This window comes from Chrysemys picta, chromosome 7, assembly GCF_011386835.1.
Source record: "Chrysemys picta bellii isolate R12L10 chromosome 7, ASM1138683v2, whole genome shotgun sequence".
NCBI lineage: Eukaryota > Metazoa > Chordata > Testudines > Emydidae > Chrysemys > Chrysemys picta.
In genome coordinates, this window is record NC_088797.1 from 29,312,901 (window position 1) to 29,380,365 (window position 67,465).

The 67,465-nt window shown below is 58.2% G+C and overlaps 5 protein-coding genes and 1 long non-coding RNA gene across 10 annotated transcripts in view; 4 read left to right on the top strand and 2 right to left on the bottom strand.

Moving 5' to 3' along the window:
* The first annotated feature begins 1,166 nt into the window (after window positions 1–1,166).
* Window positions 1,167–15,586, top strand: LOC112058790 (sarcoplasmic reticulum histidine-rich calcium-binding protein-like). Its single transcript, XM_065552765.1, has 12 exons — window positions 1,167–1,411; window positions 2,287–2,449; window positions 2,835–2,918; window positions 3,189–3,381; window positions 3,540–3,701; window positions 6,149–6,332; window positions 6,621–7,928; window positions 8,013–8,068; window positions 9,137–9,245; window positions 10,225–10,353; window positions 12,638–12,675; window positions 12,849–15,586. Exons 1-12 carry the CDS (start codon window positions 1,359–1,361, stop codon window positions 12,932–12,934), a joined length of 2,565 nt encoding a protein of 854 aa, XP_065408837.1. The 5' UTR covers window positions 1,167–1,358; the 3' UTR covers window positions 12,935–15,586.
* Window positions 15,587–15,765: 179 nt separating this feature from the next.
* On the top strand, window positions 15,766–37,855 carry MRPL11 (mitochondrial ribosomal protein L11). The gene is made up of 6 exons (XM_005305455.5): window positions 15,766–15,919; window positions 25,318–25,452; window positions 35,843–35,938; window positions 36,298–36,391; window positions 36,994–37,153; window positions 37,428–37,855. Exons 2-6 carry the CDS (start codon window positions 25,330–25,332, stop codon window positions 37,537–37,539), a joined length of 585 nt encoding a protein of 194 aa, XP_005305512.1. The 5' UTR covers window positions 15,766–15,919; window positions 25,318–25,329; the 3' UTR covers window positions 37,540–37,855.
* On the bottom strand, window positions 28,320–33,254 carry LOC101947716 (transmembrane protein 121-like). The gene is given in 3 exon segments (XM_005305454.4): window positions 28,320–29,855; window positions 32,937–33,064; window positions 33,066–33,254. Coding segments are annotated over 3 exon segments (1,224 nt in total). The 5' UTR covers window positions 33,209–33,254; the 3' UTR covers window positions 28,320–28,902.
* Window positions 37,856–37,979: 124 nt separating the features above from the next.
* LOC122173655 (uncharacterized) lies at window positions 37,980–47,346 on the bottom strand. The gene is made up of 4 exons (XR_010589067.1): window positions 47,140–47,346; window positions 46,900–46,959; window positions 44,956–45,005; window positions 37,980–38,281 (listed from the first exon to the last, which is right to left on the bottom strand). It is a non-coding gene; the product is annotated as an uncharacterized LOC122173655 (long non-coding RNA).
* Window positions 47,347–50,621: 3,275 nt separating this feature from the next.
* On the top strand, window positions 50,622–58,779 carry NPAS4 (neuronal PAS domain protein 4). The gene is made up of 8 exons (XM_005305456.5): window positions 50,622–50,913; window positions 51,310–51,458; window positions 52,397–52,499; window positions 52,925–53,174; window positions 53,702–53,811; window positions 53,910–54,048; window positions 54,453–55,714; window positions 57,057–58,779. The coding sequence occupies exons 1-8, from the start codon at window positions 50,739–50,741 to the stop codon at window positions 57,083–57,085; spliced, it is 2,217 nt and encodes a 738-aa protein (XP_005305513.1). The 5' UTR covers window positions 50,622–50,738; the 3' UTR covers window positions 57,086–58,779.
* A 4,427-nt stretch (window positions 58,780–63,206) lies between these two features.
* SLC29A2 (solute carrier family 29 member 2) overlaps window positions 63,207–67,465 on the top strand; it is a 14,364-nt gene continuing 10,105 nt past the window's right edge. Inside the window, exon 1 of one of the 5 annotated variants that reach the window (XM_024100360.3) lies at window positions 63,207–63,327. In XM_024100360.3, coding sequence (XP_023956128.3) covers window positions 63,255–63,327 — 73 coding nt within the window. In that variant the 5' untranslated portion in view covers window positions 63,207–63,254. Of the gene's footprint in view, window positions 63,328–63,572; window positions 63,708–63,979; window positions 64,445–65,159; window positions 65,296–67,465 lie in introns of those variants that run through there. The other 4 variants (XM_042849764.2, XM_005305458.5, XM_005305457.5 and 1 more) reach the window with 4 other exon arrangements.

The following is a 67,465-nucleotide window of genomic DNA, read 5'->3' on the forward strand; positions in this document are numbered from 1 at the left end:
GGGCCCACAGCTCTAATGTGGGGTGGCACGGTGGAGGGGATACCAGGGTGGATTGGCGGCAGGGAAGAGGGGATACCAGGGCGGATGGGTGGCAGGGTGGAGGATAGTATTGGACTGATAACATTGGCAGCACACCAGCCCCTCTGTGTCCAGAGTCTAACTGAACCAGTTCTGGCTGAGATACATAATGCTAAAATCTGCGCACTGATGCAGATTAAAAAGTAATCTTCTATCCCCCAGCACTGGGGGACTTAGGCAAGTGCCTAGTCACGGGCCTGTGCCATGGAGATACGGGGCTGACGCTTATGATCATCACAGATTTCTTACCCTCCCAAGCTTCAGGCTCATCCCTCCAGTGCAGAGAAGCATGCACAGCCACAGAACCACACAGCCACCCCCAGAGAATATGGGACGCAGTTAAGCTCCGTAGCCCAGCCCTCAGGCAGCTGATTTCTGCAAAAAGATTAGATCTGCCCAGATTCCCCACGATTTCAGGACAATAAATGCCTCCCGGTGGCAATAGGATTTCAGAAATATAAATGCTACTACTGTGCATAGCTCACATCCTGAGATGCAGCCGCCTCTGGGGTGGGGCACAGGGGCTCTCTATGCAAGGATCCCTCACCCAGCCCTGAAATGCAGCCACCTCTGGAGTAGAGCGCAGGGGGCTGGCTGTTTAACAGCTGAACGTGTGTTTGTGACAGGGAGTGGGGAAGGACAGTGAATTTAATTTAAGCCCTAAGGGGGAGAAAATTTCAGAGCTGCATTGGGACATTAGGACCAGCACTGACTGGGAGGGGAGACTGGCCCGCTATTGCACCCCACCCCACTCCCTACAGCACAGCACCCCCTAGCACCACGCTATGGCATTGGGGTCAGCCCTGACTGTGTCCCATGCCTGTGGTGTCCCAGCCCAGCCCTGCTGAGCGTGGGAGTCCCGGCTGGTCACATCCCAGAGCTGGGCATAGGCTGCAGCTATTCTAGGCCTTGGGGTCCCCTGGGTCCTATACTGGCAGGCGGGCCCAGCTAATTACAGCTGTAGAGATTAACCTTGCCATGCAGAGGTGTGGGGGGTGGGAGTAAGGGACTCCTGAAGGGTGCAGGGGGGAAGGGGAGCAAGGGAAGGGTCCATGCACTGGGCCCAGCACCTCTCAGCCCCCTGCCCTCCCCCCACAGCTGGGGCTGAGACTCTGCAGGGGCGGGGGCAACCGACTTCGCAATGGGATTTTCTCACTAATCCCCTGGGGCCTCCTTTGATTGGCTCAGACAGACACTGGGCTGTGGGTCAGACGGACACAGCAGCTCCTCCCAGTGGAGCCTTGTGTTCCCCAGAGCTGATTACAGGGAGCACGTCCGGGATGACCTCCCCTCTGCCTGGCCCGGGACAGAGCCACAGGCGGCATCGGAGGAGGTACGGGCACTGCCCCCATCTCTCCACACAGGGACTGGCACAGCTCCCCCACACCCTCATAGGAACCAGCACAGCCCCCCCACCCCCATAGAGACCAGCACAGCTCCCCTGCATAGGAACCAGCATAGCCCCAACTGCCACAGCATGCCCCCCACCCCCATAGGAACCAACACAGCCCCCACATAGGAACCAGCACAGCTCCATCTGCCACAGTATGGCCCCCACCCTCATAGGAACCAGCACAGCCCCCCTTCACCATCCCTCCACAGGGGTGGGAACTATCCCCCTCCTCCACAGCCCAGCCCCCCATAGAGGCCAGCACGGCTCTTCCCCTCTGCTGCAGCTGCCACCCTTCCCACTCAGCAGAGACCAGCACTGCTGCCCGCTGCCACCCCCATCCCCCAAGGACCAGCACAGTCTTGAGTGACACGAGTGCCTGGGCATCAGGGTGACACTCCCTGGCCTGGGCCATCCAGGAGGTCGGCCTAGAGGCTCTAAAAGACCCTTCTGGCCTTAACATTTGTGAATGAACCTACAACTCCCTCCATTCTCCACGCACACCCACCAACCACCCAGCCTGCATGCTCACCCCCGTCACCGTCTATCCGTCCAGCCCCCCTCCCATCCCACACACTCAGCAGCAGGAACTGGGGGTGTTGCTGCCTCTCCCTGTGCGGGTGAGGGGTGGAGCTGATTAGGGGGTACTGCTGGCAGGATGGGGTGGAGCTGACAAGGTGAGTGCGGGGGTGACCCCTGCTGGGGCAGAGGCTCCTGCTCCCAGGGTGGGGCAAGCAGGCCCTGTGGGGTCCCTGTGGGTGCTGTGTATCAGGGAACAGCCCAGGTGGGAGCTGACCCATCCCTGCCTCACCCCACAGCCCTGGAGCACAGGCAGCTGAGCTGTGCCGGGTATGGCAGGAGCTGTGTGTGCGGGAACGCCAGGCGCGGGACCGGAACCGCCAACTGCTGCAGGACTTTGGTCACCTGGAGACCCAGCTGGGGCTGCTCTGGGCCAGGACAGATGCCGTCAGGAGGAGGAAGGTGAGACGGGCTCAGCACCAGGACATCTTGCTGAGCGGGCTGATCACAGAGAGCCGCATCCGGGGAGAGTCAGACTCGGACAGGGGACAGCACCCCAAGAGAAATAGACTGAATCAGGACTCCTGGCTTCAAGCCCGTGTTCTCAGAGGGGAGTGGTGCCTAGTGGTTAGTGTGTGTGTGTGGGGGGGGGAACTCCTGGGTTCTATCCTCCCGGAAAGAGGATGGTTTAGCACCATCAGTGCAGAGAGTGAGTGGAAATCAGTAATTCCATGGGGCAAGAGAGGATGCTGAGACACGGGGGAAGGAATTCAGCCCTGGGGGATCCAGATGGGGCCTGTGGTGGGACCAAGGGCAGAGGGTCGCATCCCTGTCTTGCTCATCTCAGGTGGACTATGACAAATTTCTGCAGCGGCTGCTTCTTCACCCAAGGATGGAGGCAGGGAGCCCTGGCCAGGTCCCTCAGCACCAGGTAGGCACAGCCCAGTCACACTAAACCTCTTGGGCGAGAGGGAGTTGGCACCAGAGTGTTGGAGCATTGGGGCCGGCACTGACTGTGAGGGGAGAGTGCCCCCACCCCTCCCTGCAGCCCTTCCCTCTCCCCACAGTTCTTGGGTTCTCCCCCTCACCCTCCAAAGCACTGGCCTGGCCTAACCCTGCTTAGCGTGAGCTCTGCCTTGAAGCATGATGGGCTCTGGAATCATCCAGATACTCGGTTGATTTCTCTTCCCCCTCTCCCCAGGACTGGGTCTCCGCCTGGACATTGGACCTGCCTCTGCGCTCACACTCTGGGAGACACCTCCTTGACCCCACACAGTGGATGAACCATCTGCAGTATCGGACCTGGGGGCCTCATCCCATCTCCCCCACACAGTCCCCAGAGCCTGCTGCCTTCCTTGCATCCACAGGGGCAGGTGGGGCTGGGTCCATGGAGGGTAAGGAGGTAGCCCTGTCCCTGTTCTGTGCCGCTCAGCCTGGAAGCCCACCCGGACTCCTGGGTCCTCCTGTCCCTGCTCTATACTGCTTGTCCTGGGAGCCCGAACTCCTGGGTCCTCCTGTCCCTGCTGATGCCTCTTTCTTCTCTGCCCCCTAGCAGCCAGACCCACAGGGGGCTCCCTTGGCACATCCTGGCTCCACAGAGGGCACATCGCCAAGGACCATGGCTACAGGATGCTGGCTGCTATGCCCCCTCAGGAGTCATCCCTACTTCTCCCCCCACATCGTCTCCGCTTTCCCAACACAGCTGAATCAAAGGGTGCGCCTGGGGAGTCCATGTGGGTGAGGGACGGGGCTCTCCTGGGTGGCAGTGCTCCAGGCACCCCCCTGGCACCCGCACAAGAGGAGAGCTGCTCCTGGTGGGGAGGCCCAGGGGCCTGTCCTGAGAAGTGGGGAGTCCAGAGGGTGGATGGGCACATGGAGGGTGCAGCACATCCCGGCCACTGGGTGCCATCACCCAGCCATGTCCATGCAGCACTGGAGGGGAGTGGGGGTGTGGGAAGAAGGGTGCTCTAGGGGCTGAGAATGGGGAGTGGGGTAGCTGGGGGGCTAATGTGTCTCTGGAGGGTGGGGTCCAATCTACAGGGGTTCAATCCCCCAGCCTTCATCCAGTCTCCTGGGAGGAGCCCTACCTCTTTGCCAAGCCCTAGGCGTGGCATTTCACAAGGGCGAGCTCTGCAGCTCTCTGTCTCTGAGGGGGCAGCTAGACCCAAAGGCCCCTTCTCCCCACACTCTGCAGCGAGTCCACCTGAATGGAGACTCCAGCGGGGGCTTCCCCTCTCCGGGCAGCATTAGTCGCCTGCACGCCAGGATCAGCTCAGCCTGGGAAAGGCAGGGGGCCGAAGCAGCCAGATTTGCTGGAATCCTGTGCGGGGCGGAAACTCAACCCTCTGACCTGCCCCCAGGCCCCTGGCCTTTCAGAAGTGGCTCAGCCTTCCAGCTCCCGCTGCCTGCAAATCCTTCTGCCATATTCCATCCAGGGGCCAGCCTTCTGCCGGCTTGTGAAGGGGAAGGGGAGCCCTCTTCGGCTTGGCAGGTCTCCCGCAGCAGCCTCACCCCAGCTCCTGCTGCCCCTCCAGTTTGACACTGGGAAGCCCTGAGCCTCGCTGGCAACCCCCCCTCCCACTAGCCTGGGCAGCAGCCTCTTGTCCCAAGCCTCGCTGGTCAGTCAGTTAGCCACAGCTGCGGGGAGCTAGTCTGCCCTTAACGACTGTGGCAGAGCAGGGTTTATACACCCCACTCAGGGCCCCTCCTTGGTACCCCATTTCAATGTGTCTTCACTGCAGGCACCTTAACCAGGGGCCAGCCCCCCTTGGGGTTAGATACTCGTTGGGTCCAAACTGATCCAGGCTGCTCCATTGGAGCAGGGGAGTGTTACCTCGGCACCATGTCTCCCACCCCCTGGGCCCTCCTCCCATCCATCTCTCTGGGGCTGAGGCACCAGCTGTCCCAAGGGCAAGTCCACTGGACCTGAGGGCTGAGCCCCACCCCGGGCACATCACCCTCCATATGGGTTAGCCCAGAGGCCTTCTGCTGATGAGCCTCAGGTCTATCCAGGCCCCCAAAGGCTGGGGAAACGGATCTTCCCTCTGGAGGTGCAGGCCCCAGCCAGTTACACCCCATAGTCCTGACCCGCAAGCAGCTTGCCTGCCCACCCATGTCCTATTCAGCTACAGCCTTGCACCTCAGGACTTTAGGATCCCGCGACAGGAGTCAACCATTCCCCCTAGTTCAGGTTTGCCCTAAGCCCCCAAGTGACCCCTTTGTGCGGCCCCAACTTGTGCCAGTCCCCACCTTTGGTTTTTACTCCGAGCCAGACCTACTGGCTATGATCTCATCTGCCGAACGACCCGTGCTACACAGCTCCCGATCTACTAACCACAGTCTGAGCTCACGCTAGCAGATTCCACAGAACTGGTCTGGCCCCCCCCAGGTCTGACAAAGAATCCAGCGCAGTGACACCTGCCCCTTTACCCCCTTTGTGGCAATATCTCCCATCAGAATGGCAACCCCATATACATCCCCCTGGGTCTGCTGCACACCCGAGCCCCTTCTCCTGCGACGAGCCTAAGGGGGCAGTTCACACATTAGCAATAAGACCTTTTGGAACCATCCCTAGACCCCAGTATAGGCCCCCACCATTTGACTAAACAACCCAAGGCTCTGGGACCTGGTGAGGGAGTGAGACGGCAGAGTCTGTCCGCAGGGGCACCCGCTTCAGATGGCAAGGCAGGAGGGAGGTGGAAGCATTTATGGGGTCTGAGCTCAGCGTGCACAGTGACAAACCGGGGCCTGGAGTCCGAAGGAGTCGGAGAGCTGTGGCACTCGCCCTGGGAAAGGCTAAGCTTGGGGCTGTCAGAGAAATAGGGATCCTCCCAGGAGACTGGGTAAAGGCCAGGGCAATGAAGCCTTGCAGATGGGTGACAGGGTGGCTTAGGGGGCTCTGTGGGGTGGCAAGGCTTGGGGAGGGGATTCGGGGGGTGGCGCTGGAGGGGGTCTGCAGGTGGGAGGGAGGAGGCTCTGTGCTACAAATGAGCTGCTTGTGGCCTTTGCCTCCCTCTAGGGCCTGGCACAGTTGCTGGCTCTGCTGCAATCCTGTGGCATGGATTTGGGAAGGGATTGGGCATTTCGCTGGGCAGCCCTGGCCCTGGCCATGCCCAGCCTGGCAGCTGTAGCCTGTACCAGCTGCACTCCCCTCCCTTCCAGGGACTCGCCCCCAGCCCACGCAGACCAGGGCACGTGCAGGAGCTGGGACACACACTGAGGACGCCGCCAGCTCTGGGGTGAGGCACCGACACCGGGCAGCTAACAGGGCCTCCAGGAGGCTGTTGTGGAGAGGAGCCTGGGAGCAGGACAGCACGGAGACAGATTGTGAGGAGTCCTGGGACAGGTACCTCCCTGGAATCCCCCCAAGGTTCCCAGCCATTGAAGAGAACCCCAAGGAATGGTGCATCACCCATCCCAATATGCAGCCACCTTTGGGGTGAGGTGCGGGGGCTGTTTATACAGGGATCCCTCGCCCTGCACTGAGATGCAGCTGGCTCTGGGGTGGGCCACCGGGGCTGTCTGTACAGGGATCCCTCACTCTATGCTAAGATGCAGGTGCCTCTGGGGTGGACCACAAGGACTTGTGCCTAGCGGTCTTATCCTGTGCTCAGACTCTGTCTCTCATCCCTAGGGTCCCAAGACTGTGGTGCAAGAAGAAGCCAGGAGGAGACACCACAGCCCTGGATCAGTGGGGGAGCAGGAGCTGGCGCCAGGAGCCATGGGGGGAGCAGGCAGGGGATGACAGGCCAGAAGAGTCTCCGGGGAAGCCAAGGCGGAGGCTGAGTGTCAGAGTGAGACAGCCTGGGGGGAACAGGGATTGTGGAGAAGGGGCGCAGCTGAAGAGAGAGGGAGGGCAGGTTCCCATCCCGGGGGTAGGGAAGCTGGAGGGAGGGGAGGGACGCTCAGCCATGGGGCAGACACAGAAGGAGGAGGAGGAAGAGGAAGGTCTGGCAGGGGAATTGGGGGGCCAAGAGAGGGAGGAGGATGAGGAGGGGAATGAAGGCCTGGTGGGGAGGCAGGGGGGCCAGGAGGCAGGGGAGAAGGATGAGGAGGGCAATGGGGAGGAAGGCTCTGGAGGGGCAGGGGAGGAGGGGGAGGCAGAGGGAAGGGGGAGCAAGGAAGGCTCCGCTTTGGAACGTGTCCATGCATCAGCAAATGGGGGGGAGGATGAGGAAGGCCTGGTGGAGAGGAGGGGCCAGGAAGAGGAAGGTCTGGCAGGGAGTCAGGGGAACAAGGAGGAGGACAGCAAGGAGGAGGAAGACCTGGTGTGGGGGCAGAAGGGCCAAGAGGGTGGTGAGGATGAGGAGATGGAGGGTGAGGAAAGCCTAGCAGGTGGGCAGGGGAGTGAGGAGGAGGAGGGCAGCAAGGAGGAGGAAGGCCCGTCGAAGGGGCTGGGGGGCCAGGATGGGGCCAAGGAGGAGGAGGAGGAAGGTCTGGTAGGGTGGAGGGGCCAGGAGCAGGGTGAGGAGGAGGAGGAGGGCAGCGAGGAGGAGGAAGTCCTGCTGAAACAGCTGGGAGGCCAGGATGGGGCCGAGGAGGAGAGTGAGGAGGAGGAGGAGGAAAGTCTGGTAGGGTGGGGGGGTCAGGAGCAGGGTGAGGAGGAAGAGGGCAGTGAGGAGGAGGAAGGCCCGCCGAAAGGGCTGGGGGACCAGGATGGGGCCAAAGAGGAGGAGAGTGAGGAGGGCAGCGAGGAGGAGGAGAGCCTGGTGGGGTGGAGGGGCCGGGAGCAGGGTGAGGAGGAGGAAGGCAGCGAGGAGGAGGAAGGCCTGGAGGGGCGGCAAGGGGGTCAGGAGGGAGGAGAGGAGGAGAAGGGCAGCGAGGGCCCGGCGGTGGGGGGCACAGAAGGCCGTGTGCAGGAGGAGGATGCAGACAGCGACTTGGTGCTGGGCGCCCTGGGAGCCGGTGCCCAGGGGGGCCCAGGCACTGTTGGGCAGGGCAGGTGAGTCCTCTTCTTACCCACCCCCCACGGGCCATGAGTCCCAGTGAATCCTCCCCTTTAACCTATCTCCCCATCTCATTTTAGGGGCCGTGGCAGAGAGACCCCTACTTGGAACAGCCACACCCCAGAGTCCCCACAGGGTGAGTGAGGAGGCTGGTATCCCCCAACTCGGCATCCCTGAGTTAGACCCACGGCCCATCCAGACCAGAATTCCAGCCCAGCCACCACCAGTCAGACCCAATGGCTTATCCAACCTGGTATCCCCCCTAGGTCCGACCCCTGGGCCCAGCCAGCCTGGTATCCCCCCTCCTGCTAGGGTTCGACCCCTGGGCTAGGGTTGCCCACATTCCGATTGCAGAAAACCAAACACCCTTTCCCCGTCCCTGCCCCGCCCCTTCTCCGAGGCCCCGCCCCTGCTCACTCCATTCCCCCCATCGCTCACTTGCCCCCATCCTCGCTCACTTGCTCATTTTCACCGAGATGAGCAAGGGGCTGGGGTACAGGAGAGGGCTCAGGGCTGGGGCAGGGGTTTGGGGTGCAGGAGAGGGTTCGAGGTGCGGGCTTCAGGAGGGAGATTAGGTGCGGGAGGGGGCTCAGGGCTGGGGCACGGGATTGGGGTGTGCAGGGTATGCGAGATGCAGGCTCTGGGCAGCACTTACCTCAGGTGGCTCCTGGAAGTGGCCAGCATTTTTCTCCAGCTCCTAGGCAGAGGCGTGGCCAGGGGCTCTGCATGCTGCCCCTGTCTGCAGGCACACACCCTCCCCGCCCCCAACTCCCATTGGCCGCTGTTCCTGGTCAATGGGAGCTGCAGAGCTGGCACTCAGGGCAGGGGCAGCGCGCGGAGCCCCCGTAGTTTGCGCCTCCACCTAGGAACCAGAGGGAAATGCTGGCTGCTTCCAGGAGCTGCACAGAGCCAGGGCAGACAGGGAGCCTGCCTTAGCCCCGCTGCGCCACTGACTGGATTTTTAATGGCCCGGTCAGTGCTGACCAGAGCTGCCAGGATCTCTTTTCAACTGGGAGTTGCGATTGAAAACTGGACGCCTGGCAAACCTACCCTGGGCCCAGCCAGCCTGGTATTTCCCCTGGATCAGATCTAAGGTCCCTCAGCCTTATATTCTCCCCCGCCCCATCCTTTGTCCTAACGCTGCCCCCTGCCCAGCCCCTGCCACCCCACCTGAGAATTTCAGCTTCTGCATCTCCTTCTACAGATCTAGGACAGCTTTCAACCTGGGAGGAGGAGGAGGAGGAAGCAGAGAGTGAAGGGGATGAAGACATAGAAGCTGTTTTGGCTCCCCAAGGAAACGCAACAGAACCAAGGTGGGGATCGGCCATGAATCCTGTGTTCCCCATGTCTGAGTGTGGCACTAGAGGGCACAGTGCTACAGGGAGCAGGACAGGTGCTCCAGAGGGTGCTCTCCCCTTGCAGTCAGTGCTGAACCCTAGGGGGCGCTATGCTGCGGGGAGTGGGGTGGGGACTCAGTAGGGAGCACTCTCCCCTTGCAGTCAATGTGACAGGTTACACTCAGGTATAAAGAGGCTGGAGCAGAGGCAGAGAATTTCCTTCCCTTTCCCAGCCCAGGCTAATGAAAACACCCTGATCCCAGAGTGCCCTCTACTCGACCAAGGCTGAACGGCAGTGATACAGATTTCTCTGCCAGGGGAGATGCCTGTGGCTGCAGACTGGGTGTGCAATCTGGCTCATGCTCCCCCATGTGTCAGAGGCCCTGTATGGCCTATAGTCCCTGGGGAGGCCCCTCAGTGTGAATTTGCAGCAGGCATCCACCACAGGGGAGGTCTCTGCAGGGTGAGCAACGCCAGGCCAACCCTGCCCCCAGCTTAGCTAAACATGATTCCTAGTACAGTACAAGAAGAGGGGTCTAGTGGTTAGAGCAGGGGGCTAGGAGCCAGGGCTCCTGGGTTCTGTCCCCAGCTCTAGTAGGGGAGTGGGGTCTGGTGGGTTAGAGCAGGTGGACTCCAGGGTTCTGCCCTTGGCACTGAGTGGATAAATAATGGGGGACTAAGCATCGTCAGCCTGCTCTGATATAAACGCAGAGCAGGATGGCATTTACACCACACTCCACCAGACCAATCCAGGAGGCAACTGCACACACATTCCGGGGAGGGGAGGGGAGGAGAGGGAATGCATTGCATGGGTACCAACCTCGGTGCACAGCTGGGGGCAGCCCTGATACCGCGGTGACGGGTGTGGGATCAGCACCTGAATAGGGCAGAGTAGCTGGCTAGGCTCGTGGCAGGAGCTGGCTGCTGAGCCCCCGCCATGGTCTGCCCTTTGCAGGGTGAAGAGGAGATCGTCGGAGAGCCATGAGTGGAGGAGAGGCAGCCAGAGGAGCCCTCACTTGGAGGAAGGGTCAAGGAAAGTCAAGGTGGTTGAGGCGCCGCCCGCCAGCACCACCCAGTGGCCAAGGTACAATGGGCAAAAGACAGGGCAGGCTCTGTAGACAAAGTCCGGTCCAGCTCTTCCCTCCTCTCAGAAGGAGGAGCTGGAGTCTTTCCAGGGAATCCAGTTCCATGGTTGGTGATGGGACATGGGGCCTTTCCCTTCTAGAGGGCACCTGCTCTGGTCTGGCCCCAGGGTGGGTGCGACATACTGGGGAGCAGTCCAGACCAGTGAGGGGTTGCCAGGCAACCTTGGGTCTCTTACAATACGTTGCTGCAGCGGCTCCCATCTGGGCTGCTCACAAACAGCTTTCCAGCATGCAGCTCATGCCCGGACTGTCTGTGTGTAACTGCAGCCTGCCAGCCATGCTTGGGTTGCACTCTGGCTTTTACCCGCCTCAGTTACCTCTGCCGGGTGACCCCAACATACTCCCAGTCCCAGATTTCCTCCCCCGCCACAAAATGTATGTCCTGTACCGCCCAGCCCTTTCCTGGACAGTCCAAATACATTAAGTCCATTATTTCTTTATGGGAGTAATATACACACAACTTGCCATCCTGTATGGCGTTACCCAGACACTTCAACTTAACCACACTGGATTAGATAAAACAATAAAACACGTTTATTAACTACAAACAGGGCCGGCTCTAACTTTTTTGCTGCCCCAAGCAGCAAAAAAAAGCGCCGCCCCCCGCCAAGCCACCCCCCGCCGAGCACCGCACCGCCGGAACCCCCCCCCAAGCACCGCGCCCCGCGCCGCCTCCCCGCCGCGTGTCGCGCCACCGGAACGCCCCCCCCCGCGCAGAATGCCGCACCGCGCTGCCCCCCACCACCCCAAGATTGGCCGCCCCTTACCAGGTGCCGCCCCAAGCATGTGCTTGGTTGCCTGGTGCCTGGAGCCGGCCCTGACTACAAAGAGATTTCAAGTGAGTATGAGCAATGAGGCATAGGAGTCAGAAATGGTTACAAGAAAAATAAAGATAAAACGCTTTCTAGTGCCGACTTAACCAGCTATAGAAAGCAAAGTTTCTCACCACATGCTTCCCACAGCATTACTGACCGAACTCTTCCGGTCAGGACCCCTTGGAGGGTTGCCAACATCTCCCCCAGTATCCAATAGCTGTTTCCTTTGTCTTCTCAGAGGTGGAGAATGAGATAGGCAGGGAGGGTGGTGTTGGGGAGGTGGGTTGCCCCTCCTTTTATAGTTTCAGTCCTGCTTTGAAAAGCATTTCCAGCTGCGAACCAAGAGACAGGGAGGCTGGTGGAGGAAGGAGACCTGAGGCTGTTTCTTAAGATGCAGATCTCTTTGTCCCTGTCTCCCTTTCCTGTGATAACCCATCAGCCTTGTTGACGCCTGGCTGGGGCATTGGCTTGCACTTTGGCCATGGCTACACTAGAGAGTTCACAGCAGTGCAGCTCCAACGATGGCTGTAAGCTCTCCAATGTAGCCCGAGCGGCAGTAGCTGTGTCTGCAGGAGAAGCTGAGCGACCCTCTGAGTGACATAAGTTATGCCGACACAAGCTGTAGCGTACCCATAGCCTTTGTCTTTGAGAAATTGTTTTAGCCGCTCCCCAGACTTATCTGGGAACACACTTCAGTCATGATTTCAGCTTATGTTCATAACTGAACACAAAGTTACTGCATGCATTTTACCCTGATATTACTGATCAGCAAGCTATGAGTATTCAAATGATACCTCACATGGCAATCCATGTACAAATATTAGTGCAAGTGTGTAGGGTCTGAATACAGGGGTGCACTCCTCTATCACAGTGGGGGAGACTGGCTGCCTCAGGGGCAGGGAATGGGATCTGGGGCCTTTCCCCTCTAGGGGGCAGTGGCTTCTGTCTGAATCCTCCTATGCATGAGATAAGTTTGCCAGGTCTCCACCCAGTCCCTAGGGGGGCAGACTCACACCCCCACCCCCACCCAGGGGCACTAATTAACCCCATGTGAATTTGCTGTCTGCTTGGGAAGGGGAAGCAATTGATTCGTGAACTGGGTGAAAGGGGGAACCATGTGGTTAGGGTATTTGTCTCATTTAAAGGGCCAGGGCACGAGGACCTGTCATGGGGTGGCCTTCGCTGTGGAGGGGGTGGGGAGCAGGCAGCCCCCAAAGGGGGAGGCAGGTTGGCCTCATTTCCGTGGTCCTTGGTATAGCACAGGCCCCTCCCTGGGCCAGAGGGAAGCGGCTGGATGGGCCATGGAGGCTGGGATCCATCTGCTTTCAGAATGGTCCCCTTGGGGCAGGTCGAGGTGCCCCCAGCTGGGAATTCCCTGACCCGTCTGTGTTTGTGCTTCCTCCCCCAGGACACCGCCGCGGGGGCCTGCAGCAAGCAGTGCCACAGGTGAGGAGGTGTCCACGGAGAGAGACAGGTTAATACAGAGCTGGGAATAGAACCCAGGAGTCCTGGCTCCCAGCCCCCCCTGCCTAAGACCACTAGATCTGTGTGTCCTCCAGAGGTGGGAATAGAACCCAGGATTCCTGGCCACACCTGCTTACCCCACTTTACCTGCACAGGGTTCTGGGGTGACTCGGAGGAGCTGGGAGCAGGCCTGGAAACGTCACTGAGGAAGGACCAGAGCCCGGACGACTTCTACGACTGAGGGAGGGATCCAGCCCCTGCAGGTCCCAGTGAGACGGGGGCAATCTGGGACGCGAGATTCACCGTGCCTGGCCTGCGGGGGGCGCAGAGAGACCCAGAGACAGTGCTGTGAAGCCAGCCACCAGGGTGGGAGTGACACATGGACTGAGGGATCCCCGTGCCCCAGTGTGCAGTGTGTGACCCTGTCCTGGGGCCGCCGCCCCTCCCCCCAGAGTGCAGGGCTCTGATTGTCCAGAGCCCTTGGAGCGTGTGAGTGGCACTTCAGGCAATAAACTCTCCCAGAAGGGAACTGAGTGGAGAGGCCATGGGGGGCAAAGGGGCCCAAGGTGGGCAGGGAGTTTATAATACCGCATTGTGGGAGGGTGGGGAATCTTTCGCAGTCAGGGGCTGGGTCAGAGGAGCAGGGGAGACAGAATGCACTGGGGGACTGTGGGCACTGAGTGAGACAAGCTGATTAATCAGGAGTGATCGAATGGGGAGGGAGAGAGACAGGGCCCTGACTGGTAGGGATCAGGCCAGTGCCCATCTGTACTGGGGGGGTTGGGAATCTGGCACCTCGGGCTGGGCAGCGTCAGTGCCAGGGCAACTGAGCAACCTGGCTGCTGAGAGAGAGACACTGTCAGGGGAGACCCAGCCCAGCCCCATGTTGCTGGTGGATCCCATGATCCTCAGGTGAGGCCCACTCCCTACTTAGCACCAGAGACATCAGGACTAGCAGAAGGTGCCCACAAGGGGAGGGGAGGAAGGGCCATGTGCTGGGTACAGAAAATGGCTCAGCCCTGGTCTTGGAATCCCCTGGCCCCTATATGGGTGGCCCTGCCCCGTGTCTGGGAATGAAGCAGTGGCTGGGGCCGTGTGGGACTCTTGGGGGCGGGTCCCAGCTGTGAGTGTCTGTGGGGATCCTTCCAGGCCACAAGATCACTATTATGGGGGGTGTCACAGCTAGTGACCAGTCAGTCAGTGACCAGTCAGTGCCAGGCAGGCCTGGCATTAGGGTCTGTGGCAGCCATCAGGGGGCACTGTGCTTGCAGGGAGGGAGAGGGGGCAGTATTACCAACCTCAAGAGATCAAAAAACATATGGGTCAGATCCTGAAAAATCCTGTTTTTTTAAACAAGATGGTGTGGTTTTGATGGCTTATCTCCCCCTGCCCACCTCAGTGTGTGTGTCACACAGCATGTGTATGACAATTGCTGATGCCAACGCTCCCACAGGTATCAGGAGTCAGGCCTGGCAGGCCTCTTCTGGGAGCCCCGTAGGCCTCAGAGCTTGGGGTGGGAAGGTGTGGGGGAGGGCTCAGACTTGGCACCACCGCCTGCGGAAGCGGGCCAGAATGGAGAAGCAGGAGCTTTGGGGGGTATCCGCCTAAGCACCTCACAGTCACATCCTCCCCCACCTCCCAGGATGCATTGTGCTACTCCTGCCAAGCACCCTCTCTCGTCTTGCCCCTGGCCAAAACTGGATGGGACGATCTAAACAACAGCTGGGTTTGCAAAATGTTTGGGACCAGATCCTCGGCTGGTATAAAAAGAGCTAGAGGATTTATGCCTGCTAAGGATCGGGCCCTTTAACCCACCCAATGGCATTGAGCCTGGTTCTCCTGTCCCTTGGCAGCCAGGTAAATCAGGAGTGACCGCATCAATGTCTGTGTGGTTACACCAGGGTGAAACCAGTGCTGGTGGGAGAAGTCTCAGTGCCACTGGATGGAAACAGAGTAAATTTCCCTCTAAGGTGCAAGTAAAGCCTACCAGGAGCTAAGCAATGGGGTTGCAGGCAGCACCTTAGAACTTGCAATGCTAAAACAATTTGTGTTTCGCCATTTGCTCTCCTGCTGCTCTGGACCACTCAGACTTTCCTATGAAAGTTCCTGAAGCTGGTGGAAGGTTTTTCAGAACAGTGTTTTTCCAGCAAAAAAAATGGCTTTGTGACTAAATGAAAATCCCATTCTCTCCTCCCCCCCCCCCCCCCTTCAAAAAACATCTATTTTTGTCAAAACATTTCAGGGAGAAAATCTGAAATCTGCAAATTTCAACAACACAAAGGGTGTGTGGGTTTTTGGGGGGGAGAGGAGGGAAAAGCTGAGTAAGGTTTGTTTGCCAAGCAGCCTTCCTGGTTACTTTAAGGCAGGCCAACAAATATTCCAGAGTTTCTATATGTGGAAGAGAGAGACCCCACATTGCTGATTTTATTGTGAGTTTCATGATATTTGCTTTTTCCCTTAAAACCCCAGCGCCCAGACTTTTGGCATTACAGAAGAATCTTAACTTTCATTAAAATAAGCAATTGAAAGTCAGCTCTCCTGATTGTGGAAAAAAACTTGTCCCCAAGTGCCCCATAAAGGTTCAGACATCAGAAGGCAAATAAAAATACCACCCCCCACATATGTATATACATTAAAAACAGATCTCGAGATTTTTAAGATCTTCTCCTGGGTTTTAAGGCCAGACTCGTGAGTGTTTAGGGTTTGCGTTGCTGGAGACTGCCTCAGTATGGCGTGTACAGGGAATCTGCCCTTTGGGAATCGAGCTCCGTATTTGCTACAAAGCCTGAAGAAGGTGAGAGAAGTAGCTTGGAACACCCTGGCTTACTGAAAAGGACTAGCAAGCTTGGATGGATCGAGCTGCTCTCTAGAATAAAACAAAGCACTGTGTGTGTGTGTCTGTCTGTCTGTCTGTCTGTCTCTTTTGGGATGGGAACTACCAATCCCAGCATGCACCTATATCAGCACATGTAGGGGTGGGGAAGACTTCAGTTCCCAGTATGCACATGGAGGGGGGAACCATAACCCCCGGCATGCACGTGGAATTGCACAGGAAGGGCTAGTGAGAACTACAACTCCCAGCATACATTTGGGCATGCACGGGGACGGAACAAGGGGAACTACAGCTCCCGGCATGCCGTTCGCCGAGTCTCTTGCCCCAATATGTCTGCGCCCAGGCTGCGCTGAGAGCGGCGAGTGGAGTTGATATTAGGGGCTGAGCCGCAGGGTGAGTTCTGGGGCGTGTGGGGCAATGGGGAAGGGAGGCTGAGTTTGGGGAATGGCCATGGGTGGGGAGCACAGGGCAAGAGCCAGGCAGGGGCCATGCGGTGGTGGGACGCGAAGGAGGTTGAGCTGTATGGTGAGGGCGGATGGGGGGGCTGAGCTGTATCGAGAGCCAGGGGATCGGGGGGACTGAGGTGTATGGTTAGGGCGCGTACAGGGGGTCGGGGGGGACTGAGGTGTAAGGTTAGGGCGCGTACAGGGGGTCGGGGGGGACTGAGGTGTATGGTTAGGGCGCGTACAGGGGATCGGGGGGACTGAGGTGTATGGTTAGGGCGCGTACAGGGGGTCGGGGGGGACTGAGGTGTATGGTTAGGGCGCGTACAGGGGATCGGGGGGGACTGAGGTGTATGGTTAGGGCGCGTACAGGGGATCGGGGGGACTGGGGTGTATGGCTAGGGCGCGTACAGGGAATCGGGGGGACTGGGGTGTATGGCTAGGGCGCGTACAGGGGATCGGGGGGACTGGGGTGTATGGTTAGGGCGCGTACAGGGGATCGGGGGGGACTGAGGTGTATGGTTAGGGCGCGTACAGGGGATCGGGGGGGACTGAGGTGTAAGGTTAGGGCGCGTACAGGGGATCGGGGGGGACTGAGGTGTAAGGTTAGGGCGCGTACAGGGGGTCGGGGGGGACTGAGGTGTATGGTTAGGGCGCGTACAGGGGGTCGGGGGGGACTGAGGTGTATGGTTAGGGCGCGTACAGGGGATCGGGGGGACTGAGGTGTATGGTTAGGGCGCGTACAGGGGGTCGGGGGGGACTGAGGTGTATGGTTAGGGCGCGTACAGGGGATCGGGGGGGACTGAGGTGTAAGGTTAGGGCGCGTACAGGGGATCGGGGGGGACTGAGGTGTATGGTTAGGGCGCGTACAGGGGGTCGGGGGGGACTGAGGTGTAAGGTTAGGGCGCGTACAGGGGGTCGGGGGGGACTGAGGTGTAAGGTTAGGGCGCGTACAGGGGATCGGGGGGGACTGAGGTGTATGGTTAGGGCGCGTACAGGGGGTCGGGGGGGACTGAGGTGTAAGGTTAGGGCGCGTACAGGGGATCGGGGGGGACTGAGGTGTATGGTTAGGGCGCGTACAGGGGATCGGGGGGGACTGAGGTGTAAGGTTAGGGCGCGTACAGGGGGTCGGGGGGGACTGAGGTGTATGGTTAGGGCGCGTACAGGGGGTCGGGGGGGGACTGAGGTGTATGGTTAGGGCGCGTACAGGGGATCGGGGGGACTGAGGTGTATGGTTAGGGCGCGTACAGGGGGTCAGGGGGGGACTGAGGTGTAAGGTTAGGGCGCGTACAGGGGGTCGGGGGGGACTGAGGTGTATGGTTAGGGCGCGTACAGGGGGTCGGGGGGGACTGAGGTGTAAGGTTAGGGCGCGTACAGGGGATCGGGGGGACTGAGGTGTATGGTTAGGGCGCGTACAGGGGATCGGGGGGACTGAGGTGTATGGTTAGGGCGCGTACAGGGGATCGGGGGGGACTGAGGTGTAAGGTTAGGGCGCGTACAGGGGATCGGGGGGGACTGAGGTGTATGGTTAGGGCGCGTACAGGGGATCGGGGGGGACTGAGGTGTAAGGTTAGGGCGCGTACAGGGGGTCGGGGGGGACTGAGGTGTATGGTTAGGGCGCGTACAGGGGGTCGGGGGGGACTGAGGTGTAAGGTTAGGGCGCGTACAGGGGATCGGGGGGACTGAGGTGTAAGGTTAGGGCGCGTACAGGGGGTCGGGGGGGACTGAGGTGTATGGTTAGGGCGCGTACAGGGGGTCGGGGGGGACTGAGGTGTAAGGTTAGGGCGCGTACAGGGGGTCGGGGGGGACTGAGGTGTAAGGTTAGGGCGCGTACAGGGGATCGGGGGGGACTGAGGTGTATGGTTAGGGCGCGTACAGGGGGTCGGGGGGGACTGAGGTGTAAGGTTAGGGCGCGTACAGGGGGTCGGGGGGGACTGAGGTGTAAGGTTAGGGCGCGTACAGGGGATCGGGGGGGACTGAGGTGTATGGTTAGGGCGCGTACAGGGGGTCGGGGGGGACTGAGGTGTAAGGTTAGGGCGCGTACAGGGGGTCGGGGGGGACTGAGGTGTAAGGTTAGGGCGCGTACAGGGGATCGGGGGGGACTGAGGTGTATGGTTAGGGCGCGTACAGGGGATCGGGGGGGACTGAGGTGTAAGGTTAGGGCGCGTACAGGGGGTCGGGGGGGACTGAGGTGTATGGTTAGGGCGCGTACAGGGGGTCGGGGGGGACTGAGGTGTAAGGTTAGGGCGCGTACAGGGGATCGGGGGGACTGAGGTGTAAGGTTAGGGCGCGTACAGGGGGTCGGGGGGGACTGAGGTGTATGGTTAGGGCGCGTACAGGGGGTCGGGGGGGACTGAGGTGTAAGGTTAGGGCGCGTACAGGGGATCGGGGGGACTGAGGTGTATGGTTAGGGCGCGTACAGGGGGTCGGGGGGGGACTGAGGTGTATGGTTAGGGCGCGTACAGGGGATCGGGGGGACTGAGGTGTATGGTTAGGGCGCGTACAGGGGGTCAGGGGGGGACTGAGGTGTAAGGTTAGGGCGCGTACAGGGGGTCGGGGGGGACTGAGGTGTATGGTTAGGGCGCGTACAGGGGGTCGGGGGGGACTGAGGTGTAAGGTTAGGGCGCGTACAGGGGATCGGGGGGACTGAGGTGTATGGTTAGGGCGCGTACAGGGGATCGGGGGGACTGAGGTGTATGGTTAGGGCGCGTACAGGGGATCGGGGGGGACTGAGGTGTAAGGTTAGGGCGCGTACAGGGGATCGGGGGGGACTGAGGTGTATGGTTAGGGCGCGTACAGGGGATCGGGGGGGACTGAGGTGTAAGGTTAGGGCGCGTACAGGGGGTCGGGGGGGACTGAGGTGTATGGTTAGGGCGCGTACAGGGGGTCGGGGGGGACTGAGGTGTAAGGTTAGGGCGCGTACAGGGGATCGGGGGGACTGAGGTGTAAGGTTAGGGCGCGTACAGGGGGTCGGGGGGGACTGAGGTGTATGGTTAGGGCGCGTACAGGGGGTCGGGGGGGACTGAGGTGTAAGGTTAGGGCGCGTACAGGGGATCGGGGGGACTGAGGTGTAAGGTTAGGGCGCGTACAGGGGATCGGGGGGACTGAGGTGTATGGTTAGGGCGCGTACAGGGGGTCGGGGGGGGGACTGAGGTGTATGGTTAGGGCGCGTACAGGGGATCGGGGGGACTGAGGTGTATGGTTAGGGCGCGTACAGGGGGTCAGGGGGGGACTGAGGTGTATGGTTAGGGCGCGTACAGGGGATCGGGGGGGACTGAGGTGTAAGGTTAGGGCGCGTACAGGGGATCGGGGGGGACTGAGGTGTATGGTTAGGGCGCGTACAGGGGACCGGGGGGGACTGAGGTGTAAGGTTAGGGCGCGTACAGGGGATCGGGGGGACTGAGGTGTATGGTTAGGGCGCGTACAGGGGGTCGGGGGGGGACTGAGGTGTATGGTTAGGGCGCGTACAGGGGATCGGGGGGACTGAGGTGTATGGTTAGGGCGCGTACAGGGGGTCAGGGGGGGACTGAGGTGTAAGGTTAGGGCGCGTACAGGGGATCGGGGGGACTGAGGTGTATGGTTAGGGCGCGTACAGGGGGTCGGGGGGGGACTGAGGTGTATGGTTAGGGCGCGTACAGGGGATCGGGGGGACTGAGGTGTATGGTTAGGGCGCGTACAGGGGGTCAGGGGGGGACTGAGGTGTAAGGTTAGGGCGCGTACAGGGGGTCGGGGGGGACTGAGGTGTATGGTTAGGGCGCGTACAGGGGGTCGGGGGGGACTGAGGTGTAAGGTTAGGGCGCGTACAGGGGATCGGGGGGACTGAGGTGTATGGTTAGGGCGCGTACAGGGGATCGGGGGGACTGAGGTGTATGGTTAGGGCGCGTACAGGGGATCGGGGGGGACTGAGGTGTAAGGTTAGGGCGCGTACAGGGGATCGGGGGGGACTGAGGTGTATGGTTAGGGCGCGTACAGGGGATCGGGGGGGACTGAGGTGTAAGGTTAGGGCGCGTACAGGGGGTCGGGGGGGACTGAGGTGTATGGTTAGGGCGCGTACAGGGGGTCGGGGGGGACTGAGGTGTAAGGTTAGGGCGCGTACAGGGGATCGGGGGGACTGAGGTGTAAGGTTAGGGCGCGTACAGGGGGTCGGGGGGGACTGAGGTGTATGGTTAGGGCGCGTACAGGGGGTCGGGGGGGACTGAGGTGTAAGGTTAGGGCGCGTACAGGGGATCGGGGGGGACTGAGGTGTAAGGTTAGGGCGCGTACAGGGGGTCGGGGGGGACTGAGGTGTATGGTTAGGGCGCGTACAGGGGGTCGGGGGGGACTGAGGTGTAAGGTTAGGGCGCGTACAGGGGATCGGGGGGACTGAGGTGTATGGTTAGGGCGCGTACAGGGGATCGGGGGGACTGAGGTGTATGGTTAGGGCGCGTACAGGGGATCGGGGGGGACTGAGGTGTAAGGTTAGGGCGCGTACAGGGGATCGGGGGGGACTGAGGTGTATGGTTAGGGCGCGTACAGGGGATCGGGGGGGACTGAGGTGTAAGGTTAGGGCGCGTACAGGGGGTCGGGGGGGACTGAGGTGTATGGTTAGGGCGCGTACAGGGGGTCGGGGGGGACTGAGGTGTAAGGTTAGGGCGCGTACAGGGGATCGGGGGGACTGAGGTGTAAGGTTAGGGCGCGTACAGGGGGTCGGGGGGGACTGAGGTGTATGGTTAGGGCGCGTACAGGGGGTCGGGGGGGACTGAGGTGTAAGGTTAGGGCGCGTACAGGGGATCGGGGGGGACTGAGGTGTAAGGTTAGGGCGCGTACAGGGGATCGGGGGGACTGAGGTGTATGGTTAGGGCGCGTACAGGGGGTCGGGGGGGGGACTGAGGTGTATGGTTAGGGCGCGTACAGGGGATCGGGGGGACTGAGGTGTATGGTTAGGGCGCGTACAGGGGGTCAGGGGGGGACTGAGGTGTATGGTTAGGGCGCGTACAGGGGATCGGGGGGGACTGAGGTGTAAGGTTAGGGCGCGTACAGGGGATCGGGGGGGACTGAGGTGTATGGTTAGGGCGCGTACAGGGGACCGGGGGGGACTGAGGTGTAAGGTTAGGGCGCGTACAGGGGATCGGGGGGACTGAGGTGTATGGTTAGGGCGCGTACAGGGGGTCGGGGGGGGACTGAGGTGTATGGTTAGGGCGCGTACAGGGGATCGGGGGGACTGAGGTGTATGGTTAGGGCGCGTACAGGGGGTCGGGGGGGGACTGAGGTGTAAGGTTAGGGCGCGTACAGGGGGTCGGGGGGGACTGAGGTGTATGGTTAGGGCGCGTACAGGGGGTCGGGGGGGACTGAGGTGTAAGGTTAGGGCGCGTACAGGGGATCGGGGGGACTGAGGTGTATGGTTAGGGCGCGTACAGGGGATCGGGGGGACTGAGGTGTATGGTTAGGGCGCGTACAGGGGATCGGGGGGGACTGAGGTGTAAGGTTAGGGCGCGTACAGGGGATCGGGGGGGACTGAGGTGTATGGTTAGGGCGCGTACAGGGGATCGGGGGGGACTGAGGTGTAAGGTTAGGGCGCGTACAGGGGGTCGGGGGGGACTGAGGTGTATGGTTAGGGCGCGTACAGGGGGTCGGGGGGGACTGAGGTGTAAGGTTAGGGCGCGTACAGGGGATCGGGGGGACTGAGGTGTAAGGTTAGGGCGCGTACAGGGGGTCGGGGGGGACTGAGGTGTATGGTTAGGGCGCGTACAGGGGGTCGGGGGGGACTGAGGTGTAAGGTTAGGGCGCGTACAGGGGATCGGGGGGGACTGAGGTGTAAGGTTAGGGCGCGTACAGGGGATCGGGGGGACTGAGGTGTATGGTTAGGGCGCGTACAGGGGGTCGGGGGGGGGACTGAGGTGTATGGTTAGGGCGCGTACAGGGGATCGGGGGGACTGAGGTGTATGGTTAGGGCGCGTACAGGGGGTCAGGGGGGGACTGAGGTGTATGGTTAGGGCGCGTACAGGGGATCGGGGGGGACTGAGGTGTAAGGTTAGGGCGCGTACAGGGGATCGGGGGGGACTGAGGTGTATGGTTAGGGCGCGTACAGGGGACCGGGGGGGACTGAGGTGTAAGGTTAGGGCGCGTACAGGGGGTCGGGGGGGACTGAGGTGTATGGTTAGGGCGCGTACAGGGGGTCGGGGGGGACTGAGGTGTAAGGTTAGGGCGCGTACAGGGGATCGGGGGGACTGAGGTGTAAGGTTAGGGCGCGTACAGGGGGTCGGGGGGGACTGAGGTGTATGGTTAGGGCGCGTACAGGGGGTCGGGGGGGACTGAGGTGTATGGTTAGGGCGCGTACAGGGGGTCGGGGGGGACTGAGGTGTAAGGTTAGGGCGCGTACAGGGGATCGGGGGGACTGAGGTGTATGGTTAGGGCGCGTACAGGGGGTCGGGGGGGGGACTGAGGTGTATGGTTAGGGCGCGTACAGGGGATCGGGGGGACTGAGGTGTATGGTTAGGGCGCGTACAGGGGGTCAGGGGGGGACTGAGGTGTATGGTTAGGGCGCGTACAGGGGGTCGGGGGGGACTGAGGTGTATGGTTAGGGCGCGTACAGGGGGTCGGGGGGGACTGAGGTGTAAGGTTAGGGCGCGTACAGGGGATCGGGGGGACTGAGGTGTATGGTTAGGGCGCGTACAGGGGATCGGGGGGACTGAGGTGTATGGTTAGGGCGCGTACAGGGGATCGGGGGGGACTGAGGTGTAAGGTTAGGGCGCGTACAGGGGATCGGGGGGGACTGAGGTGTATGGTTAGGGCGCGTACAGGGGATCGGGGGGGACTGAGGTGTAAGGTTAGGGCGCGTACAGGGGGTCGGGGGGGACTGAGGTGTATGGTTAGGGCGCGTACAGGGGGTCGGGGGGGACTGAGGTGTAAGGTTAGGGCGCGTACAGGGGATCGGGGGGACTGAGGTGTAAGGTTAGGGCGCGTACAGGGGGTCGGGGGGGACTGAGGTGTATGGTTAGGGCGCGTACAGGGGGTCGGGGGGGACTGAGGTGTAAGGTTAGGGCGCGTACAGGGGATCGGGGGGGACTGAGGTGTAAGGTTAGGGCGCGTACAGGGGATCGGGGGGACTGAGGTGTATGGTTAGGGCGCGTACAGGGGGTCGGGGGGGGGACTGAGGTGTATGGTTAGGGCGCGTACAGGGGATCGGGGGGACTGAGGTGTATGGTTAGGGCGCGTACAGGGGGTCAGGGGGGGACTGAGGTGTATGGTTAGGGCGCGTACAGGGGATCGGGGGGGACTGAGGTGTAAGGTTAGGGCGCGTACAGGGGATCGGGGGGGACTGAGGTGTATGGTTAGGGCGCGTACAGGGGACCGGGGGGGACTGAGGTGTAAGGTTAGGGCGCGTACAGGGGGTCGGGGGGGACTGAGGTGTATGGTTAGGGCGCGTACAGGGGGTCGGGGGGGACTGAGGTGTAAGGTTAGGGCGCGTACAGGGGATCGGGGGGGACTGAGGTGTAAGGTTAGGGCGCGTACAGGGGGTCGGGGGGGACTGAGGTGTATGGTTAGGGCGCGTACAGGGGGTCGGGGGGGACTGAGGTGTATGGTTAGGGCGCGTACAGGGGGTCGGGGGGGACTGAGGTGTAAGGTTAGGGCGCGTACAGGGGATCGGGGGGACTGAGGTGTATGGTTAGGGCGCGTACAGGGGGTCGGGGGGGGGACTGAGGTGTATGGTTAGGGCGCGTACAGGGGATCGGGGGGACTGAGGTGTATGGTTAGGGCGCGTACAGGGGGTCAGGGGGGGACTGAGGTGTATGGTTAGGGCGCGTACAGGGGGTCGGGGGGGGACTGAGGTGTATGGTTAGGGCGCGTACAGGGGGTCGGGGGGGGACTGAGGTGTATGGTTAGGGCGCGTACAGGGGATCGGGGGGACTGAGGTGTATGGTTAGGGCGCGTACAGGGGATCGGGGGGGACTGAGGTGTATGGTTAGGGCGCGTACAGGGGATCGGGGGGGACTGAGGTGTATGGTTAGGGCGCGTACAGGGGATCGGGGGGGACTGAGGTGTATGGTTAGGGCGCGTACAGGGGATCGGGGGGGACTGAGGTGTATGGTTAGGGCGCGTACAGGGGGTCGGGGGGGGGACTGAGGTGTATGGTTAGGGCGCGTACAGGGGATCGGGGGGGACTGAGGTGTATGGTTAGGGCGCGTACAGGGGATCGGGGGGGACTGAGGTGTATGGTTAGGGCGCGTACAGGGGATCGGGGGGGGACTGAGGTGTATGGTTAGGGCGCGTACAGGGGATCGGGGGGGACTGAGGTGTAAGGTTAGGGCGCGTACAGGGGATCGGGGTGACTGAGGTGTATGGCTAGGACGCGTACAGGGGATCGGGGGGGACTGAGGTGTATGGTTAGGGCGCGTACAGGGGGTCGGGGGGGACTGAGGTGTAAGGTTAGGGCGCGTACAGGGGGTCGGGGGGGACTGAGGTGTAAGGTTAGGGCGCGTACAGGGGATCGGGGGGGACTGAAGTGTATGGTTAGGGCGCGTACAGGGGGTCGGGGGGGACTGAGGTGTATGGTTAGGGCGCGTACAGGGGATCGGGGGGACTGAGGTGTAAGGTTAGGGCGCGTACAGGGGGTCGGGGGGGACTGAGGTGTATGGTTAGGGCGCGTACAGGGGGTCGGGGGGGACTGAGGTGTATGGTTAGGGCGCGTACAGGGGGTCGGGGGGACTGAGGTGTAAGGCTAGGGCGCGTACAGGGGGTCGGGGGGGACTGAGGTGTATGGTTAGGGCGCGTACAGGGGGTCGGGGGGGACTGAGGTGTATGGTTAGGGCGCGTACAGGGGGTCGGGGGGGACTGAGGTGTAAGGTTAGGGCGCGTACAGGGGGTCGGGGGGGACTGAGGTGTATGGTTAGGGCGCGTACAGGGGATCGGGGGGGACTGAAGTGTATGGTTAGGGCGCGTACAGGGGGTCAGGGGGGGACTGAGGTGTAAGGTTAGGGCGCGTACAGGGGGTCGGGGGGGACTGAGGTGTATGGTTAGGGCGTGTACAGGGGGTCGGGGGGGACTGAGGTGTATGGTTAGGGCGTGTACAGGGGACTGAGGTGTATGGTTAGGGTGTGTACAGGAGCCATGGGGATTGGGGGGTTGAGCTGTATGGCTGTACAATAGGGGTGGGGAGCACTAGGACCCTCAGGGAATAGTGGTTTCTAACCGTGATATGGCACAAACAACAGTTTCCCCAGGCCTGTGGCACCTCTTGGGTGGCAAAGGAGCCCTTTCTAGTGCCAGTGTGGTGGGTGCTGGAGAGAGCCTGCCAGCTCCCCAGCGCTCTCCCCTGGGGCTGGATTCTGCCCCCTGTGACCTTCCCTCTCCCCTGTACTCATCTCGCAGCTGAGACTCACCATGTCAAAAATCTCCCGTGCCGCCAAAGCTGCGAAGAAGGTCGATCCCGGGAGTGTCATCCGAATGATCATCCGGGCAGGGCAGGCCATGCCGGGGCCTCCCCTGGGCCCTGTCCTCGGGCAGGTAGGCCAGGCCTCTCACTGGCTGTGTGATCGGGGCGGGGAGGCCTGTTATACTGGGGATGGTTGGTGTGTTTAACAAGTGGTGTGGGCGAATGAGGTTCACTGCAAGGGCAGCAGGTGCTTCTGGGACAGTGATGCTCCAAAATAATCCCCTCCCCAGGGTTCCTGCTCCCCCCTGTGGCTACTCACAAGGTGGGAACGGGGTTAGCTGCTCTCACTCTGGGCTGCTCAAGGCTATTGGATCTGTGGTTCAAATCCTGCGGTATGGGGTCTTTAGCCCCCTCCCATTTGCTGGCTGGATGCAGATGTCAGGGCAGCATCCCAGCTTATGGAGGGAGGATTTCCTCTTACACCTGTTCCCAGGGGCACAGTGTTTGTGGGCAGGAAGAGATCCAGCCTCCCCAGGCGTGTTTGGGAGACACATGGGGGCACGGAGCCCTTTAGGGATTGAGTCTCTTATGGGGCCCAGTCCCTCTACTGGCTCTTGAGCTCTCTGCAATTGAAGCATCTTCCCCCTTGGGGTGGGGGACAGAGAGATATTGCTCTATTGAACTTCATGTTGGGGTTCCAGTCCCAATCGGGGCAGCCAGGCTGGGCATGAGGCACTCAGGAATCACAAGGGGTTGTCTTTCGTTCAAATGCCTGTGGAAAGGATCGGTTCAGGCTGGAAGTAGCTGGCACTGGTGGCTTTAGCTATGAGAGAGAAGGGCATCTCTGAGGCCTTCGTTGCTCTCCCCAAATGGGGCAGCGCCTCAGACCTGTGCTGCGAGGAACGAGTGTTGTAACTGTTGCCGGTGATGACTTCCTGGGGAGTCCGTCTGTCAGACGAGTCTGGCATCATGATTGGCTGAGATCACAGCTTAGTCGCTGACGGTAACTGCGTTGATACAATTGATTGGGACTCCACAAAGCATCTGACTTGGTACCTCGCGGCATTCTGACGAAACGCCTAGGGCAGGGCAAAATCAATGCACCCCTATGAAAGGGGCTAGAAACTGGCTAGTGATCCCCTTGACTGTGTAAACAGGATTAGTGAGTATGAGCAGGGAGGGGATTTTGCCCCATCCTAGTCCATGGAGTGCATCCACATGCATTGCCATGTGTTGAAAAATCAGAGAGGGTGCAGAAAAGAGCCCCAGAGTGACCCACCGGCTGGAGAATGTCTTGCGGGGAGAGGCTGTGGGAACTGCATGGAGTTAGCTTTTCCCAGACGAGGTTCCAAGGGGGCTTGATCCCCAGTCTCTCAGCCCTTCCATGCGGGGTGGGGGCGGTTCTGGAGCAGGGAGCTCATTAATGTCACCAACAGAGGCTGAGTGAGAGTCAAGGGCCTGGAGGTGATGCCTGGATGCATTCATGGGCCATTGTTTAAGAGGGAGGCAGATCTGCCCTTCTGACAAGTGCCCCAGGAATGGGGTGGGGGTGGGAAGGGAGTCTGTTGCTTGGAGTCTCAGTTCAGCTCTGGAGTCAACGAGCAGCTCTGAGCAGGCTGCAGGATCCCTGGGAGGATTATCCAGCCGGGGGGGTCAGACTGGAGGATTTGAATGGGCCTTTCTGGCCTTGACATGTGACTGCACAAGCTCCCGCCGCACCCCCGATCCCACCGCTTAGAGTGAGCGCAGCCCAGCAATGCGCCTGTGTGTTGTCTTGTCTGCTGCTGCAACCCGCTCTGGGCTGTGTTCAGACAATGGCTAGAGAGGGGCTGGGCTGGAATGGCTGAGAATGCCCCTGCCTGCCCCGGGCTCAGAGCCCGTCTGTAGCTGCTGCTTGTGCAAAGGTGGAGCCCAGAGGCACCGTTCTACTGACACACACACACGACTGAGATCAGCCCTCGTCATGCTGGAGGCTGCACAGACGTTTCCCCGGCTGACATCAGGGCTCCTAGCGCGCCTGGCCCTGCACAGACCCATACCAAGAGACCTGTCCCAAAGAGCTCCTGGACAGAGGGAGGGTGGCTGTTAGCTGGGACCCATAAAGCAGCCACGACTCATCCATGGTCATGGAGGGAATCAGTGGCGAGGATTGCACCCCTGAGTCCCAGCCCAGAGCATCCTCCCACCCTTCCCCAAGACCATGCTGCCTCCTGGCATGGCGGGGCCCAGCCGGTGGGTAGTGGGCATCTGTCCCAGCAGCAGGGCACTTGGCCTCTCCTCTGCTGGGAGTGTGGAGAGTCCTGCTGGGCTGCTGCCCCATGCGGTGCCCTCCTGTAACAGGGCAATGGGGTGACCCCACTGAATCCTGGCCCCCAAGCTGGGATTGTCCCAGCTCTGGAGAAGGGGCTGGGGGTTGCTGCTGTATAAACAGCCCCTGTGCCCACCCCAGAGGTGGCATTGTTCCAGTGCTGGGGCAGGTGAGTGGCTGCAGGATGGGTGCAGGGAAGGCTGTGTTAAAGCCCCTTCTCTCAAGCTGGAGGGGACAGGGAAACCCAAGCAGAGAGCCGGGAGCTGCTGGGCTGGGCCTGGCTCTAAAGGAGCCAATGCGTGAGCCTCTCCCCAGTGATGAGAGGGGGCCACAGCCCCTTGTAGGGGATGTCACAGTACGTGGTCAGTGGTCACTCGCTAACCACCCGCCACGGGGATGGGAATGCCCTGAACTCTATGATGGGGAAACAGAGGGCCCAAAGAGGGACAAAACATTTCTCTGAGGTCACACAGTGAGTCAGTGACTGAGCTGGGACAGAACCCAGGAGTCCTGGCTCCCCTCCCCTTCCCTCCTGCTGGCTGATAAAGGGGGTACTCAGGGCTCCATCCCTCCCCTGCCCCGCCTTCGCCAAGGTCAGGGGCTGGCGCTTCCTTGGGGGCACCGGGTTGAGAATGCAGGCCGTGGTGCACCAGCCCCAGAACTCCGTGCACACTGGGATCCAAGGTCTGGTCTGTGTTAGCTCTTCTTTATTTTGCCTCTGTCCTGCATGGAGCATCCAGGCCCCAGGCATGTGCCCCCTACCTCTCCGAGTGCCAGGGCCATAGCTGGCACCACCCATTGGGCCCATCCAGTGGTCCAGCCTGGGCTCGCTACACTCTAGTCCCTCACCACGGGGCCAGCTGGGTGTGGGCCCATGTGTCTCAGTCTAGCTCAGCACAGGGGTGATGAGTGTACACAGTGGTCATCAATGTGCTGCAGTGGGGAGTGGAGCCCAAAGGGCAGGGGTTGAGCATGCCTCCCACCCCAGCACTGCTGGTGTCCCTCAGTCCCCACCTGCAGCTCCCCAGCTATCTCAGGGCCCCTCAATCCCAACCCATAGTCCCCTGCTGTGCCTGGTGTTCCTCAACCCCTTTCTATGCTAGTCCTGTCCGTTAGTGAATAGTGGTTTGTGATCTCAGCCCCTCTCTGCGTGTGAAGGAGTCTGGGGGCCAGTTTACATCAGGGCAGCTTTGCCGGAAAATACCAACAGGGGATCTGGCCCCATGCTCACAGCTCCAACTCAGGGTGTGGGTGTTGCAGTGTCCCTGCGCACTCAGAACTCCCGGGGGGTGAACCTGGGCCCAGAGGTGCTGTCCATGCCCCCACGCCGGGGCGTGTGACATGGCATGTCCCCAGGGGGGAGCTCCCCCAGCCCAGCAGCCCCAGCTCTGTGGTACTGCAAGGCCGTGCACCCCTTGAGCGCGATGGCCAGTAGGTTCTTGGCCATGAAGATGGCAGAGACCCGCTGGTCGCGGTAGAGCAGCAGGTCAGCAGCCCGGATGGCCAATGTGGCCAGGTTGACAGCCAGCAGGCTGAGCAGCGGGTAAAGTGGGAGGCGGGGTGGGGCGGGCAGGTCCATCTCGCCCAGTGCCACGCAGGGCAGCACCAGCAGCAGGCTGTAGCAGTAGAAGAAAGTCAGGCCCTCAGCCCACAGCGGCAGCCTCTGCCACTGAGGCTCCCACAGGCTGGCCTGCATCTCCAGTAGGTCCAGCAGGTCCACCACCACCCAGAGAAGCCGGCCGCGCAGGTCCTCCTTGCGCCGGAAGGTGGCCACATGCTCCAGGTGCTCGGTGGCCACCAGGACCACGTAAAGGGAGGGGATGCAGATGGAGAGCAGCAGGGTCAGGGTACGGCGGGCCAGCGGGTCAGGGGTGCGCCGGTCGGCCCGGTACCCCTGGTAGATGAAGTATAGCTTGATCTCCAGGGTGAAGACAAAGAGGAACCAGAGTGCCATGGTGTAGCCATGCCGCGGGGTCCGCACCTCGGCACCCGCCCATGCCCCCACGTAGCGCAGCACCAAGAGGAAGCACAGATCACCTGCTAGTGCCAGGGCCAGCACGCTGGCCCGCTGCGCTCCAGCGCTCAGCTCCATCAGGTACACATCGACTGCTGCCATGGTGGAGACGATCACCACCGCTGACATGCAGGCGTGTGGCTTGCTGGCAGGGGGCGGTGGTGCCATGGAGCGGGGGAGCCTGGTCACAGGGGGTGGCCAGCTGGCAGCTCCTGCGGGGAAAAGACAGCAGTGGTGAGTCACACTTGCCTGGGGCAGGATGGGCCATGAGAGACCAGGCTGCAGACTTGGGACGCACCATCCCGGGGCTAATGCTGGGCCCACAGGGACCGAGGACAGGCCAGAGGGGACCCGGCTATGGACAATTGGGCCATGGGGGACCAAGGACAGGCCGTGGCTTCTGGACATGCACATACCATCCTGGGGCTAATGCCGGGCCTCCAGAATGGGTCACTCCAAATGCCCCCGTGGTTAAGTGCTGTGGGCAGGGGGTGGGGACTGTGCTCCCCTCTGCCCCCTACAGGCTGCATTGCAGGGAACGCACTTCCCCTTTTGCTGTCCTGAGGAATGCAGCCTCTCTGAAGGGCTCCCAGGGAAGGGCTGGCCCAGCACCCCTGCATTCCCCCTGTACTTCACCCCGGCCCTTGCACCAGTCCCACAGGGCCCCCTCTAGCACAGAATGCCCTCAGTGGGGGCGGTGCCTGTAGGGAGTTATCTGAGGAGCACGGCTGGGCAGGCAGGGTGATGGGAGTGGTCTGACTCTGCTGGCTCCCAAACCTGATGGGGACCCTGAAACTGGGTCAGCCCAGTGCTGTCCCACACAGGGAAACTGAGGCACTGAGCGAGAGGGGCTCACCCAGGGGCACATGGAGTCAGTGGCAGTGCTGGGGCTAGACCTCCTGGCTCCCAGCCTGCTGCTCTAGCCACTAGACTCACTCGCCTCCCAGAGTGGAGAGTAGAACCAAGGAGTCCTGGCTCTCAGCTCTAACCGCTGGCTCCAATAGCAGCACCTGTGTGCGGGGAGGAGTTGAGCAGTGAGGTATTTGGTTGCTGATCCCAGCAACTATCGGTGTTGCTGGCAGCCCTGTCCCCTCATTCTTAATGGGCCAGCAAGGCAGCCAGCCCCTGCCACTCTGGTCCTTCCCCATGGCACCTTCTCAGGGAGAGCAGCCAGCGGAGGGAGAGCCCTCCACTTGCCCCGCCCCATAGCGAACACTACAAACACACACTGGCCATGCTCACGCTCCCCCAAGACACTGCAGCCACAAATAGCGACTTCAGCCACCTTGACATGGCATTTCATTGATGTTGATTAGATATAAACAGCCCCATGCCCCAGAGCCAGCTGCATCTCAGTGCCGGGTGAGGGATCCCTGTATAAAGCCCCCCTCCTCCCCCCAGCCCAGAGCCAGTCGCATCTTAACCCCCGGCGAGGGATCCCTGTATAAACAGTCCCCCCTCCCCTGTGCCCCAGCCCAGAGCCAGCTGCATCTCCACACCAGGCGAGGGATCCCTGTATAAATAGCCCCTACACCCCAACCCTGAGGCAGGCGCTAGGTGCCTTGCTGGTGCACACACAGCACTGATTTCTCAGAGGTTAAAGGGCCCATGTGGTTATTGACTAGGATGCTGCAGGAAGGATGCTGGGTAGGATTCTCACAGCTTTGGCTAGCGGGGCTGGGGCTGCCCCCCCCCCCCCCATGATGGTAGAGACCAAGGGTCCAATTTCCCAACTGGCCTGATGCCAATGCAGCTGATAGTGCCAGCATGATTTATGGATTTCTTTTTTGGGGGGGAGGGAGGGAGTGAAGCTTCAATGAGCTCTTCCCATCACTGTCTTTCTTGCCTCTTTCCCCCCCAAATGATGGAGTTTGGAAGGGTGACACAGCTGGGGGCAGGGCCGGCTCTAGGATTTTTGCCGCCCCAAGCAAAAACAATTTTGGCCGCCCCCCCCACCGCTGTTTTTTTCTTACCCCACCCCTGGCTCCGCCTCAACTCCGCCCCTTCCCCAAATCCCCAGCCCTGCCTCCTCCCCCCAGGCTCTCAAGCATGAAACAGCTGATTCGAGTGCCGCTGCTCCCCCTCCCTCCCAGGCTCTCAAACCCGGGAGGGAGGGGGAGATCCGCGCGAATCAGCTGTTTTGCGCACCGCGGCCGCTTGGGATCTCCCCCTCCCTCCCGGGTTTGAGAGCCTGGCGCGCGAGCGGCAGCAGTGGAGGTAAGTTAGGGCGGCCAGGGCACATTTTTAGGGGCGGCATTCTGGCGCCGGCCATGCCGCCCCTAAAAATGTGCCGCCCCAAGCACCAGCTTGTTTTGCTGGTGCCTAGAGCTGGCCCTGGCTGGGGGTGGCACTGGCTGGTTCTGGGGGCTGGGACCTTTGCTGTCTAGGGGCTGCCCAGCTGGCTGTGATCCAGCCCTGACGCAGGGGGACTGATTGGCTCAGGTGGGGATGTCCATCTTCTGTGCTGGGAGCTGGTTGTGACATGCCAGCCTGTATTAGTGGGGCACGCTTTGCCTGCCCGCTGTCTTCGTGCTCCCCTCCCACCCGTGGATCCCAGAACCAGCCATTTGGCTTGCTGACAGCAGTGTGCTCTGGCAGGGGATGGGAACGGCTCCTCCTGGTAGGTGATCCCTGCAGGTGGGGGTGGGTAATGTGGCCTGTCCCTCCCTCCTTGGTGCCAGCTTAGGGTGACCAGATAGCAAGTGTGAAAAAAACGGGACAGGGGGTGGGGGTTAATAGGAGCCCATATTAAAAAAAAAAAAAGTCCCAAATATCAGGACTGTCCCTATAAAATCAGGACATCTGGTCACCCTATGCCAGCTTCCAGCCCAGCAAGTAGCTCCTGGGCTCTCCACCCTCCCTACTCACATGACAGTCAGTCAGATTCATTTGCCCTGCCAGAGATGCGTCAGTTCCCAGCGTCTCCCCACAGCACGACTCTCGGGCACTTCACAGACTAGTAGACAGCCAGGGACTGTGCAGCGTCGCACTGGGGCTGTTTATGCAGGGATCTCTTGCCTGGTGCAGAGAAGCAGCTGGCTCTGGGGTGGGGTATGAGAGCTGTTTATGCAGGGATCCCTTGCTCAGTGTTGAGATGCAGCCACCTCTGGGCTGGGGTTGTGTAAAAGCAGCACTGCACAGTAGTACAGTGGGTGACAGGAAGAACTGTTTGTTGCCGCTGACCTCAGTTCCCTGCTGTGATGCTAAAGGGGTGGATGTTCTGTCCCCAGCTCTGGGAGGGGAGAGGGGTCTAGTTTGTTAGAGCAGGGGTGATTTCAGAGCGACATACTGACCTGGGCATCCTGGTCCTCCCTGGGAGCAGGCTGGACCTCGCTCCTCCCCCTGCATCAGTCCAGGGCTCGGGCTCTGTCCGGCTGTCTGTGCCCCACTCCCTGCCATGGCTTCAAGCTGTGGGTAGTCCCGTGTCTGTTGGCTGCTCCCTAATCCACAGCCCTGGGTGCTGCTCCTGCACAGCCTTGCCTGTGGGGAGGGGGTCGGGGCTTACCATGTGTCCCCAGATCCTGTGAGCCTGACCCCATCGCACCCCAGTCCCCGAATCCCCCATTGCCTCCCCCACCCCAGTGCTTCCTCCTCCCCCATTGCCTCCCCCACCCCAGTGCTTCCTCCTCCCCCGGCCCCCAATCCCCCATTGCCTCCCCCACCCCAGTGCTTCCTCCTCCCCCATCGCCTTCCCCCCCATCCCATTGCTTCCTCCTCCCCCGGCCCCCAATCCCCCATTGCCTCCCCCACCCCTGTGCTTCCTCCTCCCCCATCGCCTTCCCCCCCATCCCATTGCTTCCTCCTCCCCCGGCCCCCAATCCCCCATTGCCTCCCCAATCCCATTGCTTCCTCCCCCCCGGCCCCAATCCCCCCATCGCCTTCCCCCCCCATCCCATTGCTTCCTCCTCCCCCATCGCCTTCCCCCCATCCCATTGCTTCCTCCCCCCCCCGGCCCCCAATCCCCCCATTGCTTCCTCCCCCCCCCGGCCCCCAATCCCCCCATTGCTTCCCGCTGCCCGTCTCGCGCGGAGGCGTTCCCGGCCAGACCCCCGGGGGCAGGGCAGCCAGTTCCCCGCCCCCATTACCTGCAGGTCCCGTATGCTGGAGCGGCAGCGGCGCGCGTGCGTGAGCGCAGGGGGCGGGGCCTGAATCCCGCCGCAGGGTCTGGGCTCTGCGCGGTCCTTGTGCCGCCGGCGGCGTGGGGGCGGGGAGCCTGGGCTGCTCTCGGTGCTCCGGGGGGCGAGGAGATGGCGGGCTCTGGAGTGGGCTCCGACTGAGGGGTGGGGTCCGGGGTCTAGTGGTTAGAGCAGGGACTGGGAGCCAGGACTCCTGGGTTCTCTTCCCAGCGCTTGAGGGCAGTGGGGTCTAGTGGTTAGAGTGGGAATCAGGACGTGGGGTCTGCCCCTGGTTCTGGGAGAGGGGTGGGGGTGGCATTCTTGCTGCCCCTGTACAGTGCCACTGATTCTCCTGGGACCAGGAGTTCAGTCCCTTCTGGGGCAGGACTGTCCATTCCTGGGCAGGGTTACAGGTCCATCTACAGCATTTTGGGCCCCAAAGCGCCAGCGTCAGCCCATCCTGGTGCAGATCCCTGTAGTAGCCAGCCTGCCCTGATAGCTCTGCAACCCCGAGGCGGGAAATTCTCCGGAGGCAGGCAGAGATGGACGGGGAGGGAGGCGCCACCCTGGTATCCTCCCGTCAATCATAGCGCAGTGACCAGAGCAATGAACAAAGGGGCTCAATAGCATGGGCATGGGGTCTGGGCTAGTGTGTGTGCTGCCTCCCGCTGGAGGGAGCAGGTCCTGCAGTGTGTGGTTCATAGGCTCTGAGGCCAGAAGGGCTCATTGGAGTCTCTGCGTGTGTCTCTGCCCATGTGGGGTTCGCTGGTGTGTGTGTGCTGGGTGGGGGTTGTGCTGTGCGTGTCTCGGGGTGTGGGGTTGCTGGGGTGTGTGCGTTGGGCAGGGGTTGTGCTGTGTGTATGTCGAGGTGTGGGGTTCCTGGGGTATGTGTGCTGGGCGGGGGTGGTGCTGTGTGTGTGTCGGGTTGCTGGGGTGTGTGCGCTGGGTAGGGGTTGTGCTGTGCATGTGTCGGGGTGTGGGATTGCTGGGGTGTGTGCGCTGGGTGGGGGTTGTGCTGCGCGTGTGTCAGGGTGTGGGGTTGCTGGGGTGTGCACTCTGGGTGGGGGTTGTGCTGTGCGGGTGCGGGGTTGCTGGGGTGTGCGCGCTGGGGGGGTTGTGCTGTGCATGTCTTGAGATGTGCTGGGGTGTGTGTGCTGGGCAGGGATTATGCTGCGCATGTCTGGGGTTCCATCTAGGTGGGACGTGTGTGTGGTCGGTGTGGTGTCTGGGTTCCCTGGGGAGCTCAAAACTGCTTCGGGAGGCAGCGAGTGCTGCTCTAATTCAGCTTCATTTGGCCTGATCATTAGTGACAACTTCATATTGCACAAGTCGTCCCACCAGATCCAGAGCCCTGCGTTACACCCTGGATCTGGACTCTACGCCCAGCCAGGGCTGGCTCTAGGCACCAGCAAAACAAGCTGGTGCTTGGGGCGGCACATTTTTAGGGGCGGCATTCTGGCGCGGGCCATGCCGCCCCTAAAAATGTGCCCCTGCCGCCCTAACTCACCTCCCCTGCTACCGGTCGCGCGCCACTGCTCGCCCTCCCTCCCAGGCTCTCAAACCCGGGAGGGAGGGGGAGATCCCAAGCGGCCGCGGCACGCAAAACAGCTGATTCGCGCGCCGCGGCCGCTTGGGATCTCTCCCTCCCTCCTAGGCTTGAGAGCCTGGGGGGAGGAGGCAGGGCTGGGGATTTGGGGAAGGGGCGGAGTTGAGGCGGGGCCGGGGGTGGGGTAAGAAAAAAACGGGGGTGGGGGGGGTGGCCAAAATTGTTTTTGCTTGGGGCGGCAAAAATCCTAGAGCCGGCCCTGCGCCCAGCCCCTCTGGGAAGGAGTGCAGTAGCCTCACCCCATGCCATCAAACAGGGAATGAGGGGTGGGGGGCATATACCATTGAAATGTGACCCCAGGGCAGGGGACTGGCTGGCTCAGGTGCGGGGAATGGGATACAGGGCCTTTCCCCTCTGGGGAGCACCAGCTGTGGTTTGGGGTTGGGTCACACGTGGATCTGCAAGAGATTCTGGGGCATATGGGGCAGGTGGGTGGGGGATCCGAACCCCCTGACAGTGTCCCTGCTTCTCTCCCCAGAGGGGCATCCCCATCGGGCAGTTCTGCAAGGACTTCAACGAGCGAACCAAGGACATCAAGGAGGGGGTGCCGCTGCCCGTGCGCATTGATGTCAAGGTGAGACACCCCCCACCCCCTGCAACCCACACCCCAGCACACCCAGAGACACACACAGCACAACCCCCGCCCAGCGTGCACGCCCCAGGAACCCCACACCCTGCTGCACCCTGCTGCCCCCTGCTGCCCCCCAGCCCTGCTGCCCATGTGTATTGATATCAGGGGGAGGCACCACTACACACAGCCCTATCCTGCTCCACCCCATCACTGCCACTGGGCCAGAGCACACCCCTCTGCAGTGGGGCAGGATCTGTGTGTGGCAGGTTACTGGGGGGTCTCCCTTTGGGGTGCAGAAGGGTCTGGGCTACGTCTCCTCAGGCAGAACCCCAGTTTAAGCTCACCCCCTCAATGTGTTGCAGCCAGATAGAACCTATGAGATCCAGATCAACCAGCCCACGGCCTCCTATTTCCTCAAGGCAGCCGCCGGCATCGACAAGGGGGCAGCACAGACCGGTGAGGAGATGAATGGGGGTGGCGCAAACTGGAGGGACACAGAGCAGGGAGGGGAGAGGCCCAGACTGGTGGGGAGGGACTCGCACAATACGGGAGCAGGGCCACACAGGGTGGTTAGGGCAGGGGTCCCACCGATGGCGGGGGGCAGTCACCCTGTGTTCTGGGGGTGCCCACTCTGCCCTCTGTGCTGAACCCCAGCTAGCACATGGTGAGTGGCACCCAGGGCCTCCCTCCACTTCCCTGCTGGCCCTGATGCCCTGTGAACAGGTGTTGGGGGGAGAGTTGGGCCCCCAGGACTCACCCCCCCCCACGCACCCCCTCTTGGAGATGACCTGCAGCAAGTGCACCCCATAGAAAGAGCCTGTGGGTCCCCTGGACTGCGTCTGACCATGGCACACGGGGAGCTGCAGGTCAGGATGGAGGGGCCTTGCAGGAGGGCTGCAGGTTGGCTGGAGGGGCCCTGTGGTCTGTTGGGGGGCGCTGCAGGTTGGGACACGGGGGCCCACATGGGGTAGGGGAGTTGTGGGTCAGGATGCAAGGGGCCCACAGGGGGGCTGTAATGAGGCCCCATGGGTGGAGCTAACAGGTCTCTGGCTGAACAGGGCACGAGGTAGCGGGCATGGTGACCCTGAAGCATCTGTACGAGATCGCTCTGGTGAAGTCCAAGAACTCCAACTTTGTGGTGCGGGACACGAGTCTGGAGAAGGTGGTGAAATCCCTCATTGGCAGTGCCAAAACCCTGGGCATCAAGGTGGTGAGAGAGTGAGTACCCACACAGAGTCCATGGGGGGCAGGAGCCCTGGGTTCCCAGCTCTGGGTGAGTGCAGGGGCGGGGGGAGTTGGCAGTCAGGATTGCTGGGTTCTATGCCTGACTCTGGGAGCCAGGACTCCTGGGTTCTATCCCCAGGTCTGGGCAGGGAGTGGAATCTAGTGGTTAGAGCAGGTGGGGCTGGGTGTGGTCTAGTGTGCTAGATGGGGCTGGGAGCCAGGTCTTCCATGTCAGGCAGGTCTGACCCCTTTCTTCTCCCCCCACCAGCCTCAGTGCAGAGGAATATGCCGTGTTCCGGCAGCAGCGCGAGGAGGCCTTGGCGGTGGCGGCAGCAGAAGCCCAGGCAGCGGCATTGGCGGCAGCCACCAAGAAGAAATGATCTCCAGGACACCCGCTTCCCTAGGGGACTGCAGGACCAGCAAGTCCAGATCCCACGTTCCTGGCCCCACTCTGGGCGTGGGGAGCTGGGGGCATCCCCTCTGGAGCAGCATGTCAGTCTGTCCATCCATTCCCCCACCCCTGTTCCCCTATCCTGGCCATCTTTGTCCTATGGACTTGCCTCTATGGAGAACGGGAATTAGCCCCACCCCCTGCCACAGGCCCACCCCTCATATCCAATCCTTCTTTAAAATGTGCTGAATTGCTTTGATGCAATTAAAATCCCAACCCAATAAAACCCCACTGTGACCCCCAAACTAGGAGCAGCCTGTGTCTGTGTGTGTGCAGGGGTAGGGACTTGGGATATGGGGCCTTTCCCCTCTGGGGGGAGACAGCTTGGATCCAGCCCTAGAGCGGTCAGACTGGCTGGCTCGGGGAGAGGATGGGGGGCAGGGAACAGGACACGGGGCTATTCCCTCATTTCTAGTTCAGACAGTTAGTGCTGCATGGGTTACACATGGGACAGCTCTTTGGAGATTATATTTGTAACCCCAAGGGCTGGAAACTAGCTGCTTTATTATTAATGCCAGTTGCAATTCTAGAGAAGGGGACGGTGCTGTGTGCTGAGACATCCGGGGGACCGGCCCAGCTGCGATTCTGTCAAAACTCAGGTTGATTGGAAAGTGGTAGAGAAGCCATTGTGTTACAATATATTGGATGTATTTCAGAGACACCAAACCCAGCTGGGGGAATGAACAAAACAAGAACAAACAATCATCAAGGATCATAAATTCAACAGAATGTATTTTGGACGGGAAACATAAGTACCTTGTCCCTCCCCAGGGTCTTGGTTTACTGTATTAACTCAGGAAAGGGACTCAGGGGTGGGGTATGGCTCTGTTTATACAGGGATCCTGAGACCTGGCCCCCTCTGGGGTGGGGCAAGGGCACTGTGTATACCAGGATCCCTTGCCTGGAGCTGAGATGCGGCTACCTCTGGGGTGGGGCAGGGGGGCTGTTTATACCAGGATCCCTCACCTGGTGCAGAGATGCAGCTGCCTCTGGGCTAGGGCACATCAGCTGGGTAGTATCTATAGCATCATTTCACAAGATTTTAAGGTGAGACATGAAGGGAAATCAAATCTCTATTTGAAACTAATAAGCAGGTGAACAGACAGACTAGAATTACCTGGAGCTGGGACACAACGTGGTTGCTGGGGCAAACAGCCTGCCGCGGGCACCTCCACGCACTCTTGATTGACTGTGAGTTATCAGCATTAAGTGGTATCAATAGGAGTGGGGGTAGGGGAGCCCAGGACCGGGACTGCCAAGGGTGACAGATTGGGATTGAGGGGCAGGGGGCTGGGGGGAATGAGAGAAAAGTTGCTGTTTCCTGTTGTCCCCAGCAGGTGGCAGAGTTTATCCACGATTTGCATTGCTGCTGGCATGGAGCAGGGCTTGGGGAGATGGTGGCTAACTTACTGCAGCATGGGGGCCCTGTTTGGGGCTCTGCCAGGGCCGTCCCAGCCCACATCCCATGCTGGCCAACAGCCCCCACCTGCCCAGCCAAAGGAGCAGCCATTGCCCTTTGTTTGAGCCAGCCACAGGGTTATGCTGCCTTGAGCTAAACAGCAAGAAAAGGGGTGTGTGACTGGGGGGCGGGTTTGTGGATGGGGTGCAGTGGAGGGAACAGGTGTGGAGTGGGGGTATGTGGATAGGGCTGCAGGTTGGGGTGTGCAGTGTGGTGAGTATGGGGATGGGGTGCAGTGTGTGTATGAGGGATGTGGTATGGGGGTATGTGGCTGTGCAGTGGGGCGCAAGGTGTGGATAGGTGTGCAGAAGGTGTGGATAGGTGTGCAGTGAGGGGTGCAGGTGTGGTGGAGCAATGTGGGGGGTCTGGATGGGGTTCTGGGGTGTATGGATGGGCTGCAGTGGAGGGTGAAATGGGTGGCGTGGGATGAGGATGGGGTGCCAGTGTGAGGTGGAGCAGTGTGGCGGGTTCTGGGATGTGTGTGGATGGGGTGCAATGGGTGGCGTGGGATGTGGATGGGGTGCAGTGGGGGCATGCAGGTGTGAGGTGGAGCAGTGTGGCAGGTTCTGGCGTGTGTGTGGATGGTGTGCAGTGGGGGGGTGCAGATGTGAGGTGGAGCAGTGTGGAAGATCTGGATGGGGTTCTGGGTGTGTATGGATGAGGTGCAATGGGTGGCGTGGGATGTGGATGGGGTGCAGGTGTGAGGTGAGGTTCTGGGGTGTGTGTGGATGGGGTGCAGTGGAGGGTGCAATGGGTAGCGTGGGATGTGGATGAGGTGCAGTGTGGGGGGGTGCAGGTGTGAGGTGGAGCAGTGTGGCGGGTTCTGGGGTGTGTGTGGTTGGGGTGCAGTGGGGGGCAGCAGGTGTGAGGTGGAGCAATGTGGCAGGTTCTGGGGTGCGTGTGGATGGGGTGCAATGAGTGGCGTGGGATGTGGATTGGGTGCAGTGGGGGGCTGCAGGTGTGAGGTGGAGCAGTGTGGAGGGCCTGGATGGCGTTCTGTGGGGGGTGTGGATAGAGTGCAGGGGGGTGCAGTTTGTATGTGGGGGTGTGGCTGGGGTTTTCTGGCCAGTCTCATCCCTTCCCATTCATTTTCTGGCTATGGGTGGCACCCCTGGCCCAGCCAGCCACCTCAGCTCCCAGCCCAGCCCTTGGCAGAGCGAGGCCCCATCTCTCCATTCCTCTGCAGCCAACACTCCCCGCCTGGTCTGATCCTGGGTCTGGACGGCTCTGGCCCCTCAGTGCTGGGGAGGGGCAGCTCGACACCCCAGGAATGGGGTCCTCTGGGGTAGCCTTGGGGCTGATGCCAAGGAGCCTCCCCACCCCACGCACCCCCCGTCCCCTCCCTGAGGAGCTCAGCTCTGCTAGCCCTGGCCCCTCTGCCTGGGCCGAGTTAGTGCCCAAGGGGATGGAGTTTGTGTGACACCTGGCTGGGAATGGGGCTGAGACCTGGCAAACTTGTTCCATGTGGGTCAGCATGGCTGGATCAGAGCAAGCTCTCCCCCCCGCCTCCGAGGGGAAAGGGCCCGTGTCCCAATCCCCCTGTCCTGGGGCTGGATCGGCAGGACAGAGGGAGGAGTTGGGGGTCAGGGAGTGAGGGGAAATATTTAGTTGGGGGATGGGGAGGGACTGAGAGATATGGGGAGAAATTTTCCCTGGGGGGTGACTGCTCCCTGCTCGTTCCCCACCAAAGCACCCCACTCCCAGGGACTGATGGTTCCTCGCTTGTTGGTGCTGCTGCTGCCGTAGCAACGTAAGAGAGTCTCTAGGAGACGGGTTTCTGTTGCTAGGGCTGCGTGGGCGAGGGATGGAGGGGAGGCTGCCGCAGAATGGTGGGGTGGGAGGTCAGTCCCACATGGGGGGCTGTGCCCATTTACACACACCTCGCCTCCACCCCACTCAGAAACCTGGACCCCCCCATGCCCACGGAACCCCCCGAAGACACGCATTGCCCCCATGAACACGCAGCCCCATGAGACATGCAATGCCCCATTCACACGCAGTCCCCCCAGAAACATGCATCTCTGCCATGCACACACATCACTCCCATGCACACAACCCACCGAGACATAGATCACCCCCAAGCACACACACCTCCCCCCAAATACACAGATTCACCCCCCCCACCCCCCACACACATGGACCTCCCATCCACTTGCATCTCCCCAAGTTGAAGTGGGCACTGCCCTGCACATGAATGCCCGTACACACCCAGACCTACAAGGACAGATCTAGAGCTGTTACTCATGCCTCCCCCCCTTCCCATTTTGCTGGGCATGACCCTGGTGCTTAGGTCCTGGCATGGCTGGGGCATGGTCTCTGCCCCCCATCTACCCCTACCCTCTGTGCTGCCAAGCCAAATCTCACCCCCAGCACCTGCTCTGAGGAACTGGCCCCAACTGCATCCCAGAATGGAAACCTGTGGGGGTGTGCTGTAGAGGTCTGGAGGGCAGTGGGGTGTTGGGAGGGGTTTGTGTGAGGGAGGAGGTCTGGCGGGTGGGGTGTAGAGGTCTGTGGGGGGCAGTGGGGTGGAGAGAGGGGGTCTGGTGGGTGGGGTGTAGAGGTCTGTGGGGACAGTGGCGTGGAGGGAGGGGTTTGTGTGAGGGAGGGGTCTGTTGAGGTGGGGTGTAGAGGTCTGGGGGCAGTGGGGTGTTGGGGGGGGTTGTGTGAGGTAGGGCGGTCTGGAGGTGGGTTGGAGAGGTCTGGGGGGCAGTGGGGTGTTGGGAGGGGTTGGTGGGGTGGGGTGTAGAGGTCTGGGGGGCAGTGGGGTGGCAGGAGAGGGTCTGTGGGGTGTGGTGTAGAGGTATGTGGGGAGCAGTGGTGTGGAGGGAGGGGTTTGTGTGAGGGAGTGGGTCTCTGGGTGAGGGGTCAATGGGAGTAGGATGGAGGGGTCTGTGGGGGTGGGGTTGTAGAGGTCTGGGGGTGGAGGGGGAGGAGTCTGGGGGGCAGGAGAGGGGGAGGGGGGCCACTGTCACACCTTGCTCTGTTGTTGCAGTGAACAATCCCCCTGTACGCTGTTGCCATGGTGATGTGATGCAGGTGGGGAGCAGTGACGTCACAGCTGCATCTCTGCCTTTTTCCTATTTTGGCAGCAAAAAGCGGATTCTTCCCCCCCCCCCCCCGCCCCCGCATCCCTGAGCCATGGCCGCAGGCTGGAAAGGGACTGAGAGCAGGGGGGCGGGGGGGATGAGCCAACCCTCCAGCTCACACTCCTCCGTCCATCCCTCCCAAAAATACCTCCCTCCCCCTCTCTGTTGCTATAGCGTAGTTCTGCTTCTCTCTTGGTCACCCTGGATCTAAAGCAAGGAGCAGCCGTGGGGATGCTGAGCTCTGACGTAACTCATTGCTGGTGCTCTCCTCTTGCAGTCAGGGCTGACCCTAGTGCCCCAGTCCTGCCCTAGGGGGTGCTGTGTGCAAGGAGTGGGATGGGGAGCTCACAGTCAGGGCTGGCCACAATACCCTGCAATGCTCCTTCTTTTTATGAACCATGGTAGAGCATTTCTATGCATCAGTCGGCCATATGCTTTGTCACACTCCAGAAGCAGCTGCAAGGATCCCTGTGTGAACAGCCCTGCATCCCACCTCAGCAGTGGTCACATCTCAGCTCCGAGTGAGGGATCCCTGTATAAACAGCCTCTGGACTCCACCCCAGAGGTGGCTGCATCTCAGTGCTGAATGAGGGGTCTTCAAGTCCATGTATAAGCATAGTGCTCTGGGATTGGCAGGTACTGTTCTATAATAGCTTGGAGCTGTGTGGCTCTCCTCATTGCTGTATCGGAGTGTTTGTCAGACGCATTTAGATGTCTGTAGGTTGCATTCTGGCTTGATTATGTCTATAAAAGCGCAGGTTGGGTCCAGCACGATGTCCTCGCCCCAGGACTCGCAGGAAATTGGGCGTGAGGGTTTTAAAATAGATTCATTTCGGCCTCTGCTATTTTGCCTTTTATTTACTCCTTGTGTTTTCAAAAATAGCTCCATGAACTGCTGGCTTTTTAATCAGAATTCCTCCCAATTTGGGTCTCAAAGCACCTGACCAGCATATGAATATGAGTCAATTCCTCCAGCACTGACATGCAGCTGCCTCTGGAGTGTGACAGCTGTTTATACAGAGACTCCTCACTCCGGTGCTCAGATTCAGTGCCCTCTGGGGTGGGACACGGGCTGTTTCTACAGGTACGCTTCACCCAGTGCTAAGATGCAGCCCCCTCTGGGGTGGGGTATGGCGGCTGTTTCTACAGGGATGCCTCAACCAGTCCTAAGATATAACCCTCGCTGGGGTGGGGTGTGGGCTGTTTATATGGGAATCCCTTGCCCAGCACGGAGATGCTGCCACCTCTGGGGTGGCAGATGTTTAATAGTTCACAGCAGTGGCGAAGGAGTTTGACAGGGAAGGCTGCCTGCAGGAGGGCAGCCCTAGAACAATATGACATTGGAGGCACTATTCACTTCCTCTTCCCCAGTCTCCTGGGTCAACCACGTGAGACCGCCTTGTCCAGTATTGCCCTCCTCTCTCAAGCAGTCTCTAACGGTGCATCATTCCTGGGAAGGTGTAAAGTCTATATTGTGTTCCCAGTTCTGGGAAGGAAGTGGGGTCTAGTGGGGGCTGGGAGCCAGGATGCCTGGGTTCTGTTCCAAGACGGAAGAGAGTGGGGCTGGTGGGTTAGAGCAGGGGGTTGGGGGCCAGATTGGGCTTGGTGGGAATGAAGAACCAGCCCATTCAAATCCTGAAACCCCATTCTGCATTTGTATTGATGGATAGATGTTGGGGGTGGCTGGGTCTGAACTTCCCACGCTGGGGGGGGGCTGCTAGCCAATCCCACTGGCTCTGGCCCCCCCGGCCCCCATCTCCTTTCGCACATTGGGTCTATAAAAAGCCTCCTGCCCCTCTGTATTGCGAAGCCTCTTGTGCTGGGAGGTGAAGCTGTGGGCGGGTCTCCATGGCAACTGCTGAGATATTTTCGATGAAGAAGGGACCTTGGTAGATATTTTTCTCGCTCTCCCCTCCCGCGCCAGCGGGGGACGCAGGGAGACATGAATGTTCAGAGCTATATAAAACCTGGGAGTGGGGCTAAAAATAGGAGCAAAGAGCCTTTTTTGGTGGGGTAAAGACGCCGATGGCAATTGGGGGGGTGGGGCGGCACAGTCCTTCAGCCCTTCTGGGAGCCACAGAGCAACACAGCCAGACTAAGGCAGGGGTGTGTGATCCCCACTCTGCAGGGGGGGATAGAACCCAGGAGTGCTGGCTTCCAGGACCCCCAGTCTAAACCACTAGCCCCCTGCGCCAGAACTGGAAGCAGAACCCACTGAAAACACTAATAGAAAACACACAGTCAGGGTGCTCTAGGAAGGACAGGCCCCAGAGCTCATTCCTAACCCCCCGAGCCAGCCAGTCCCCTTGCCTTGAAGCCAGACTGGTGCCAAGGTCCACTAAAGGTGAAAGGCCCCATGTCCCATTCCCTGCCCCCGTGAGCCAGCCAGTCCCCTCCCTGGGGCCCGATTGGAGCCGGTGCCCCCTAGAAGGGAGCAACCCTATACCCCAGTCTCTATCCCTCTGAGCTAGCCAGCCCCCCGTATCATGCAGGGGTTCTGAGTAAGGTGGGGGATTGGCAGGCTGGACAGGGGAGTAGAAATTGCTCATTTTGTGTTTTCAAAAGCAACAGGTGGAAAGTGGCAGGGGGCAATTTTATTTAAGCAGGTTAACACAATGGCTCCTTTCCATACATTCCCTGACCCTGCCACTGTCCCCTTCCACATGCTCCCTTCATAGCCTCCACTCACTGCCATTGTGTCCATGCCCTTGCTCAACTAACATGCGCTCCCACCAATCTGTCCTCTGCCTGGGTTCTGACGTGGATGGGACACTTGCAAGCTGCATTTAGAAACAGTTACCTGGAAAATCGTCCTCAGTGCTGGAGCATCATCAGGACATTCACCAGCACCTGATAAAAGGAATCCGGAAATGACGGCAGCTCCCAGGTAGAGCTAGCCAAGGCCTAGGCATGGGCCCTTTCCCCTCTAGGTGCCAGCCCAGATACGGCCTGGGACTGGCTGGCTCAGGGGGAAGGCAATGGGATATGGGGCCTTTCCCCACTAGGGGGCACCAGCTCTCATCCAGTCCCCAGGCAGAGGGATCTGGCTGGCTCGGGGTGTGTGTGTGTGGGGGGGGGGGGGGGGGATGGATGTAATACAGGGCCTGTCATTTCTAGGGTGCTACAAGTGTGTGTGGGTGTGGGCATAGCATCCTGCCCGTGCCTGTGTGGTGGCATGTAATGGCCAGCATATGGGTATGTGTCTGTGCGATGACTCACATGCCAGTGACTCTCAGCATGTGTTCTATGTCAGTGCATGACAGCTTGTGTGTCAGTGTGTGTTACTACATGTTGGTGCATCAGTTCCGAGTGGGGCGTGTTGGTGTATGTCACTGTTTGTCACTCCATGTCAGTGCACGAGGTCCATGCCTGACCATGTTGAGCTCCCCTCGGCGTGAGCTCCGGTGTCTGACTGGGATAGAAGGCAATGTCCCCATGTCCTGTCGCCAGCTGGCTGGCACTGCCTATCCCCTCCCCCGGCCTGGCTCTGGCAGGGACTGGCTGAGTCGCTGAGCCACTCACTAAATCACACAGACTCCAGAGCTATTTTTAGCCTCCAGGTTTCTCTTTTTAGTTGCTTGATTCAGATCCTGAATGAAACACCAGGTGGGGGGGGAGGGTGAAAGGGCCCAGCAGGCTCCCAGAACAGATGGGCTTGGGATCAGCAACCCCACCCCTGGTCCCCTCTCTCCACCAGGGGGTGACTCAGCAGTGATGCACTCTGAGTCATTTGGCTCCCAGATTCCAGCCACAGCTGAGGAGCAGAGCTAGCCAACCCCCCCCCCCCCCCGACCTGCCCACAGGGCCGTGCCAACCCCCACCCCTCACACACACTGGGGCTGAGCTACTAGACATGGGTACAGAGAGAAGATAGGCTGTGGTTTTCAGCTCATTGGGAGCAGGGAGCCCTTTCCAGGTAAAAGCAATAGCACTGCACCCCGTCCAGTGGGAGGCAGCAGGCAGGGAAGGGCTGGGGGTCGGGGGAGAGAGCCTGCAAACACAGCAGCTCATGTGGGTGGGGGGCTCCCAGCAGGGTTAGGTGGGATCCTGTGTTTGGACTTAGAGGGCACAGGGTTAAAAGGGGCCCTGGTGGGGGTGGGGCTCTTCCTCTCGGGGTAAAATGGCTCCTGGAAAGGAATCCTGGCCCTGGGACTCCATGGACGACGGTGAGTGGAGCCTGCCCTTTCCATAGCAAAAAGAAAAGAGAGGGAACGAGGTATGTGGCCTTCCCCTCTAGGCAGTGCTGGCTGCAGACTGGGGGGACTGGCTGGGCATAAGGTTCCGGGAATGAGACATAGGGCCTTTCCCTTCTAGGGGCACCAGCTCTGATCCAGTTCCCAGGCAGGGTGGAGTGGCTGGCTGAGGGGAGGTGGGCTGTGGAAGATGAGTAGAGAGGCTGAACAGGCCACAGAGCCCAAATTCTGGGCAGGTGGTCGTGGGGTCTTGCTTTGGTACTGCCCCTGGTTGGAGACCTTTCCCGGGATGCCGAATGCTGCTCTGGTGTCAGCAGGGCTTTAAGGTCCCCTTGGGCCAGCCCCCATCCAATAGGCCCAACCCTGCTGGTGCAAAGTGATGACCCCAAGGGAACCATATCACTCCCCCAGCTCAAGATCTGGTCCTGCAGCTTGACCCAGAGACATGGGGCCATATCAGCACCACAGCTGGCCCTGGGGTGAGTGCCCTGGGGCTGCCCCACAGCACATCATCATCCGGAGCTCCCAGACAGTGCTTCTGAGCCACTCACCCTCTGGAGGGACTGGGCTGGGACCGGCTGGCACATGCGACTCCTCCCCTTGTCTGCATCCTGCATAGTAAGAAGAGAAGAGGTTAACCTCTAGTGCCCTGTGCTTCAATTCCAGTGCAGTAACTGTAGGGGTGATGTCTGGTATATAGAGCAGGGAGCTGGGGGGGTCAGGACTCCTGGGTTCTATCCATGGGTCATTCCATTTACCAAGGCACTGGGTGAAAAGAGCTGTTTACTTGCCACACATCCTTGTTGTGCCTTCTCCTAAAGTCAGAGACTCCCAGAAATAGATTTTCTCAGCCTAGGATGGAAGCAGCCATGCAGCATTGGCGGGGCGCGGGCTGCCTCTCCCGGTGCTCAGCTCTTTCCTTTTATAGGAGTTAAGGCTTCGGGTCCACCCCCACAATCCAAAGACTCTTTTCTAATTCATGATGCGCCCACTCAGCTCTGAGCTGAGCTGGGTTACGCTGCGAGGGCACAGCCCTAGATAACAGGCTGACGTCGGTGCTGCAAGCCAAAAACAGAAAAAAGCTCCCATTGTGTCTATTTATAGCATCGCATTCCTAAAGGATAGAAAGCTGGTGGCTGTCTTCCCACAACTCAGATCAATGGCGTCCTATAATACACCCAAGGAAGCTGACTCCCAGCCCCCCGACCACTAGATCCCACACTGCTCACAGACATAGATGCTGGAACTAGGGGAGCTGCCTCACCCCTTGGCTTGAAGTGGTTTCCATTATATCCAGGGTTTACAGTTTGGTTCAATGAGTTCAGCACCCCCACTATACAAATTGTTCCAGCACCCCGGCTTGCAGAACCAGGGATAGAACCCGGGCATCCTGGCTGCCAGCCCCCCGCTCTAACCCATTAGACCCCACTCCCCTCCCAAATCCAGGGATAGAACCCAGGAATCCTGGCTCCCAGCTTCCCCTGCTCTATCCCAATAGACACCCCTTCCCTTGCTCTAGTGGATTAGAGCAAAGTGGGCTGGGAGCCCCAGGACTCCTGGGTCCTGATGGCAGCTCTGGAAATGCCAGGTTTAACTAAACTACCAACTTACAAAACAGAAGAGTGGAGAAATTCTGCAATAGGCTCAAATCCCCAGAGGGCCCCGGCCCTGCACAGGGAATTCACTGAGAATCGCTGTTGTACGTTGCACAATGGCAGTGAACAGACCATTGAGAAACTAGAGACAGGGCCTAGCCCTTAAAAGGTGACTTTGGAAAGTTGTATCATTCCTTAAACTGCCTAAATAAGGAAAGCAGTGTAAAACCACCCATATACAGCAGCCCTCGTGTGGGTGCTGGGGGTGCCCCAGTTCCCTGCAGCATTAGAAATCAAACAAGTGTGCTAATAGCTGTGAGAGATTTCCAAAACAGGTGCAAAGGCTTTCTGGGCAGTGAAGGGTTACTCAGCTCGGTACTTTCTTTCCTAATATGGAAGACGAGATTATGCAAAACCTAGCTACCCAATTTAGGTTACTCCATTGAGCGTGGCGCTTCAGCTCTGTCTCTCTGCATTTGACACAATTGCTCTCCTAACAATACGAGACACACACTCATACTGGTGTGGGACTTCTTTGGGCTTTTCAGAAGTTGACTTTATTTTTATCCCATTTGGAAAAACATTATTTTAATGGCACTAAGATTAGCAAAAGTAACCCCCCAAACTCGCCCAGCATCGCTCTGTGGAAATGCTCTTAACGTCTGGAGAGACATGCTACCTGGACGGTGTGGGGGGCTTAATACAAGGCCTCTGTATGGAAAGGCAAAGAAAAAGAAAACAACTGCAGCCATCAAAAGGAGTTAGTTGTTTACAGACCAAAAAGATACTTTTAAAGAATGTATCAAACATATTCCTCGAGACAATGTTTGAATATTTTAAATTACTACTACTACTTAAGTCCCAGGCAGACTGCAAAGAGCTACAAAAGAATCTCACAAAACTGGATGACCAGGCAACAAAATGGCAGATGAAATTCAATGTTGATAAATGCGAAGTAGTGCACATTAGAAAACATAATCCCAACTATACATATAAAATGATGGGGTCTACATTAGCTGTTACCACTCAAGAAAGAGATCTTGGAGTCATTGTGGAGAGTTCTCTGAAAACATCCACTTTATGTGCAGCAGCAGTCAAAAAAGTGAACAGAAAGTTGGGAATCATTAAGAAAGGGATCGATAATAAGACAGAAAATGTCATATTGCCTGTATATAAATCCATGGTGCACCCACATCTTGAATACTGTGTGCAGATGTGATCGCCCCATCTCAAAAAAGATATACTAGAATTGGAAAAGTTTCAGAAAGGGGCAACAAAAATGATTAGGGGTCTGGAACGGCTTCCATATGAGGAGAGCTTAATAAGCCCGGGACTTGTCAGCTTGGAAAAGAGACAACTAAGAGGGGTTATGATAGAGGTCTATAAAATCATGACTGGTGTGGAGAAAGTAAATAAGGAAGTGCTATTTACTCCTTCTCATAACACACAAACTCGGGGTCACCAAATTAAATGAATAGGCAGCAGGTTTAAAACAAACAAAATGAAGTATTTTTTCACACAACACACAGTCAACCTGTGGAACTCTTTGCCAGAGGATGCTGTGAAGGCCAAGACTATAACAGGGTTAAAAAAAGAACTAGATAAGTTCATGGAGGATAGTTCCATCAATGGCTATTAGCCAGGATGGGCAGGGATGGTGTCCCTAGCCTCTGTTGCCAGAAGCTGGGAATGGGCAGCAGGGGGTGGATGCCTTGATGATTCCCTGTCTGTTAATTTCCTCTGGGGCACCTGGCATTGGCTACTGTTGGTCTGACCAAGTATGGCCATTCTTATGTAGACAGATGGAAGGGGAATGGATATATAGAGGGGTAGATGGATGGATGGATGGATGGATGGATGGATGTGTAGATAAATGGAAGGGGTGGATTTATAGGGGGTAGATAGATGGAAGAGGGATGGATGGATGGATGGATGGATGGATGGATGGATGGATGGAGAGAGGGGTAGATAGATGGAAGGGGGATGGATGGATGGATGGATGGATGGAGAGAGGGGTAGATAGATGGAAGGGGGATGGATGGATGGATGGAGAGAGGGGTAGATAGATGGAAGGGGGATGGATGGAGAGAAGGGTGGATGGATGGATGGATGGATGGAGGGGTAGATAGATGGAAGGGGGATGGATGGATGGAGAGAAGGGTAGATGGATGGATGGATGGATGGATGGATGGATAGAGAGGAGTAGATAGGTGGATGGATGGAGAGAGGTGTAGATAGATGGAAGGGGGATAGATGGATGGATAGAGAGAGGGGTAGATAGATGGAAGGGAGATGGATGGATTGATAGGATTAAATTAGATTCCCCTACAGAATACTTCACCAAGAAGTCAGTGTAAGAGTTAATGTTTGACTCTGGGAAGGAGCAGGGGCAGACTCAGCCTGGAGCTAGATGTGATTCCAACAGTCAAGTCTCTCCTCTAGCTGCTTTTCTCCTAATTCGGTGCAGTGTGTTTCTGTGCCTGCCTCCTCCACTCCCCCCCCCTCACTTGAGCACGTCACTGAGGAGAGGGTGACGTGTGGTTCCCCCAGCACATAGAAGGAGGGGGGAGAGGGGAGGGGGGAGCAGCTCCCCAGCCATGTCCCTCCATTGATCTGAGCAAATCTTCCCGCCCCACTTTCCTTGCCATGCCAGTGCCCACACTCCCAGCAGCCTATAAAAGCCGGGATGCAGGCTGAGGCTCTCAACCAGATCTGCCGGCAGGAATCTGGGAGCCACACAGCCAGCCAGACGGACCGACCGACCGCCGCCAAGCGCCGAGCGTGGAGAAGCCCAGATGTACCGCTCCACCAAGGGCGCCTCCAAGGCGCGGCGGGACCAGATCAACGCCGAGATCCGCAATCTCAAGGACCTGCTGCCCATCCCGGAAGGGGACAAAGTCCGGCTCTCCTACCTGCACATCATGTCGCTGGCGTGTATCTACACCCGCAAGTCCATCTTCTTCGCCAAAGGTAAACAGCACCGAGAGTGTGTGTGAGCGAGAGAGACGCGTTTCCTGGCTGGCACTGGGCAGGGAGAAGTGAGGAGCCAATGTGCCCAGACAGACACCTGTTAGATACCAGTGCCCGGTGGGTGTCTGGCTATGGGGCGCCTCCAGCCAAGGGGGCTGGGGTAGGGGTAAAAAGCTCGCGGCACTGTCCGTGGTGCTGAAGCTACATGGCCTTGGGGCACTGAGTCCAGGTCGCTGTCCATGGTGCTGCCCAGGTAGCGGTAGGGTCGCTGTCCATGGCTCTGAAGCTGCAGGCTCCTGAGTCAGTGGCTGCCGCGGGTCGCTGTCCATGGTACGGCCGGGCTGCAATGCATGGAAAGGGCTTTGTATCCTGACTCCCTCTCCTTTTCCACAACAGGTGCCCTGGGAGGGCTGGAGAGCCTGCTGTCATCCCAGGACCTGGAAGAGTTCGTGCAGACACTCCCAGGCTTCCTCCTGGCGTTCACCGGCGAAGGGAAGCTGATCTACGTCTCGGAGAACGTAGCAGAGCACCTGGGACATTCGATGGTAAGGGCTCAGTCGGCGAGCCGGTGGCTGGGTTATCCACACACCGACGCTTCCGCTCCTGTACATACTACAGAGTTGGGGGAGAGAGGGGATGTGTATGGGGATGGATGGATAGGTAGGGGGATGCATGTGGAGATAGATCGATCGATAGATAGATATGGGGATGGATAGGTAGGGGGATGCATGTGGAGATAGATCGATCGATAGATAGATATGGGGATGGATAGGTAGAGGGATGCATGTGGAGATAGATAGATAGATAGATAGATAGATAGATAGATAGATAGATAGATAGATAGATAGATAGATAGATAGATAGATAGATAGATATGGGGATGGATAGGTAAAGGGATGCATGTGGAGATAGATAGATAGATAGATAGATAGATAGATAGATAGATAGATAGATAGATATGGGGATGGATAGGTAGAGGGATGCATGTGGAGATAGATAGATAGATAGATAGATAGATAGATAGATAGATAGATAGATAGATAGATAGATAGATAGATAGATAGATAGATAGATAGATAGATAGATATGGGGATGGATAGGTAGAGGGATGCATGTGGAGATAGATAGATAGATAGATAGATAGATAGATAGATAGATAGATAGATAGATAGATAGATAGATAGATAGATAGATATGGGGATGGATAGGTACAGGGATGACTATTTCTAGAGTTAACCAGTGAGGATCTCACTGTGTATTTCCCCTGTGCTTGTTGTTAAGCAGTGTTTCTAACACAGACACTGATAGATTGTGGAGCTGTGGAGCATAAATACACAGCTTCCTGCCAAACGCCGATCTGTGTTATATGACCACATAGAAATCCTGTGGGTTTTGCCAACCCTTGTGCTTCAGCTCCGAGCAGCCTGTTCCTTGTGTTGCATGGCAGTGTGCGCTAACATCTCTCCATTACCTCACCCCCCAGGTGGACCTGGTAGCCCAAGGAGACAGTATTTACGACATCATTGACCCCACCGACCACTTTGTGATGAGAAATCAGCTGGCGCTGCCCTCCCCGACTGATACAGGTGGGTCCCTGTGTGATTGGGGCTTGCGTTGAAATTATTCTGCATGCGATGCCACTTGGGAAGAGCATGAAAACTGAGAAAGAGCAGAGCGGAGGATCTGAGCGGCCGGCCAAGGAGGGACAGAGGGTAGAGACATCCATGCAGAGTATGCAAATAGACATAGAAATGAGAGAGAGCGCAGCCACTATGGAAATCTGAGAGGGGGAGATGGATGGGTGGCTAGATGGGTGGACGGGTTTATATAAGGCTGGGTGGATAGCTAGAGATGGGCATGTGAGGATAGATTCATTCCTGTACTAATCTAATATTCCTGGAGTTGACACTCCCCAGTGCATTAAGTTCTTCTGTGAGCTCCCTCCCCACGTGCCCAGACTCCCTACGTTTGCCCCACACACTCACCATCTTCTCCCCTTGCTGATTTCCAGACCGCTTGTTCCGGTGCCATTTCAACACCTCCAAGACCGTGCGGCGCCAGAGCGCGGGGAACAAGCTGGTGCTAATCCGAGGCCGCTTCCACCAGCCACCGTCCGGCTCCTACTGGTCCACCAACCCCGTCTTCATGGCCTTCTGCACCCCGCTAGAGCCCAAGCCACGGCTCAGCCACAATTCACTCTTCCTGGCCTCCTTCGAGAGCCGCCACACCAAGGACCTGGCCATCCTGGACATCTCAGAGAGGTGAGGGGGGGCTCAGCCTTCAGCACAGGGGGAGGAGGGACCTTCTGGCATTTCCTGATTTAGGGCATAAGGAGTTGTGTGAAGGGGTTAGGAAGAAAATCAGGGGTGGTTACCCATCTCAGCAGGGTGCCTTGAACCCTGCTCTGGACAGCTGTAAAATATGGGGTACCGGGACAGATGGGCCCCTGAGCTGAGTTTATAAACCAAACCCTGATCCAGGTCAGGGGCCCTGATCATGTCAGGAGCTCCACAGACGCAGAATGAGAGACAATCCCTGCTTCGTCTGTTCAAAGCGCAGGGGGGGGAACCGAGGCAGCAAGAGTGGGAAGGACTGGCTCAAGTGGAGTGGCAGAGCTGGGAGGAGAACCAGGAGTCCTGGCTCCATCTCTAACCCACTTGACCCAACTCCCTTCCCAGTGCCAGGAGTAGAAGCCAGATGTTCTGAGTCCCAGCTCTGTGCTGCTCTGTGGGTCGTTCTCCGCTCCTCGTGAGTGCTCAATGGTCTCCTTTGCTTGGCTCCCCTGCAGTGTGATCTTCCATCTGGGCTTTGAGAAGAGTGAGCTCCTATGCCGGTCGTGGTACAGCCTGATGCACCCAGAGGACCTGAGCCACGCCTCAGCCCAGCACTGCCGCCTGTGTGAGTATCCCCTCCTCTCCGCCCCGAGCGACTGAGGGCTGGGCTGGGCTCCTGAGGATCCGTGACACTAACCCCCTGCCCTCTTCCTCCCCCTGCAGTGGGCGATGCTGGTGAGCCACAGGTGGAAATGGTCGTCCGACTCCAGACCAAGAATGGTGTCAGCTGGGTTTGGATCTACTCCCTGGCACGCATGGAGAGCGCTGAGATCCCCGTCACCTGCCACAACTACATCATCAGGTAACTACATGCAGCCAGCCTCTTCCTGGGTTACAGGGCCCCAAGCCAGACTGAGGGTCCTGGGCACTCAGCAGCTTTTGGGTTTGGGCTAGAACCCAGGAGCCCGAGGCAGGGTCAGGGACCCCATCGGGCCGGGTGTTACATAGCCCCTGACAGAGATCAGACCCAGCACGAGAGACGGTCCCTGCCCCAAAGAGCTCGCAGTCTAAATAGACTGATGGTGTGAAGGGGCCTGCCCAAGGTCAGGGGCTAGGAATAGAACCCAGGCGTCCTGACTCCTTGTCCAGAGCCTGGTCTGTGTGTCGTGGTGCAACAGGCGGGTGTATTGGAGAGCCCCGAGCTGGGGGCGGGGGGGGTCACTCCTGCCAGCTCCAGCACTAACCCTGCCTCCCTTTGCTCGCTAGTGACTCGGAAGCCTGGTGCCTGCGTCAGCAGCTGGCCTCGGAGGAGCCGCAGGTGGCCTACGTGCTAAGCGCCGCGCCGCCCTACTCCGAGGGGCTGCTGTCCCCGGCGCAGCTCTCCAGCCCCGACCAGGTCTTCACGCCCCTGTCCGGCACACCCACCGGTGCCGCCCCGGTGCCCTCCTTCGATTTCGCCAGCCTGGAGTATGCAGAGGGCACCAGCCTGAGCCACGAGGGAGCATCGATGGCCATGGAGCTGGGCAATCTCTCCTCCATGGAGGAGGCCTCCAGCTCCACCCAGGGCCAGCCAGGCAAAGACACCGAGTTCAGCTACGTGTTCTTCCCCACTGCCTACGAGCCGGCCTTCCGGAGGGACAACCCAGGTGGCTCCGCCAAGGACTTTGTCTGCACGCCTCCCTACACGCCCCACCAGGGCTGCACCTTCATGTTCGGGACCCAGGAGTCCTACCCTCCCACCACAGCCACCTCCCCTCCCACCACCACTTCCTCCGAGCTCCTCTACCCTCCGGAGAACTGCAGTGCTCTCTATGAGAAGTTGCCGCCCACTCCTGACAGCCCCGGTAATGGGGATTGCACCGTCATGACGCTGCCGGAGGTCAGAGCCCCCCTCTATATTGATGTGCCCATGGTGCCCGAGGGGGTGCTCACCCCGGAGGCCTCGCCCATCAAACAGACCTTCTTCAGATATTCTGAAAAAGAAAAGACTGAGATTGACCTGCTGGCCAGGCACATCAGCAGCTTGGCTGAAGACTTCAGCTCCTTCCAGTCCACGGAGCTCTCCCTCCAGGCAAAGCAAGGCCAGGTCACCCGCAGCTCCTCCCTGCCGGCCGGCATGCCCAGCCCCTGCCTGGACTTCCAGCCCCTCAAGAGCTGGAGGAGCATTGACTTCTCCTTCCTTTCCTGCCCCGAGGAGAGCCTCCTGGAAGAGGACACCGTGGAGAACCTTCTCCAGGACCTGTCCACCTCTCTGTTCGAGAAGAGTGGCGCCGGTGTCCGGTGCCCCCTCCACCACCACTTCTGTGGTGGGAACGTCAGTAGTCCACTAAGCTTGGACGCCGAAGAGAGCGGCAGTGGGACCTTGGCTCCCTCGCCCTCCACGGACCTGTCTCCAGAAGAGCAGTGCTTTCTGGAAGAACTGGCCTCCTATGAAACAGTCTTTGAGACATGTGCCTCAAGGTCGCCCTGTGATGGGTTAGATGAGTTGTATCAACTCCAGAGCCACCTGCAAGACAGCTTCCATGAAGGTAAGGGGCAGAGGCCGTGCCAGCTGGGGGGAGGTCAGTGCAGGAACTCAGGCTGCATGGATATGGACTGTAGGGATCCCCTGTTGGCCACCCATTTGCCCCCACCATGGGGTACATCAATCTTTCGGGGGAGGGAGGGGCAACCCTGCACTGCAGCACATCTGCCACCAGTTAAGGCACATGCATGCTGCCCCCTGCCCTCCAAAATGTAGCCTGTCCCTCCCCGGTTACGCTTGCCACAGCTCCAGTTAGGCTGGGTGGCCATTTCCAAAGCTGCTGCCAGGGCACTATGTAAGGCAGGGGGCCCCGTCACGCCAGGCACTGCACCAACCTTAACCGAGATCAGGGTCTCCGTCACCCTGGGCACTGCACAGACACAGTCCCTGTCCCAACCTCTAGACATAGGCAGGATTATCCTCCCCATTTTACAGATGGAAACTGAGGCCCAGAAAGAGTCAGTGACTTGTCCAGTGTCACATGGGGAGGCAGCAGTGGAGCTGGGAACTGAACCCAGGTGTCCTGAGCACCAGCCTGTAGCATTCACCTCAAGGCCAGCATTGCAACATGGTGCTTCCACTTGGGGATAGCACATGAGCAACTGGCAAGGGATTGAGCGAGTGAGGGGCTGACTCTAGTGGGTTACAGCAGAAGGGCTGGGAGCCAGGACTCCTGGGTTCTACCCCAGCTCGGAGGGGACTAGCCGTTAGAGCAGGAGGCTGGGAGCCAGGACTCCGGGTGTATCCCAGCTCAGGAGGGGAGTGGGATCTAGTGGGTTGGAGCAGGGAAGCTAGGAGCCAAGACTTTTGGGTTCTGTTCCCAGTATTGAGTGAACATGGACTAGTGGTTAGAGTATAGGATCAGGACTCTTGGGTTCTACTCCTGACCCTAGCACGCTACATGTGCGAGTTTCCCCCTCTGTGAAAGTAGGAGAGAATAACCTCTCCCAGGTATCAGAGTAGCAGCCGTGTTAGTCTGTATCCCCAAAAAGAAGAACAGGAGTACTTGTGGCACCTTAGAGACTAACAAATTTATTAGAGCATAAGCTTTCGTGGACTGCATCCGAAGAAGTGGGCTGTAGTCCACGAAAGCTTATGCTCTAATAAATTTGTTAGTCTCTAAGGTGCCACAAGTACTCCTGTTCTTCTCTCCCAGGTAGCTATCCTGGAAGGAAACTTGTGGAGCAGGTCGCCCTCTAGTGGAGATCCATGAGGAGGCTGGTCCTGGCTCCGTCAGGCCTGACAGCGGTTGGGGGGAGCATATTCTGTCTTTGTGGTGGGAGCTGGCTGGGATGCCCCACGTGCCCTCTAACCCCTCGCCCCCTTTGCTTTGTGTCTCCCTACAGATGGAAGCGAAAGTGACCCTTCGTTCTGAAATAAGTCTGTGACTTACTTCACCAAGTATGGCATATTGTCATATTTTGAGGAGCTTCTTCCACCTATACTCGAGCTGAGACCTGACTCCGTGCACATCCGGAGGGGGCGCCAGGCTGGGCGTCCCTGGGGTGAGCTTTGGGCGAAGAACTAGCATTTTTATAACCCCCCCAAAAAAGACCACCATCGTGCTGTCGAAGCTAGAGTTGCCAACCAGAGCTCTTGAAAGGACCATTGTACGTGGCTTTACACATAGAACTGTATTCACTCGTAGTGAGTATATGTATGTAATTTAATAAGAAATACTACGGTCGCCTCTCCCCAAGGCCTGTGCCCCCACGTGCATTCAACCCAGCGTTGGAACAAGGCACGGGGGTGCCTGGCTTTGGCCTCCCCACCCCTCTGGACCCCTAGAGAATGGTGGGCGTAGGTGGTATCTAACCTACCGCAGTAAGGGCCCATGGCTGTTCAGGCATTTTTTGGCAATTGCATTTCTGTTCCTGACTCAAAAAAAAATCCCTAGATTCAACTGGCCCAGCTCTGATTTTTCTCAGAGCTGCCTGGGCAAAATACAGTGTTTGTGGCTACGTCCATTTCACCATGAGGCTTCTGCTGGGATTCTAGGCTGGGACTGTCAAAGCTGGCTTGAGCACAGGCTCTTGCACAGGGGCAGCTGAACAATGAATAAAAGGCAAATGTTTAAGTGGGGAGGGTGACTGACAAATGGCCTGGGGATGTGATGGACTCTCCATCATGTGGGCTGTAAACCCAGATTGGGTGACTCTCTCTAGCCTGACTGGACTCAGTGCTTGGGTAATGGGGTGACATTCTCCAGCCTGTGTTATCCATGTCAGACAGGATCTGAGCCTAAGAAGTCATTACCCGAAGGGACTGACATTCCAGCCCCTGGTCCAGCTTTGAGACTCTCAGCCTTGAGTGAGATCGTTGTTCAGCAGGAGTCATTTTAATTGTTGTTTCATTTTGAAATGTCACCCATGAATGTTAACTCACCCTGTCTGGAATAATCCCCGCAAGCATCAGAGCTTAACATTGTCACCAGAGTGAGCTACTCGGAATGATTCCTGGCACCAGAAACACCCCTCTCCCCCACCTGGGGTGGGCGGGGCGGGGTGAAATATACCAATGTAGAACAGAAATGTTTATAGATATAAATATATATAGATCTTTAATTTTTTTTAAAAACACAAGAATGATTTTCTAACTTCTCCAAAGTGGGATCCTGAGTTGGGCGCAGTCTCCGTGCCATGACAGGGATATACTGTGAGACATCAGGATCCCTGGGGGGTTTCCCCCCTTTCCTTTCTTTTTGGGGTGTTGATAAAAAAATAAACAAATGTTAAGATGTGACGCCCAGAAAGGCGCCATTGTCGCTAACCGTAGAGTTGTCTACGCTCAAGTATCAGGATTGAATCCTCTAACTCTTTACCAATTCGCACATTGCCGAAATGTGGAGTATTGTAAGACACATGTATATTTGTAAAGGAAAACGACAGGATTTCTTTTTTTAAAACAAAAAAGATCATTGTGTCCATCGCTGTACATATATCTCTATATTATATATATGGATCATTGTGCACCAGGTCATGGACAACGTGGAGTCGTTCTTCGGTGTGTGTCGCTGTGAGTGCATTTGTAATGCCAAAATCTTTGTAATAAAACTGAAATTAACAAAAATGATGTGGGGCATTTCTTAAGCTATCTCCTCGGGAGAGGGTTAGTAATTGTATTGTTGGGCTGCATTTGAGGTCGGTGGCCCCCATTGTGCCAGGAGCTACACAGACACCCACCAAGACTGGAGATCCTATTGCACCAGGCTCTGGACAGACCCCGACTGAGATCAGGGCCCTACTGGGCCAGATGCCCCACAAACTGAGCCCAGAGCTCCCATGGTGCTGCTCATTGCACAGATCCTGAGATCGGGGCCCGTATTGTGCCAGGTATCCCCATATCCTGTGAGCCTGAGCGAGGATTCCCTGGGTCTCTGCTACAGGGCATGGCATGGTGGTGACCAAGACCTCCTCGCCCTTCCCCCATCTTAGCAGCACTGCTGCCCCCTGCAGGGTGAAACTAGACCTGTTCTGCTGTGCATCAGCCCCCATGTCAGCAGCACCAAGGGCAGGGTGGCCTAGTGCCAGGTTAGTGAGTTAGAGCCCCCACCCTCAGCACATAGATTAGGTGGGGGATTGCTAACCTGTGGCTGTGGTGATACAGCTACCTCTGGAGTGGAGCACAAGTGCCGTTTATATCGGGATTCCCTCATCTGGCACTGAGATGTAGCTGCTCCTGGGATGGGGGTGGGGGCTGATTATACAGGGATCCCTCGCCCAGTGCTGAAATGCGGCTGCCTCTAGAGTGGGGTGTGGGAGCTGTTTCTATAGGAACCCCTCGCACAGCACCCAGATGCAGCTGCCTCTGGGGTGGAGTGCGGGAGCTGTATAACAAGCCAAGTGGATGTGGGGAAAACAGTAGACACGCTATATCTGACCATTAGTAAAGAGTTAGTCCCCACTGGCATTCTCATAAGCAAACTAGGGAAATAGGGTCTAGATGAGATTCCTATCAGGCAGGTGTACAACTGGTTGAAAGACCATACTCAAAGGGTAGTTCTTGATGGTTTCCCTGTCAGACTGCAAGGCAATATCAAGTAGGATCCCACCGGGGTCTGTCTTGGGTTTGGTACTATTCAATATTGTAATTAACGACTTGGCTGCTGAAGTGGAGAGTATGCTTATAAAAGTTGCTGGGAGGGGCTGCCCGCACTGCAAGGCCAAGATTAGAAGTCAGAATGATCTTGAGACGTTGGAGAATTGGTCTGAAATCAACAAGATGAAATCCAATAAAGGCAAGTCCAAAGTATCGCATGTAGGCAGGAAAAGCAAAGGTACAGATACAACATGGGACTCACCGGCTAATCAGCGGCACTACTGAAAAGGATCAGGGGGTGAGAATGGATCACAAATTAAATAAGAGCCAACGGTGTGATGCTGTTTAGAAAAAGGCAAATCTTTTTCTGAGATGTTGTCACCAGCTGACTGGCCCCTTTAAGAGGTAATGGGTCAGCTCCACCTGGGACTCAGACAACCCTCCTCCCCTCTGTAGACACCTGGCAGATAGGTTGTGTGGTTAAAATCAGTCCAGGCCTGTATTTATTATCAAGCGATTGTTTGGTAATGCTCCTCCTAGTGGAAATGGCCCCACAGCTCCTAGATGCTCGGTTATTGGTAGCCTCTAACTGGAAAAAGCAAATTAGCCCAATCACAATGATTAAGAACATAAGAATGGCCATGCTGGGTCAGACCGATGATCCATCTAGCCCAGTAGTTCGCAACCAGGGGTATGTGTACCCCTGGGGGTACGCAGAGTTCTTCCGGGGGTACATAAATTCATCTAGCTATTTGCCTAGTTTTACAACAGGCTACAGAAAAAGTACTAGCAGTACAAATTAAACTTTCCTACAGATAGTGACTTGTTTATACTGCTCTATATACCAGCATTTCTCAAATTGGGGTCCACTGACCCCTGGGGGTCTGTGAGGGTACTCCAAGGGGTCCGCAGGCCTCGCTGATCAATTCCTCCCCCTTCCTCCCAGTGCCTCCTGCACACCAGGGAACAGCAGGAGGTGCTGGGAGGAAGGGGGAGGAATGAGGATGGGGCACGCTGGGGAAAGGGGGCAGAAAGAGGCAGGGAAGAGGAGGGGCAGGGGTGGAGTGGGGGCGGGAAGAGGTGGGGCCTGGGGCTGAGCGGGGGGCCTTGGGGGTCCATGAAAATTTTTAAATCAAAATGTGGGGCCTCAGGTTGCTAAAGTTTGAGAACTGCTGCTATATACTATACACTGAAATGTAAGTACAATATTTATATTCCACTTGATTAATTTTATAATTCTATGGTAAAAATTAGAAAGTCAGCTGTTTTTCGGTCATAGTGTACTGTGACACTTGTCCGATTTTGTAAGCAAGTAGTTTTAAAATGAGGTGACACTTGAGGGTACGCAAGACAAATCAGATTCCTGAAAGGGGTACAGTAGTCTGGAAAGGTTGAGATCTAGCCCACTATCCTGTCTTCTGACAGTGGTTGATGCCAGATGCTTCAGAGAGAATGACCAGAATAGGGCAATTATCAAGTGATCCATCCCCCATCCCAGCTTCTGGCAGTTGGAGGTTTAGGGACACCTGGCTATGTCCCTGACCATCTTGGCTAATAGCCATTGATGGACCTGTCCTCCAGGAACTTATCTAAACAACATGGGAGGTTGAGGTTAGGGGGAAATTAACACACCAAATACGTACCAAGAGAACAGATAGATATTTGGTTACTTTTTATTCAATGCTCAGACAAAGTCACCCTCAGCATGCTGGTCCAAATGTTGTGACTCTTAACATTTGATAGACATGCCTGGTCAGTTAAATATGTGTCCATAGAGATTTCACTCCGTTTATCGCTAGAAGGGACATATTCCAGGTGTTGTAGCAAAGCACACTCAATAGTATGGTAACACGCTGTTAAATAGAAAGATCTGATGACTACAATCCCAAACACTATCTCTTAACAAAAGCTAACTGTTGTAATGATTGTTTGGTTTCTGATATTTTCATGGCAAGGATTTGTAGGCTTGTTAAAACTTCCTACCTAAATACACAGATAGCTCAGTGGTTTGAGCATTGGCCTACTAAACCCAGGGTTGTGAGTTCAATCCTTGAGGAGGTCACTTAGGGTTCTGGGGCAAAATAAGTACTTGGTCCTGCTAATAAAGGCAGGGGGCTGGACTCGATGACCTTTCAAGGTCCCTTCCAGCTCTAGGAGATGGGATATCTCCATTAATTGCTAATTTTTAAAAAATCAGTGCAGGCCTGGAGATAAAAAGGAAGAGTCACTGGAGAGCCCAGGGGCTGCGTGTGGGCGCAGAAACAGACAGCTGGAAAGAGATGTCCCTAGGAGATATCTGCTTGCTTGTGACCTCTCCCAGCCCTGCGGGAAAGGACAGGATTAAAAGGGGCCATACAAAGAGGCTGATTGAAGGCTGCAGCTGGCCTGAATGATCAGTCAGATCCCAAGGAGGGCTGTGGGAGCCCAGAAACAAGGCTGGGACCTGAGTGGCACAGGACTAATTTGACATACTGTAAGAAACGAGACCCCTCACAAGGGAACCCCTGTTTAAAACACTCTATGGGAGAGTGGCTTCTGAGCAGAGGTGGGCTGGGGGCAATAGAGGGCAGTGCCTCTCCAAGGCTGTGTTGTGCCCCATGGGTGTGTGTTCGAGGGTGTTGCCCCATCACTGATGTATTAACAGGAGTGTTGTATGTGGGACATGGGCGGGCACTGGGGAGGTCTCAGCTGGAGAACTGTGTCCAGTTGTGGGCGCAGCACAGCAGAAAAGATATGGACAAATTGGAGAAAGTCCAGAGGAGAGCAACAGAAATGATGACAGAAAACCCGACCTGTGAGGCAAGTTTTTTTTTAAATTGGGCCTGTTTAGTCTAAAGAAAAGATGCCGGACGGGGACTGTTCACCTAGGCTAAGGGCTGCTCTAGAGAGGATGGTGATCAATTGTTCTCCATGGCCACTGCGGATGGGACAAGTAATCCGCTTACTGAGTTTGCAGAAAGGGAGATTGAGGTTTGACATTTGGGGAAACTTGCTAACCCCAAGGCTAGTTAAGCCCTGGAACAGGTCCCCCAGGGAGGTTGTGGCATCCCCATCACTAGAGGTTTTTAAGACCTGGCTGAACAAACAGATATGAGGAACAGTCAGGGTTCTCTGGAGCCTGCTGCAGCGCAGGGGGCTGGACTACCTGACCTCTCATGGCCTCTTCCAGCCCTACATCAGCTTGTGCTGGGCGCTGCACAGAGCAACCCCCAGCAGAACCTGGGGCCCCATGGGCACAGCACAGAGACAGACCTGACCCCAAAGAGCTCACAGTCTGTATAGACAAGGGGGGGGGGGAGACTGAGGCACCGAGTGGGGGAAGGAAATTGCCTGAGGTCACCAATCAGGGGGAGTGGTGGAGCCGGGCAGGGACCCAGTTTCCCAGAGTCCCAGCCGGAGCCTGGGCCACAGGGGGAGCAGTGTGTGACTGGGGAGGGGGCTTGCAGGGGAGTGGGATGTGACTGGAGAAGGAGGGGTCGCGGGGATAGGGGAGTTGTGATTGGAAAATGCAGCCTGGCCCCGCCCCAATTGCCATGTTTTGGCGGGAGCGGGAATTTCCAAGCGCAACAACAAGAGAAGGTGAGTGAGCCCCTGGCACTGCCCAGTCCCTGAGACGATCTGTCCGCCTCCCGGGAACAGGGCCTCTCTGTGCACCACGGGCGGCGGCGGGGGTGCCCCGAGCCCCGCCGCAATCCGGGCATGGGGAGCAGCGCCCCAGAGCAGGGACCCCCCTGCGATCCGGGCAGGGGATGGAGGCAGCACCCCAGAGCAGGGACCCCCCTGCGATCCGGGCACGGGGTGGGGGCAGCGCCCCAGAACAGGGACCCCCCGCGATCCGGACACGGGGTGGGGGCAGCGCCCCAGAGCAGGGACCTCTCCCCTCCCCGCGATCCGAGGACAGTGTTGCTAAACCCGATTTCCTTCCAGTTCAGCTCCCTCCCGCTCTCCCCTAAGCGCAGGTGAGTCGGGACGGGCTGCGTCAGATTTACCGGGGGGGGGGGGGGGTGCTTTCGCGCGCAGCGTGACCCTTGGGGACGCGCCTTGGTGGGGCCGGGGCGATCCGCGGGGGAGCGGGACTAGCCCAGGCTAAAACTGCTGAGCCTCGCCCCCCGCTGCTGCGTGTCCCGTGGGGCTGCTGGGGGGCGGGTCAGTGACGCCCCAGCCAGGCCCCGGCGGGCGGGAAGGGCCGCTGGGGTCCGGACCCTTCTCTAGGGGGCCCCGGGGGCGGAGCGAGGCGAGGCGCCCCGCCGGATGGATGCGCTGCTGGGCTGTTCTTAGCGCAGAGCCGCCGCCGCCGCATGGAGACCGGGCCGCGCTAGCAAGTGAAACCGCATCGGCCTTGTCGGGCCGTGGAGCCTCAGCCCGCTGATCCCTTCCCTCTCCCACCCCCCGGGGCGTCCCCGGGCTGGGGGGTCCGGCCGGCCGGCCGCTGGCGGAGCTGGTGCGAAGGGAACAAACCGATTCCGACCCCCTCCCCGCCCGCTACAATGTCGCTGTCCCCTGCACTGTAGCGATTCCGTTTTCACGTGCGGTTGCACTGGGCAGCCCTGCGGGCAGCTGGAGGACACATTCCCCGCCTGACCTTGGGGGCTTTGTAAGGGGGCAGGATCCCCATTTGTCCTTGAGGGGGATCAGAGGCATTTGAGCCGGAGACAGAAGGTAATGGCTGTGCTGGGGGTCACTGGATTGTGTGCAGGTGGGTCTGCAGTTGGAGGGTCACGTTCGGGGATCTCTGCAGTGGGGGATGGCTGGATTGTGGTGGAGGTTCGGTTCCCCTCCTGTGAGGAGGTTGGGGGGGGGGGCAATGATGGGTGTCATAGCATGTACGGAGTGAAGATGGGGGGTGTTGGTGTGTGGCTACAGAGTGTGAGAGAGAGGGTCTCAGTTCCATGCTTGGCTCAGGGCAGCCCTTCTTGGAAAAGGTCTGGTTTTGCCCCATAGCTGGAGGGAGAATACTCAGGCACTCTGTGAGGATGTGTAGGGGACAATTTCCTGGTGCAAGTGCTGGAGGAACCAACTAGGGGCAGAGCTTTTCTTGACCTGCTGCTCACAAACAGGGAAGAATTAGTAGGGGAAGCAAAAGTGGATGGGAACCTGGGAGGCAGTGACCATGAGGTCGAGTTCAGGATCCTGACAAGGAAGAAAGGAGAGCAGCAGAATATGGACCCTGGACTTCAGAAAAGCAGACTTTGACTCTCTCAGGGAACAGATGGGCAGGATCCCCTGGGAGAATAACATGAAGGGCAAAGGGGTCCAGGAGAGCTGGCTGTATTTTAAAGAATCCTTATTGCGGTTGCAGGAACAAACCATCCCGATGTGTAGAAAGAAGAGTAAATATGGCAGGCGACCAGCTTGGCTAAACAGTGAAATCCTTGCTGATCTTAAACGCAAAAAAGAAGCTTACAAGAAGTGGAAGATTGGACAAATGACCAGGGAGGAGTATAAAAATATTGCTCAGGCATGCAGGAGTGAAATCAGGAAGGCCAAATCACACTTGGAGTTGCAGCTAGCAAGAGATGTTAAGAGTAACAAGAAGGGTTTCTTCAGGTATGTTAGCAACAAGAAGAAAGTCAAGGAAAGTGTGGGCCCCTTACTGAATGAGGGAGGCAACCTAGTGACCGAGGATGTGGAAAAAGCTAATGTACTCAATGCTTTTTTTGCCTCTGTCTTCACGAACAAGGTCAGCTCCCAGACCGCTACACTGGGCAGCACAATACGGGGAGAAGGTGACCAGCCCTCTGTGGAGAAATAAGTGGTTCGGGACTATTTAGAAAAACTGGACATGCACAAGTCCATGGGGCCAGATGCGCTGCATCCGAGGGTGCTAAAGGAGTTGGCGGATGAGATTGCAGAGCCATTAGCCATTATTTTTGAAAACTCATGGCGATCGGGGGAGGTCCCGGCTGACAGGAAAAAGGCTAATGTAGTGCCCATCTTTAAAAAAGGGAAGAAGGAGGATCCGGGGAACTACAGGCCAGTCAGCCTCACCTCAGTCCCTGGAAAAATCATGGAGCAGGTCCTCAAGGAATCAATTATGAAACATTTAGAGGAGAGGAAAGTGATCTGGAACAGTCAGCATGGATTCACCAAGGTGAAGTCGTGCCTGACTAACCTAATTGCCTTCTATGATGAGATAACTGGCTCTGTGGATGAGGGGAAAGCAGTGGATGTGTTATTCCTTGACTTTAGCAAAGCTTTTGATACGGTCTCCCACAGTATTCTTGCCGCCAAGTTAAAGAAGTATGGGCTGGATGAATGGACTGTAAGATGGATAGAAAGCTGGCTAGATCGTCGGGCTCAACGGGTGGTGATCAATGGCTCCATGTCTAGTTGGCAGCCAGTTTCAAGCGGAGTGCCCCAAGGGTCGGTCCTGGGACCGGTTTTGTTTAATATCTTTATTAATGATCTGGAGGATGGTGTGGACTGCACTCTCAGCAAGTTTGCAGATGACACTAAACTAGGAGGCGTGGTAGATACACTAGAGAGTGGGGATCGGATACAGAGGGACCTAGACAAATTAGAGGATTGGGCCAAAAAAATCCCTGATGAGGTTCAACAAGGACAAGTGCAGAGTCCTGCACTTAGGACGGAAGAATCCCATGCACTGCTACAGACTAGGGACCGAATGGCTAGGTAGCAGTTCTGCAGAAAAGGACCTAGGGGGTCACAGTGGACGAGAAACTGGATATGAGTCAACAGTGTGCTCTTGTTGCCAAGAAGGCTAACGGCATTTTGGGCTGTATAAGTAGGGGCATTGCCAGCAGATCGAGGAACGTGATCGTTCCCCTTTATTCGACATTGGTGAGGCCTCATCTAGAATACTGTGTCCAGTTTTGGGCCCCACACTACAAGAAGGATGTGGAAAAATTGGAAAGAGTCCAGTGGAGGGCAACAAAAATGATTAGGGGTCTGGAGCACATGACTTATGAGGAGAGGCTGAGGGAATTGGGATTGTTTAGTCTCCAGAAGAGAAGAATGAGGGGGGATTTGAAAGCAGCCTTCAACTACCTGAAGGGGGGTTCCAAAGAGGATGGAGCTCGTCTGTTCTCAGTGGTGGCAGATGACAGAACAAGGAGCAATGGTCTCAAGTTGCAGTGGGGAAGGTCCAGGTTGGATATTAGGAAACACTATTTCACTAGGAGGGTGGTGAAGCACTGGAATGTGTTACCTAGGGAGGTGGTGGAGTCTCCTTCCTTGGAGGTTTTTAAGGCCCGGCTTGACAAAGCCCTGGCTGGGATGATTTAGTTGGGAATTGGTCCTGCTTTGAGCAGGGGGTTGGACTAGATGACCTCCTGAGGTCCCTTCCAACCCTGATATTCTATGATGGAGCATGCCCAGTGAGAATGGATTCTTAGAAATGTTAGTTAAGCTCTAAGGAGTCTCTACTGAGCATGTGTGAACTGCAATATTTTCAAATTTGGGTGGATGGATTTTCATGGGGATTGCAAAAGGCACGGTCCTGGCACACAGCCCAGCCTGCCAAATTTCAAGTCCCTGCTGCAAAGCATGGGGGTGCTAGAGCCAAAGTAAAGGTCTCCAGAAAATAAATATATAATTAACATGGGCAAAACCATGCATTGTTCCCAAACCTAGTTCTTGGAGATGGCGGAACTGTTTTGGCTGAAATTTTCAAAAAAAAAAAATTTGGCCTGGTGCCTCATGTGTGAAATTTCAGCCTGTCTGGTTAAAGTCTAGCAAAGTTTTAAGCACTTAACAA

Bases quoted from the DNA above. Each gene is read 5' to 3' on its own strand.
- LOC112058790 (XM_065552765.1), top strand. From the start codon at position 1,359: ATGACCTCCCCTCTGCCTGGCCCGGGACAGAGCCACAGGCGGCATCGG. The intron at 10,354-12,637 runs GTACAATGGGCA...TTCCTCCCCCAG, and splicing joins AGCACCACCCAGTGGCCAAG to GACACCGCCGCGGGGGCCTG. The intron at 12,676-12,848 runs GTGAGGAGGTGT...TTACCTGCACAG, and splicing joins TGCAGCAAGCAGTGCCACAG to GGTTCTGGGGTGACTCGGAG.
- NPAS4 (XM_005305456.5), top strand. From the start codon at position 50,739: ATGTACCGCTCCACCAAGGGCGCCTCCAAGGCGCGGCGGGACCAGATC. The intron at 54,049-54,452 runs GTAACTACATGC...TTTGCTCGCTAG, and splicing joins TGCCACAACTACATCATCAG to TGACTCGGAAGCCTGGTGCC. The intron at 55,715-57,056 runs GTAAGGGGCAGA...GTCTCCCTACAG, and splicing joins GCAAGACAGCTTCCATGAAG to ATGGAAGCGAAAGTGACCCT.
- MRPL11 (XM_005305455.5), top strand. From the start codon at position 25,330: ATGTCAAAAATCTCCCGTGCCGCCAAAGCTGCGAAGAAGGTCGATCCC. The intron at 36,392-36,993 runs GTGAGGAGATGA...CTGGCTGAACAG, and splicing joins CAAGGGGGCAGCACAGACCG to GGCACGAGGTAGCGGGCATG. The intron at 37,154-37,427 runs GTGAGTACCCAC...TCCCCCCACCAG, and splicing joins GGCATCAAGGTGGTGAGAGA to CCTCAGTGCAGAGGAATATG.